Genomic DNA, 72089 nt, shown 5'->3' on the forward strand with positions numbered 1-72089 from the left:
TCGGCTATGAATGAATTTTTTTTTTTTTAAAGATGCAGAACGTGTATGATGATAGAAGCAACTTTAACCTAATGCTAAAATTGCAGATTAACACAAAAACAAATAAAGCAAATAAAGATAGATCAAACCTAAATAAAATTCTGCTCTGATACCAAATGATACGAACCTAGGTCGACTCATACCTAAACCCGTATTATATTAGCTCGGATATCGATTAAATTCAAGTTCTTGTGGAAACCTTAACTCCTAATCAACCTGTGGTTAGAATCCTTGGTATAATGAAGACGCCACAATAGGTTATGAAAATCCTATTGATAAGTCAAGCTAAAATACTCACTCTCTAATGGTGTTTTAGGTGTTCAAAGAGAACTAAGAGAATTCTATCTCACAATTAATTTTCTGAATATTATTAAAGATGCATTCTCATTAAAAATTTAACCTTAAATAGGTTAAAGTCACAAAGTGATAAACCCTAAAAATCTAAGAGAAAATCGGCCATACAATGTCAATTTCCCAATGTGGTTGAAATTTCATTCATTTCCTAATTCTAATTTTGATTAATTAATTCCTTTATTTTGAATTAGGAATTAATTAAAGAAAATAATAAAATAATAACTTTCCTAAGTTGATTTGTTCAGCAAATAAATAAATAGAAACCAAATAAAAGACTAATTTTTTAAAACAAAAAGTCAAAATCAAATTAGAAAACTAGTTGACTAGTTTGACCACTAAGCTATCTTTGACCAAATTCTAGCTTGCAAAGGCACCAAATCAGCTTCCATATGCCATTGCTTGGAATAAAGAGAAAATGTCAAATCAACAAAATATAGTAAAGTCAGCAACAAATACAGTAAAATTGGCCAAACTCCCTTCTATGTGCACACCACCTGTTTGGATGCTTTAGCTTCTACCTTGTCTTGATTTTGTGACCTCTTAGCGATATTCATGGAATCCATGAAGTATTAGAACCATTTCTTGCTGCCCCGGAGTCTATATTTGTACTAAAACAGCTACCCGAGTTTGTATCGGCCTCCAACACTTGGATGCTTAAAACGGATCTTGTATCTTTAAGTATTGGCAAGCCCTTTTGAGAATTAATTACTTTCAAGTTGTCCTTAAATCTCTTAGCTTGAGCCCTAATGATCGGTCCGGTCTTCATCTGTATTAGGTCAGCACCACAATGGATTATCGTTATGCGGGTTCGGACATATTCTCGTCAGCTTGATAGCTCAAGAGTTAGAATTGTATATTTGTGGGACCAGTCAAGTTGAAGATATAGTATCCTTTTAGAGATAGTGCAATTTTATTGAGAATTATAATACCTTTTTTTTGTTTTGTGATAATATAAAAATAATACTTAGTTAAGATGAGAGACGTTATGTGGCATTCTATAATAACTTGGCTTGTGTTATCTCTTGCCATGTTAATAATAGTCCTTTAGTTACACTTGTATGTTGCAGAAATTGTTATAGTTCTTTTTTATTATAGCACATGTTTTGGGAGAATATAGGTATTTTATTACCTGTAATGATAACTTGTTTTGTTATGGATGTGTTGTGATTATCTATGAGAAGCCTTACATTTGGTTGCCTTTAAAGAGTTTAACATGAAGATGTGGAACTTAAAATGTATAAAAAGTTGAAAGCAATAAGGCTTGATAATGGTAGTAAATATTATAGTAGATATGATATACTAAATGGAACATAGGGCCCCGTCATAATATATTTAAGAAATTATGGCATTGAAGTTTAGTATGCAATGTTTACTATTCCACAACAAAATTGTTATTGCAAAAAGGAGGAATTGCAGGTTCTAGATATAATATGTTGTGTATTGGTAACTTTTAATTTACCAATTTTCTTGTAGGTGACAGGTTGTTATCATCTAGAAAGCCTAGTTTGCACTTTTTCTTATGGGTGAGATTGTAAAACTGAGGTTAGTCCCCAAATTTTTTAGCCAAGTGATTGGATCCTAAAGCCTCTAATGATAATTTTGTTGATTATTTAAAAGTATTCAGGGATTGATGCGAATTCCCCCTAACCCGCTCAACCGACAACCCGCTGTGGTGTCAACCCAATACGGATGAAGACTGGGTCGATCACTAGTGCTCACGCTAAGAAGTTTAAGGACAATCTTGCTGCCTTTATCCAGGGATTAATTCATATTCAAAAGGGCTTATCCATACCTGAAGATCCAAGACCTATCTTGAGCATACAAGTGGTGGAAACCGGTACAGACCCGGGTAACGGTTTTGGTGCAATTATGGAGGCCAGGAAGCACGAAATGGTTCCAATGTTTCATGGATTCAATATATATATCTAAGAGGACATGGAATCAAGTCAAAGCAGCTTCAAATTCATCCAAAAAGGGGTTGTACGGACAGTTAGTAAATTTGGTCTGTTTTCGCTGTATTTTGTGCTGGCTTTACTGTATTGTGCTGAGTTGGCTTTTTCTCTTTCTTCCAAGCAAGGGAAACGTGTGGGACTTCATGATAAGCTTATTTGGCATCATAAAAAGCATATTGAAGCTGATTTGGAGCTCAAATTGGTAAAGAATGGTCAAAGTCAACTTAATCAAAAAACTAGTATTTTAGTTTTCTAATTTGATTCTACTTTTTGTTTTAGGAAATTATCATTACTTTTTGGTTTTTATTTATTTATTTTCTGGACCAATAAGTCTAGGAAATTTATTATTTTATTATTTTCATTGTAAATTAATTAATTCCTAATTCAAATTAGATTAGGAAAGGAGTGAGAATTTCGGCCACCATAAGAAACTACTTTGTATGGCCGGTTTTCCCTTTATTTTTAGGGTTTATTTCATGAATTTGTAGCCTATTTAAAGGCTTATTTTTCAATTAAAAAAAAAGCTTGAATTTTATACAGAAAATTATTTGTGAGATTGAATTCTCTTTGTTCTTTTGAACACCTAAAACACCATGGTGTTTTAGTTTGACTTATTAATAGGCCTTCCATCATCTATTGTGGCATCTTCATTATATACCAAAGTTTCTAATCATAGGTTGGTTAGGGGTCAAGATGACCATTAGAACTTGAACATAATTAGATCCGAACTAATATAATACGGGTTTAGGAGCATGTCATCCTAGGTTCGTATCAGGGATTCCAAATTTCATTGTTCATCTCACACTACCAAGATTGAGAGGGTTGCTTAATTTTGAGGATGATTTTGGCATCAACACGGATATAAAGGAGCTTAAGTTCAAAGAGCAAGATGTATTCATTCCCACTATCGTTTTCTTACTAGAAATACTGTTGATCCAATAGTTATGGAACTAGTAGTCAAACAAGATTAAATTCATTAAAATAGAACAGGATGTTCTGGGTACAGCTTTTGCTGATGTGCCTTTTGAAAAGGTCATAGAGGGTTTGGAGTTGTAATGTACCTAATGACTATGTGGTTTATATGTAGGAGCATAAGTTTCATATGAAAGATGAATTGGATCTACTCAAATATGAAGAAGCCATAAGTAGTTAACAGTCTAACTTTTAGTTAGATGCAATGAAAAATAAAATGAGATCTAGGACATTGAATATGTATAAGGGTATTTTTGTTGAGTTATAAAGGTAGCAAATCTATGAAGTCCAAATGGTTCTATAAGACAAAGAGAGATTTCCATGGTCAAGTGAAGAGATATAAGACTAAATGAACATCCAAAGAGTTCAAAAAAGAAAAAAAATGATTAAAGAAAAACACTTTCCACAGTTTCCACAAAAGAATACTTTCAAAATTATTATAATGATTGTGGCCCTCTTTGACTTGGAGTTGCATCAGATAGATGTGAAAACTACTTTCTTGAATGGAGATTTATATGTGATGTTTATATGGTCCACTAATTGGCTTTTAAGAAGTGCAGAATGAAATTTTGGTTTTTAGGCTTAAAAGGTCTATTTATGGTCTTAAGCAATCCTTAAGGTAGTGGTATCTTAATTTTAATGAAATTGTCATGAGAAATTATTTTAAGGAGAATTATATTGATTGGTGCATACATATGAAGTTTAGTGGGAGCAGCTTCATATTTTTAATATTGTATGTTGATGACATATTGTTGATTTTCATTAATACTAACCTATTAACTAATAAAAAACAAATGTTGCTTAGTCATTTTAATATGAAGAATCTTCAAGATTTTTCAAAACGGAACTAATTATATGTTGCAATTATCATAGAGCCTATATCAATAGAATTCTCACGAACATTTGTTGGAAAACTTCTTCTCCTAGTATGGTATCGATGGTAAAAGATGACAAACTCTATAAGGATATGTGTTCTAAAAATGAGAATGAAAAAGACAAGTGAGAGCAATCCCATCTTTTTTTGCATTTAGCAGTTTGATGTATAGTTAAGATTGCACACCATTGAATATTGTTTATGTTGTAGATGCATTGTGATAAATACATAAGTAGTCTTGGTTATGTATATGATGAAACAATTGTCTGTTTTGAGATCACCAATTGTAAGACCCAAGTTTCTCTAAGTTTAAATTTTAGATAGCAATAAATGATTGGATTTATCCTTACTTTAAGTGCATTCATGTGTACTTATTTAACATGACAATTTTGCCCTCACCTATTCGCACATAGTTGGGTAAATTAGTTTTTTTACTTTTATTTGTTATTTGTTTTTGCTAGAACTTTAACTTTTAAGAGATAAATATAGTTTCGTAAGTGTATTATTTGAATTTCTACTAATAGGTATAAATGATAAATTATTTATTATTTATCTCTTAATTAGTTGGGTTTAGATAGGATTCAAGCATTAAGGAAGGATCACTTAAGTTTGAATTATGAGTATAGATTTAATAAAAGATAAAAGGATAAACTATCTTCTATTGTTTTATAGTTAGTTGAGTTATATTAAGACTCTTCTTCTTTCTTATTTATTATGGAATTCTAGAACTCTATAATAGAATAAGAAAGAGAGAAAGTGAAGTAAAGTAAAGAAGAGAGTTCTAAATTGAAGAGAGAGAGGGTACATCTTTCTGTAGAAATTCAAGAGAAACAAGGTAAGATATTTTCTTTCTTGGGGTTATGGTACAAGATCTAAAGGCTCAGTTTCTTATTAAATCCTCTTTGATTGTTAGACTTCAAAATTGGTTGATCAAGTTTTCAAGAAGGGTTTATTATTTTGTGAAGCAACCAAGGTAATTTTTTTGCTGTTAGGGTTTAATTTTTTATGTGATCTACCCGTGATCCTTGATGTTTTTATGGTAAGTTCAAGTAGGATCTCTTCTACATGTACTTTTATGTTATACAAGATATATATATATATATACATACATATATTTTTATTTGATCATATTTAGGTAAGTTTAAAGTCCCTTCTCAAAAAAAAAAAAAATGTTTTATATTTTGATTGAATAGTTTCTGTTTTGACCCAATGTTCAGATCCAAAATATATTAGTTTTCAAAACTGTATTTTTCCTAGAAGCTAGATTTACCAATTTGAACCTACACCAAATGATTTTTCAAAGTCAGACCTTCTGTGTTGTCTAATGAACTAGACTAGGTTGAGAAACTAAGGCTTTTAGTTTACTAAATGAGATTTTCTATTACATGGTCTATTATTTCCAAAATCTAGACTAATTATCTTTCTATTTATGTAAGAATCATTAATTTCAGATTTTTGTGAAATTACTTATGATTTTTGAAAGTTGACTATGTTGCTGGAATTTACCATTTGTTGTCATAATCCAATTTAACTATCTCTATTTTGCGGTCAAATGAACTCTTAAAATTATGAAATTTGTTACATTGACTCTTTTAAAGTGCCTACTAGTTTTTTGTTAAAGTTTCAGGACTGGTCATTTCTATTTTGTGAGTTATTTAAAATTTGACTACTAGTTTTTGTTAAAGTTTCAAGACTGGGTCATTTCTATTTTGTGAGTTATTTGAAATTTGACTAGTGCATGATTTTTGCTAAAACTATTTTTACAATTTTTTTCCTGGACTTATGATGAAATGGTTTTTGTGTTTCTTTTGATCTAGGAACTTGTGTTCAAATCCTTTAATATGTTTATGTCAGTTATGAAAAGATTGATTCAAAAATATAAGTATTGCTCGCTGAGGTTTTTTGTTTTTTTGAACTATTAAACTCGTATTACAAAAGATTATGTGAAAATGCTATGTTGGTATGATGTATCTATGAATTTTTTTTTTTCACTAGTAAGTGTATGATACGAAATTATAATATGTGAATATTGTTAAAATGAATTGAGCACAGGACAATGAGCTTTGGTATCATTGTCTAAGTTGGTTAAGGACAGCTTTAGTGCTTTGCATCTAAAATATAGAAAGTAGGTCACAATATAATAAGTATGTGATTTACACCTTATGAATAAGATATGTTAAGTGTGTAAGATTATGTGATAGCATAATAGGCATTTGTATGTTTATTTTATATAGCTTTGGAATTACAAAGTTTACTTGTAAATTCACCCCATCATTTATTGTTTACTTTGTTAGGTAATGGCAGTGAGTGATTTTCTATACTTGCTAATGGATTGTAAGGAGTATCTTAGCTACACCTAAAAGGAAAAATTCTTAATAAACAATTTGAATAAAGTTGTTGCTTAAATGTTAAACCCTAGTTAAATTGCTTTAAATATTTGTTTTATTTTACATTTAAATAGATGGGCTATTTAGGTGTATTTTCCAAACTCATGTTTGCATTCAAGGTATTGGACTTGAATGCCATTTAGTTTTATCTAATAAAAGGTTTAATTAAGTAAATGGTAACTACCCCAATTGTGCTTGACCTAAGGGGCATGGTCAAGGTGTGTTAAACCAATATTTTTGATGTAGTGAGGTATTGTGATCTTAATTATGGTGGCTATATGGCCATGTTTGTTTTCAGATAAATGCACCACTACTTTAATGTAGTGAGGTATTATGATGCTAATTGTGATGATTGTGTAGATGATTAACAATATAATACTGGGAATGTTTTTATCATAGTAGTAAGAGCGATTTGTGAAAGTGTTGAACAAACACGTACAGTTTCGTGATTGTGAATGCAGAGTATATGTAGAATTTTGAGACTATGATACATATTTTTTGGTACAAATTTTGTTTTATATCCAATAATGTTATTTGTGATAACTTCAAAGTTTTATTATTTTGTTGAAAGTCTCATTTTTGTTGTATACATGTTTTTTACGAAATGGTGATAGACCCACTACCAAAGCTAGTATATGGACTTGTTTGAAAAGCATGTGTCTTTTATGGATTAATGAGAGTTTTGTAATATGCAAAAATGTTCATGTTGTATATTTTATATCAATGAGTATTGTCTTTCGAGCAACACATGTAAGTATTTGGATTATTGTTATCTATATGATATATTTATTATACATATTGTTGCTCCTTATATTAATAGATATTATGAAACTTTTAATTTTTGTATACGTGTATATTAATTTTCAGGTGGCATAATGAATCCGTACTACTTAGTTACTTCACGTTCATTTTCCTGTGACAACCAATCTAAGTTTAGCAAGATGAACATCCATCACATTACCCATCTAATGGGCTTTCCATTATATGTGGTTTGCAAATTATCATTGAATTTTGAGTAGTTAACCAATATGGGTAAATTTTGGAATGTACTCTGTAAAATTGGACAATCTAAAACCAAATTCAAGTTGATATTGTATTCCTAACGGTTATTACAAGAAAATAAAAGGTAATGAAAGGATCAATTTCTTAAAATTGACCATATGGTGAAAAACCCAAATTTTTGGGTTACAAGTCCAACAACGTATAATATTATTGGATAATTCAGTGTTCAATTTATGTAATTCAAAAATTGTAGAATTAGCTAAGCAGGACTGGGCATCATCTGTACTACTTTCAAATATATTTTGGACATTGTTAGATTAATGATGGGATGGTTTTTAATTTTTATGGAAATATTGGGTACTTATAGTTATATATATGCATATTAGTCAGTCTCTTATCAAGACATCCTTATGAATTTTCATCAAAATCTCACTTATCAATCTTTGGATCTCTTCATGGACTAAGATTTAAAAATATATGTAGGATTTTATATAAGTTTAGTTAGATACTAAGACCCTAAGAAGATAAAGTAAACCATATCAAAACTCATAAATCTTAAATGCATCTTTAGCTATCAACTCTTGAAGAGATTGAATAGTTGATAGTTGAGATTCTTATACAAAATCCATTAGAACGTCTTGGTGAGAGACTAGCTATATATATGGGTATATCAAAATATTATCTTTTTTTGTAATTTTTAGTAAGATTTTAAACGTTTTCAAAATTTAATATGCTAATGGTGAAATTATAAACCTTGGTATCTAAAAGGTTTTGGTATTTGAATTGAATTGTTATTAAAATTGTTATCCACTCTATATATGAAATAGAAATCATTAATTTTGAAAAATTGAAATTGAAAAGTATTGTTTTGATAAATTTTGCAGGTGAGAAAAGTGGAAATGGTGAAAACGTTGGTTTATATGAAACTGTTTGGAGAATACATATATGGATCATGTGGTTGAATGACGATAATGTATTTAATTGGATTAATGTACCATACAATACCAGTGACCATATTGGTTGGATTTTGGTTATGGCTACTATAAAATTTTAAAAGGAAATAATTTCAAGGATTAAATAGCAATTTTCTTATATTAAACAAATCTACTCACTTAGATATCCTTATATCATATTTTATTATTTTTAATTCGTACTCCGAGGTCTTAACTCTTAAATGGTAGCTCCCCACGTACATCACATCTCTTACAGTTATCCACAACAGTAGTTTACCCTATCTGTTTTATTTTTATCTTGATTGCTTATTTATCTCACTTGTGTCGAGTTAAATTTGATAAAATATTAGAACATTACTTTAATATACATTGATCATGATTGTAGTAATATTTAATTTCTAGAATAATAAATTTATGTTTGATGGTGATATATTGGTGAACATTGACTGTTGAATTGTAATATGAAGATTAGATTACTGTTATGAATATATATATATATATATTTGAAGTGTCTTTTATTTGTTAGAATTTTTGGGTTATCTATATTTCAAGGGAGTTTCTGTTGAATATTCTATAAAAGTGTTTAATGGGACTTTTCCTTTATAGGGCCACCTAAAAATCTTAGAGGGATTCATGTAACAAATCCTGCTATAAGATAAATCTCTACTGCTTAAACTATATATGGCATGCAATGTGTTCAGTTAAAATAATATCTAATTTTAAAAATTTAATAAGAAAATCTCGATTACATAATCTAATATATTGATGTACTATGTTGGCATGTAATATTCTTAAATCATACAGTATTTCATTTGAACGATGCTTTAGTAAGTGAATTTGTTATTATATATGATGATTATGTAATCTAAATGAGAAAATATATTAGATTGTGATGCTTAATCTAAGTGGGAAAATATTAGATATTTTATGTGTGATAATCTAAATGGTTAGATATTTTACGTGTGAACGACAATTACATGACTAATGTACAAGGCATCTTTATGTAATTATTTGGACTAACTTATTTATGACATTTACGGTGAGACCTTTGTACACACTCTTTATGATACTTTAGTTGATCTATCGGATTAAAAAATCTCTTTTCTATAAAAGCACACTTTACTTATTCTCAGTTATTGTTGTGGAAATAAACCATATAACTTGCACATAACTTCATCTATAAAAGTGGAGGTGACATAAAAATATTTTTATATCTAAAAACAAATTCTAACAAAAATTTTCTCTAAAATTTTTTTTTAGTTGTTAGTTGCCGATAATTTCTTACAACATTTACGTATAAAAAAATTATACATAAAATCTTAATTATTATTTGAAACAAATATAAAAATAAAATAATAATTCGATTATTTTTATGTATAAATAAAAAGGTTAAACGTGTCATTTGCTTGACTACTAAAGGAGGCTAAAGTAGAACAAAAATGAAACCGCATAGGAGAGAAACTTTCCAAAATAAAAATGCACTCTTGAAAAGAAAAGAAAAAAAAATTAATCAAAATAGAGGACATAGTGATATGGTATTTAAGCCTTGTTTGGCATAACTTTCTAAAAATCAAAAGTAGTTTTTGATGCCTCAGAATGTGATATAGTATTTAAGTATCAAGAAAGTGTTTAGACAATTTTCAAAAATTACTTTTGCAATCTAGCTTCCATAAACATTTCTAATCAAAATTAATAAAAGTAATTTTTTCAGAAGCACCTTTGAAAAAGCAAAAAAAAAAATAGGAACCTAAGCATAAACAATGCCAAAGAATACCTTAGCGTTTTTCAGTCAAGTTGTTTAGATATATGTCTCACCAACCTTCTGCAGGGATACGGAGGCGTAATGACAAAATTGCTGCTTTATCGCACAATAGTTTCAAACTTTAAACTCACCACCTCCGATAAAAATGAAATAAATAAGTCTCACCCAACAAAATTCCATTTGTCTTACGTAAAATTAATTGGGTGATGCCTAAAATCATTTTGCATTCAACATTGTCAAATACTAATAACTCCAAGTTTTGAATATGCTCAGGGAAACATTTTTAGTATATGCTAAATGGAAACTAATATTTTTTTTTGGGGGACAAATGTTAAACGAGAGAGAATTTTTAATCATAGACTGAAAATACCCAAGATCTGAATGTCAGAAGTTGGATATAATTGTAGAACTGATCTTTGTCTGATGAAAATACAGATAAAAAGTAACTATTAGACCATAGAAAACAAACTTATTAAGTCTTAATAATCAACAAGGGCAACTTGAGAAGGATCAAATTCCAAAAATGCAGATATAAAGTTACTGAAGTTTTTGCACCGGTTTCATTAGGGTAACTATAGATGAAACTCCGATGCTCGCCTCGTATAGAGAATGTAAATGTCAAAAAAGATTCAGAATATCATGTCCTTCCACGTTGAAGATATTTGAGGCAGGTAGCCATGAATAAACTCTTCAGCAGTAAATGTATCTACTGGAACATTAAGGATGGTTAAGATCACACTTCCATACAAATTATAAAATAGGCAAGCATCAGAATGACTCAAACAGAAAACAATAGAAGAACTTCATGGTAAATTAAAACATCAATAAAAATATATGTTATGAGCTTATGATATAAACATGCCAACATCAATAAAAATATATGTTATGAGCTTATGATATAAACATGCCTTTCATCAAAAAATATGATATAAACATGCCAAGAGTCAATAACACTATCAACACATCAATCATTGCCACCAAAAAAAAAAAAAAAAAAATTATCAGTATATAATTGGTCATTTTTGTAAATAAAAAAAAATCAAAAATTACCAGATTTTGAATAGCAGGGCACGGAAATAATATCAAATGCTCATATCCAGAATCATATTCCAAGATATGAGCTATCAAGGGATTTTATCTAACAGATAATGAGAACACAAAAGATGTTGCAATAAAACATAAACAAAATTTGACAAACCTTGCACCGCAAACATCTTTCTTCAGTTATTGTATCTCATTGTCTCTTTCTCAAATCCAATTGTTGGAAATTGTTTGGCATATGACTCAACTTTGTGGCGGAGCTTTGAAATCTCAGACTGAACATTCTCATCTGATTGCAGCGTTGTTACAAAATCCTTCAACTTTGTTCCTAAATTTTTAAGTTGATCAATACACCCATTAGCACTTTATTCTGATAACTAAGAAACCTAGCTAGAAATAATTAGTGTAGTGATGAAAATCTAAACAATGATGGCAATGCAGACCTTTGCTATTAGCCTTGATCTTCAAGGCTAGCTTCACAGCCTCATCAAAATACTCAGCTACTTTCAGAAAATCCTCTTCAATAAATCCCCTGGATGTAAGAGCTGGGGTTCCTGAAGCACCAAGAACAGAATATTCCATCATAATAAGCACTTGGAGAGTGAACAGCAAGTAAAAGACCATAAAAGATGGAAGTCTGTACCCATACGAATACCACCCGGGACCATAGCTGACACATCACCAGGAACAGTATTTTTATTTGCCGCAATATGCACCAATTCCAAAACCTTTTCTACTCTTGATCCATCAATACCCTGTCAAGCAAACTCAATAATTAAATTTTTTTAAACCTTTCTCTTGCTGAAAGCAAAAAATTAACGTATGTCTCCACCACACACAGGCAAATAACATAAGACATAGTCTTTTATAACACAGATAAAATTGTTTGCCAAGCATTTTGCCATCTTCAAACTATTCAAATCCTTATTAAACTCTGGTTAAAATGTAGGTAAAAAATTTACCGTTTTAATCATCTCTTGTTACAATAGTCACTGCTAAAATGATTCAGTTTTTACATAGAAGACAACTTTTCATTATTCAACCTTTTTTTCATACTGTAATCAACAGTACAATTATTCATTTCAAAGTTCAAAATAAATCAATGGCATATGATATATATACTTGAGATATTCAATGTGCAGACTGAATCACAATCAGGATCTGATAAAAACTTCATATTGAAGAAAAAAAATGAAAACAAAACTTTTACGAAACAAAGCATCACTTGGAGCATACTCTAGAGCTTTACCTTGTTCCTTAGATTCACCAACACCAAATGGTTATCAGTTCCACCAGATACAAGTTCATAGCCCAACTCTAACAAACTCTGCATGCTCATAGACCATGAATAGCAAGAGGAAAATCAACTGGAAAGATTAATAATAATAATAATAATAAAATAAATAAATGAGATCCATCAATTACACATGATAATGACAACAAAACTAAGAAAAAAGGTGCTCAACAGTCCAATTTATAAGGAAACAATTTGCAATGCACCAACACACTGTTTGACATCATTCAATGCAATGTTGACCAAAAAATATATATGCATACCTGTGCAAATTTTGAGCAATTGCTCAGAACTTGCTCTTGGTACGCTTTGAACTCTGGAGTGGCGACCTATGATCACAATATAATACAAGAATTTAATTTTGTAAACCTGGCTTTTTAGTTAAACATGGAAAAGGTCTCATTTGTTATCATATAAAACAAATAAACCAGCTATAAACCAATATGCAAAGGTAAATTCTTTTTCCATACTAAAATGAAACCTGCTTCAATGCAACCGCTAAACCAGTTATTGTGTGGTTGTGTGGACCACCCTGAAGTCCAGGAAAGACAGCCTGATTGATTTTGTCTTCATAATCATATAAGATCTGTACAATGAGCTCAACCATTAAGTAATTTTATTCTAGATACTTCAATTCAATAGACTTATTTTAGCACCAAAATAAACCAAAAGTGATTTTGTGAAAAAATTGCTTTTTGCATCAACTTTAATGCACAATTAGGATGAAACTAGAGAATAAGTGGCCAGAAGAATTCCTTTTTCCACTTTTTCCCTTCAATTCATCCTTATTTTAATTATCAAGACTCACTTCTTTCCCTTGCTTGTCTACACCTTTCACCCCCTTTCTGAAGAAGATCATAGCCCCACGAGGGCCACGAAGCGACTTATGTGTTGTGGTAGTTACAATATCTGCATATTCAAAAGGTGACGGAATAACACCTGAAGCAACCAATCCACTGATATGTGCAATATCAGCCAGCATGATTGCTTTCTGCTTATCACAGACCTGTAAAAATGATCAAGAATATTGCCTTATAATTCGAACACTAGAACCTTAACTTTTAATCACTTTTTTTTTTTTTTTTTTTCCAACTTTCATAGAGTACCTTGCGAATACGAGCATAATCATAAAGGCGTGCATAAGCACTTGCACCAGCAACAATTAGTTTTGGCCTGAAAAGTGTAGCACTTTTCTCCAACTGCAGGGTTTTTATTTGCATGGGTAAGTAACTTGTATATTAGACATCTTGTTATTCCTATATCATATTTCTTTGAATAAAGTAAGCAATAAAAGCAATAAAAGCATTAGACCAACCATATCACACAAAAGTAGCAAACACGATTAACTAGCAGTGTAAGAACTTCCACAATAATATAACATGCCTGGTCATAGTCAATATAGCCAGTGCTTTCATCTAATCTGTATGGCATTGTCTCGAAGAATATAGACACAGCAGATATTTTCTTGGTATCAGTCTGCAGAATCATCAAAAGTGTTTATTAAAGTTTAACATAAGGTCTACCAACAAATAAAAAACACATGCACTTGCATATAGTAACTTCTAATAGAATATTCCTGGTGCTGATATTGAAAGCATACCAAGTTAATATGAACAAATTCAATTCAAACGGTTATGGAAGTTAAATTTTTGAGTACTAGTATACCCACAAGTATTCATTGAAAAAGAAAATACATTTCACAGACATGCCAACAAAAGAGCATTTCCAGTCATCTGCTCATCAGGTATTTGAAAATCTATTCAGCACATTTTAAAAGAATCTTTTATGTCCTAAAATAGGATATCTAGTTGAAGTTTGTCCAGGACATAAAAGAGTAGCAAATTTTTTGTTACTAAGAGTCTGAGACATTAAAATAAAAGTAAATGAGTCAACGATGAAACCCTTTTGCCTCAAGTTATTCACATATACTTGACTGTTCATTATCCTGGAAAGAGAGAGAGAGAGAGAGAGAGACCAAATTTTATTGGCTAAGGCCCTTTAGGATAAATTTGTGCTTCTTTTGAACAACAGAAAAGGAGGACAAAAAGCTAGAGCTTCTCCCTTAGTATATGAAAACCTTACTTGAAGGGATTTAATCGGACAAGCATGAGATTTTATGTTTTTTAATTAGAAATAAAAGGTTTAAATTTATGAAAGAACCCATTAAAGAATACAACAATTTCACCTGTTCTTTTTGAAGAGCTTCCTAGAGGGTAGAGAAGCTAGCTCCCGCTAGTTTTGACTAAAAGTCATTTTAAAGGGTCAAACCTCTTCTTATCAATTACCAAAACAACAATGCAAAAAGAACTTTAGCTTTAAAGCAAAAAATAATTTTTAAAAGCCATCTCAAACAGTATCTAAATAACTCCATTAACAGACAAAAGGTGGTATACAAAGATATCATATATGAACATGCATGAGTATGCTTCTCCAGTCTTCACATCTTATGGCATCTCATTTCCTAAATTGGACAGGAGTTCAAAAACTATTTCCTAAGACACCAGAGCTGATACTTTCAACTAACTAATATGAAACTAATCCTGTATAAAATATGGCAGAACTTCTATTAATCAGTAGCAGAACATTGGGAATTTTCCCCCCTGCATCAGATGTCACTGCATGTGAGGGGTATAGCATATGAATCCACCAAATTCAAAGTAGCCTCTTAATTAAGGAAAATCTTTGTTTTTTTTCCCAGAAATATTGTATGAAGAGGCACTAAGTTACCACATGCATTAAATGGTTGACATGAATTTTGAAGAATACATCATATCACCATATCCTGTGATTAACTCCAACTTTTGAAGTACTGTACAGATGGATCGGGAGAAAATAAAAGCACTAGCCCAATCAAAAACTACAAAGCTTTTCAACTTCTAAGTTCTACCTAAATCTAATTTTGTTGTATTTTGTGATCTTGGTGATTAACGGAGTTAAACTTAAGTGTATTATTGCCCTCACTTGCTTTCTAGGCTTCATAGCCTGTAGTTTTTGTGATCTTGGTAATTAATAGCCTGTAGGTTTAATAAAGGCACCAACCATAGCCAAAAACTACAAAATGGTTCATCTTTGTAAACATCAAGAAGCATAAAAATACTAGCAAACTAGATAAGGTAGAAGCCAAGTATAGGCTTCTAAGCACCTGATAGCCATGTGAAAGATGCCCACCATGAGGTAGATCAAGAGCCATAATCCGTTCATGAGGTTTCAACAATGCAGTGTAAACTTGGAAATTAGAAGGGGATCCAGATAGTGACTGCACATTTACTGCAAGGAATAGAGTATGTGGCATCTTTAACTAAGCAAGCTGCATAATAAATGTATATAGAAGAAAGTTTCAATAATTCAACAAACATGAATCAAACAATAGCAAGAGACAGAGCTCAAGAATAATCGTGTTCAGTACATTTAACTGAAGACACATTGCTTTGTGGAGCTCCACAAAATGTGCTTAAAAATGCTATCTACTACTAGTGTGTAAGGTTGATAAACATAGTTAGGCCTAGTTCCTAACAACGTAAGTTTTCTGCTCTAGTGGCAGCTTAACATGGTATACAAGAATAACTATAGAACTAGCTATATATGAGGTCCTGTGCTTCAATCCTACGAACACACATCTCTGTTAACTAATTGCTTTGAACATGTAATCTCCAACTTATGACATCTGTTAACCAGCAAGCCTACATGTGAAGGGGAGTGATAAAATTACTACGAAATACTAGTTTGTAAGGTTGATAAACATAGTTGGGCTGACTTCCTAACAAAAACTTTTCGGGTTAGTTGTAACATAACATATGCAATCAACTTAAACTTTTCGAGCTAGTGGTAACATAGCATATACAATCACCAATATTATAAAAGAGTGTTCTGCCAATTTCTCTTCTCTCTTTCTAACTTTTTAAAGAAAAGAAGATAGGAAATTAATAGTTTCGTTTGTTTTAAGAATAGGATCCAGCAATCAAAAATATAAAAGTTTAGCATCTTCTCATGAAAGGGGTATTCTTTTCCAAATTGAAGGAAATCAAGCTGCAGTTTCAAACAACCAAAAAGGAGTTATTGAATATGCCACATGGATCAAATAACTCACAAAGTTATGAAATGGAAATTATTAGGCAAAGATCAGAAGAAAAATAGGCACATAAACAAAGAAACATAACCTTTGAAGTTTGGCTTGCCAAACTAATCATATGCTTAATACAGATTACCTCCCCACTTCTCAGGATCCAACTGAAAAGCTTCTAATGCACGCTGTTGACACAATCTCTCAGCCATATCAATGTACCTGAAGAAGTACAAAGATGTGGATTAGAAAATCAACCTGACCATTGATCCATGACGGCAAAGTTGTGTGTACCAACAGAACTAAAATACTTTTTCAATTTCAAACAATATTACAACCAACTTTTACTGTGATTTCATAAATGCTCTAATTGCACTAAGCTATGTACCAACATAATTTACCCGTAACACCCAAAAGAAAATAGACCAGTTTTCCTTTTGATAATAAGAAAAACTGTCAGAGAAATATATCTTAAACAAATTGAAAGTGGGTGAACGTACTCATTTCCTCCATAGTATCTTGCACCTGGATACCCTTCACTATATTTGTTGGTCATGATGGATCCAACAGCTTGCATCACTGATAGCGATGTGAAATTTTCCGAAGGGATCAATTCAAACCCCTACATATCCCAGAGGCAAAAAACCAAATTTCCAATTTCAAACCAAGAAAATAAAAAGAAAACATTGAACTTTCTTTTCAATATCATTCATGTGTCTCTACATAAATCATGTTATACACTATTCTACATAAAAGTTCTCCATTTCAAGCAAAAAGGAGATCCGATCGAAAAATAAAATTTGAACAAGTACTGGTAAACATCACAGAGACGATGTAACAGAACAAAATCGTTTAGATTTTGGATACCTTCCACTGCCGAGCCTTTTCAAGTTCGATGATATCAGTAATTTCAGGATCAATGGCCTCAAGTGGTGCATTCAGTTGTTTTATCCACTGCAATCCAAAATTTGCTCACCATCATCAAATACAATATGCATAAAACAAAAAACCCACATCCAAAAAGATCCAACAAATTATGCCTTCATGATCTTACACACCAATCGCACCAAATCAAACACCCAAACCTACATAGAACACATCCATATACATACATAAAACTATATCTCACATAGAAAATGTAATGAGTAAAGTACACGCACATCAGCACGAGCATTTTCCTTCTCACGCGATGCTTGGCTGGGCACAGAGGACTGCATATCAAAAGGGAACATTACCCAGTAACAGATAAAATCGAAGACGAAAAATACCGTGGAATAAAGATCTTATACAGGCAAATTAAGCGGTATTTTCAAAAAAGTTAGGATGATAAAAGATGAGGAAGACAAACCATGTGGTAGATTGAGCCGCCATGGATGAAAGATTTAGGTGAGTTGCGGATGGAGGTTGAGAGTCTTCGGAGAGCCACAGCCATGGCCATTGCCGTTGTGTATGTTGAGACTAATTTTTTTTGGGCGAAATGCTTTGTACGTTTGATTTGATTTTTCTGGACATTGGCCAGTGATGGAGTTGCGAGTTGGTGGGTTGGTGGTTTTGGTGGTGATGTTGAATATCACAATGTGGGTCCTACGGAAAGATCGAAATACGAGCCATTTCGGTCCTGACATCTTTTTCACGAGCCACTGCAAATTTTTTAGTCGTTGGAGTTTGGCCAAACAGGTCACAGGAACAATATTAATCTGTTAGAGCGCCTTCGTTGCTAAATTTTATTTTAATTGTGATTTTTATAATTTAATTTTGATATGAATTTATCAATTGTCAATACTAATATTAAATTTTGTCATTTATATTCTAATAATAAATACTAAAAATTAATAAAATTAAATTTTAAATTTTATTAAATAGCAATAGGATATATTTTTAATTATTTTTTACTATTAAAAATAAAATTAATATTAATTAATCTATTAAATGATATGGAATCCACAAATTTTATTAAGTGGAATTCAATGGCAAATTTTGCCAATTGATGGCAATTCAGCACCAAAAGTAATACTGGAAAAATTTATCATGTGCGATTGAACAAGCAAAAAATCTTCATATGTTATAATTTGACAATACAATTTTGGCACCTCTTTGGAAATGCCCTTGTTCAAGTTGAGCCCAAATTTAACTTTTACAAAACTAATTTCTAATTTTAGTATGTAATAACGTATTGTATTTGTCTTATTGGAGAAGCGCATTAAAGTTTAATTTTTAGATTCTAAAATTTGATAGTCTTTACCTTTTTTTTTCAACCAAATATTTTACAGTTTCTGTCTTTACCTTTAAAATATTAAATGTTCATTATAATTTGTTGTAATTATAATTAAAAAAACAATGCCATAAACTAAAATAAAAATAGTTATATAGTTTAAATATGATAAAAAGATAATAATAGTAAAAACAAATTAAAAAAATAAAAACGACCAAGAAGAAGAAGAAGAAAACATGAGAGGGGAAAGCTGTGGTTGTCATGTCAAAACTAATAAAATAATTGTTAACTTCTTTGCTCGGTATTCATTTATGCACTGAAGTGGGAAATAAGAAATGGTTATTAGAAAGTGATGCTAAAGCAGCAATGGATTTGCTACATTCATCAGAAGGAAATTTAGGACCAAATTATTTTTGATTGAAGTTGAATGTATGGCCACTTTATCGTGTATTCTCTCGTAGTGATACCAACAAGATGATACATGAAACGGTAAGAGATGCAATGTCTAGTGAACATGGAAATTTGAATGGAGGATCCGTCTTGAATTCGGGCTCTACGGATTCAGTCCGATTTTTATTTCATGATTCTTGATTAAGTTTGCAACATTGCATATGTTAAAAAAAAGAAAATTGGTAAATTTCACAAAATCTCTTTAAACTATTTAAAAATTTTAAATAACCCTTGATATTACAAAAATAATAATTAAAAAAACCCCTTGAGCTATTAAAAACTTAGAAGTTAAAGAAAATGTTTCCATCAAGACAAATTTTATGCTAAAAATTTAAAATTACTTAATATGTTCCATAATGAATGAATTCAGTTAATTTATATTCATATCATATTTTGTATTTTTTGAAGAACATATTATCTTCCATATTTTAGTTTTTAAGAAAAATTTATTTTTGATATTTTTGTGAAGAATATATTATTTTTAATGTTTTTTAAGAAAATATTATTTTCATTTCTTGAAGAAAATATTAATTTCAATGATTTTTTGAAGAAAATATTATTTTTATTTTTTTGAACAAAATATTATTTTAAATATTTTTGAACAAAATATTATCTTTAATATTTATTTTGAAAAAAATATTATTTTTGCATTTATTTTGAACAAACTATAATTTTAATATTTTTTGAAAAAAAATATTATTTTTAATATTTAGATAATAAAAAAGGTTGGATTAAATTATTTGGAAAATAGTATAATGGATATACTAAAGGTGTATTTTTGTCAAATTAAAATAATTTTTAGTAGTTAATTGGTTTGAAGGGGATAATATGCTATAGATAATTATAGCTAAGATGTTTATTTGTTATTTTAATAGTTTAATGAGTTTATTTGTAAATATCAAATAATTTACAAGGGTTTTATGTATTTGTCAAAAATTAAGTGAAACTTTTTTTTTTAATTTTTGAATAAAACATGTTGCCAATGGATTATTAATAAGATATTGACTATGATTAAAAGGTTAATATTCCAATATTAAAATTTTAATATTAATAAAAATAAATAAATAAATACATATTGCCAATTAATAATTGCCAAATTAACAATGGATAGATGGCAAACAACAAAATTTTAAATAAATAAGAGCATCCCAAGATATTCTTAAAAAATAAAGAACATCTTTTATATAATAAATAGCATATTTTAACATAAAAAGTATAACTTTAAAACCTCCTCTAATCATACTTTTTATATCACATTTTTTATTTTTATTTTTTCGATAAACATTTATTGTTATGTTTATTTCCTTTCTTTTTTGTTTTTTTATTTTTTAACAATAAATAATAAATAAAATATATTAATATAATATAGTGGTTTTGAAATTTGATAAACATTAAATAATATTAATATAATATTAGATATAAAAAGTATTTTTAGTTCTTCAAATTTAGAAAGTCAAACTCATTATGTATTTTAAAAAATCAAAATACAAAATAGGTTGAAGCTTATTTTTAAATATTTATTCTTTAAAATAAAAAATTTATAATGGATAAAGAACCTTTTAAAAATGTTTTAAATAAAACTTAATAATACATAACCACAGCATTTGATATTTCAATTGGTAAACTAGCTTATAAAAATGTTTTATATATAAACATTGCATAGTGACACATTGGCGCAACAAATCAATCACAATTGAATACTTTTTTTTTTAAAAAAAAAATTTATGATACATAATTACATAATTCCATTGGAGTCTCCGCTCTTCTATTTGATTGGACTAATTTTCCCTCTGTTCCACCATTGATGGAATAAGATTCCTTCTACATATCCACGTATGAGAGGAATTTCCCATTCTTTTCTTTAGTCATGTGAAAATAATAGCTTTTAAAAATTAAAACAAACTTAATTTTTAAAGTTCACTTTCTCTTTCTAAATTTTATCTATTTATTCCCTCAAATTTTTTCTATATTTTCCTTCCTATATTCTTCATTTTCTCTATTTATATGCAGTCTGCACATTTACTTTTTGATATTTTCACAAAAGCAGTCTCTTTGCAGTAACTATTGAGGATTTAAAATACAAAAATATTTATAGAGATATTTGAAATATTTAATATCAATAAAAACTTACAAAAATGATGAAAATTTGTTTAAAAAATATACATTTTTGATGAATTTTTAAAATTAACTTATCTAATCAATTAATTATCAAAATGATTATAAAAATTACAAAAATATTGAATGAATTTTATATTTTTCTTAATCAATCAACGTATAGTAAACATTAAGAGTCATAAATATATTATTATCATTTAAAATTCAAAAAATAGATATTTGATAAAATGTTTATTAATTAAGATATATAAAACAATACATTATATTTTATAAAATATCATCTTAATACCACATAAAACTTCTGAGTAGTTGAAAATTACTGTCTCTTTCTCATCCTCATTTTAAGATAAACATCAAAAGTTATCATTGATAATTTTGTATATAATTGTTAATATATCAACCATATGAATCTTGTATTAAATATTATTGTTCTTGTTGATACAATATTGATTATTATCCACTAATAATTGAGTCTAAAATGATACCCACAAGTTACTACTTATTTGTTGAAAATATATTCCCTATACATCTTTCTAATATTTATTATTTATTTCACATGCATATTTATATTTTTGTGTATATTATAATTTTATATATTTTATAATATTTATAGAATATTAAATTTATTATGATAAAAAACAATTCATAGGTAGACAGTATAACATCAATAATATTTATTAATTTTTTGATAAAATTTTTTTAAAATTTAAAAAATTTTTAGGGAAAGTATGAATTTTATGAAAAAAAAAATGTGAAGGAATTTATATAGATATTTGATGGAAATTTTGATAAAATTTTCAATTTTTTTTTATAAAAATTATGAATTTTTTAATAAAATTGTGAAAAAATTGATGTGAATATTTGATAAAAATTTTGATGAAAATATCAAAAATTTAAATAAAAATTCTGTCCATTTTCATTTAAAATCAAGATTTCCTACCCAACGGTTTTCATATTTTGACTTTCTAAAATTTGTTTGAACATTCGTTGAAAAAATGTTAGATTTTTTAAACTCTCAAGATGTTTCCAACCAAAAAAATAATAATAGATCAAAAAAATGATGATGATGATGATGATAATGATAATAATAATTTTTAGAAAAATAAATATATAAATGAGAAGAGTGTTGCTTCCCTCCACAAATGCTAATGGAAACAGATAAAATAAGGATAAAATTAGAAAACAAAGAGAGCCCAAGATACGTGACTGTTTTAAATGACACCTCTAAAGGCGTTTCTTTCTTTCATGGTTTCTTCTTTGCCTTCAGTTGCTGTCAATGGCACTTTCAAGCTCGACTCCGATTTCAGAAAACAACCCTCATCTTTTCTTTCCACTGATCAAGTCCATACTCCATACCACTCTACCTATCCTTCTCAAATTCTGTGTTTTCATTTTTTTTTAACTTTTATAAATATCTACTTTATGGAAATACATGTTTTTTTATTTTTAATTTATTTTGGTCAAAGAAACTAATTCTTGGATTGGAAACTGCATATAAATGTATACACACACATACATATATGCTTCAAAAGAATTTGTGGGTTATCTAGCTTTATAGGGCTAATCCCACTTCAGTTTCGCTTTTACAAATTAACTTGGAAACTTTGAATTTCAACATTTCATATGATTAAATTTAGTGCTTTTCTAGTTTATTATGTTTTTTTGGCATTGATATGTCTTCTCTGCATGGACTATTTAGAATCCTAGAGCTCAAATTTTCCTATCAGAGAAGTTATATAGGCAGCCATTTGGATAGAATTTCTTAACCAAAGTCTTTGGACTTCCAAGAAGCACTCTCTATGACAAAAGAGAATTCTATTATCAAATTGACATATTATGTTAGCCTCTTGCAATAATGCATTGATAAAAATCCAGCTTCAGAAGCTGAAATGGTGCATGCCCACAACATAAAGACTAGAAGCCATGGAGGTTTATTTGTATCAACATCCCTTGTCAATGTCTATGTAAAATGTGGAACCATGGAAAATGCTCACAAGGTTTTTGACAAATTGTCTCGGAGAAATGTTGTTGCATGGACAACTTTGATGACGGGTTATGTACACACTTTGAAGCCAGAGCTTGCCATCCAAGTTTTTCTAGAAATGTTGAAGGCAAGGGTTTATCTTACAAACTACATTCTAGGTATCGCTTTAAATGCTTGCACTTCATTGCACTGTGTCAAAAAGGGTGAAGAAATCCATGCGTACACTATCAAGTACCATATTGACTTTGACACTAGTATAGGTAACTCCCTTTGTAGATTGTATTCCAAATGTAGAGTAACTCCCTTTGTAGATTGTATTCCAAATGTAGAGACTTAGAATCTTCTGTTAAAGCTTTTATGAAGATCAGGGAAAAGAACGTAATCTCATGGACTAGAACTATATCTGCTTATGATGACAATGGTGAAGCTTCAAGGGATCTGCAATTTTTCACCAAGATGATTTCTAAGGATGTTGAACCCAATGAGTTTAACCTAACTAGTATTTTGAGCCTGTGTTGTGTAATGCTGACATTGGGTGTAGGTACACAGGTTCACTCATTAAGCATCAAACATGGCTATAAGTCAAATTTGCCCATAAAAAAATTCTATAATGTATTTATACCTCAAATGTGGGTAGGTTAAACAGACTCGAGCACTATTTAAGGGAATGGAGGCTATCAGCTTGATTACATGGAATGCAATGATTGCATGATATGTCCAAATGATGGACCTTGAAGGGAATGACCTTTCAGCATATCAAAGTGGAGGCACTCAGTATTTTCTCGAAATTGAATTGCTCAGGCATGAAACTTGATCTATTCACCTTCTCAAGTATCTTAACTATTTGTAGTAGTTCTGTGGCTTTAGAATAGGGGGAATAATTCATGCTCAGACCATTAAAATTGGGTTTCTCTCATATGTTGTTGTTGGAACTGCACTAATTAATATGTACAATACATGTGGAAGTATTGAGAAAGCAAGTAAAGCTTTTCTTGAGATGTCTACAAGAACTTTGATATCATGGACTTCTATGATCACGGGGTTTGCACAGCATGGCAAGACTCAGCAAGCATTACAACTCTTTGAGGATATAAGATTTGCTGGAGTTGTAGTCATGCTGGAATGGTCTATGAAGTGCTCTGTTACTTTGAGATGATGCAAAAGAAATATAAAATTAAGCCTGTGATGGATCATTTTGCCTGCTTAATTGATATGTTTGTGAGATTAGGTCAACTAGATGAAGCTTTAAATTTTATCAACAAATGGATATTGAACCCAGTGAGATTATATGGCCAATCTTGATTGAAGGGTGCAAAAGTCATGGAAATTTAGAACTGGGCTAAAACCAAAAGATATCGAGACTTACATCTTGTTGTTGAGCATGTACCTCTTAGCAGGGAGATGGAAAGATGTTTCAAAAGTGAGGAAACTTATGAAAGAAGAGAAACTGGGAAAACTAAAGGATTGGAGCTGGATAAGCATTAAAGACAAGGTTTATTCATTTAAACCCAATGACAAATCTCATCCTCAAAATGTAGATATTTACAAGTCTTTGGAGAATTTGTTTGACCAAGCAAAGAGTCTTGGATATGAATCACGAGAAACTTTGATAGTAATAGATGAGGATGAGAAAAAAACATATTTTTTTTCTACACATTATCATAGTGAGAAGTTAGCAGTTGCATTTGAGTTATTAAACACTCCTAGTACTATACCAATAAGGGTGATGAAGAATGTAATAATGTGCAGGGATTGCCATAACTTTGTAAAGATTATTTCATTACTGATAGATAGGGAAATAACCATACGAGACAACAAGCGGCTTCACAAAATTGTCAATGGATGATGCTTTTGTGGGATTTTGGAGGTCTTTTATGATATTTTTGTATGGAAAACTGGGGAAAAATTCCTAACATTCTTCAAAACTTGTAAACATGCTGTATATATCTTAAAATTTTTATGTGATTTATTGATCAATCATCTTTTTCATATTGTCAAGTGAGATAGGCTTAATTGATATGCCATTTACATCCAAATCTACAAAGTTGTGAATTTGAAATATTGAGGTGAGGGATAATTGTTGTTTAATTGATCAATATATATATATATATATATATATATATGTTGTTTGATATCATGAATGATGATCATTCATGGTATATTTATCTTTAGGAGAAAATATTTCATGCAACCTGCCATGTCATCTTTGCAACTTCTAGTTATTAATTGAAATTGTTGTAGTTCATTAAAAAAAAAAAAAATCTTCTTTTTCATATCATGAATAATCATCATTCATGGTCTATGTATCTTTAGAAGAAAATATTTTATGTAACTATCAATTATTACATGTAACGTATTTTATGCAACTTGCCATATTATCTTTGCAACTTTCTATTAGTACTTGTGTTTGAGCCATAAAATATTATTTTATCAAGATAAGAAGTAAAGTTTTGGAGCTATCTGAAGAGGGATAAATTTTATCAAATTAGAGTTGGAGTGAAGATAATAATTGTAAATTTATGGGTATTTATCTAAAATTATAAATTGGTATAAAATATATAGATACTGGATAACTACATGATTAAGAAAGATTTAGCCTACCAAGTTTTTGATCGCTATTAGTGAACTTTGGATGGAAGCTATATAAGGAGGTGACAGGTATCAATTTGAGGACCACTCACATACCCTCAACTTCTCTTTTCAATATGCTTGAGTCCAATTCACTTTAATTCTAGCTTTAAATTAATTATTTTCTAGCTTTCATTTAATTGTTATTTATATTTTATTTTGCTCTTTCTTTGTCATTTCCAATTCTTTTTTGTTACTTGAATTTCTTTTATTAATAACATCCTATTTATTTTCTTTTGTTCTCACTGTGCCTAATATAGAATTCTCTTTTGTTCCTAATATATCATTTTCTTTTTTTTCTCTATTTCTATTATAATTGCCTAATTAATTTATTATTTATTTTTTCCTTTAATTAATATTTTATTTAAAAGTGGCATGCCTCGCAGTTATAGAGACTTCTAAAAGTTGCAATATAGTTTTTTGACACACCCGGTAGAACACATTAGATGAAGTTCAACTATCAAGATGACATCCCAAGTTCAAGACTTTAGAAATTTCATCCAAAATTTTGTTGAATCCCAAGGGAAATTCGAACAAGATTGATGTGCTTATCGAATCGCAAAGAAGTTTCAACATTGAGCTTGTTGAATTCCAGAAAAAAGGTGAATGAGTCCATCTAACACCAACTCAGTTTGTTTGAAAGCCAGATGCAGAACACATGTCCTGCTGCTTACAAGTAATACAAATCAGTTCTACTAGTTTAGAATTAAGTTGTTCCAGTTTAGGGGCATTGTTTGGTTGAAATAACTGAAGTCCAATGAATTTGAAAATGGATTCTAGGCCGAATCCCAAGTCAAAACTAGAGTTAAAGCCTGAGTTAAAATTGAAGTTGAACTTGAAGCTAAAGTCTAGGTAGATGCTAAAATAGCTAAAGCCAGAATCTAGGCCATAGTCGAAGTGGAATGTGGAATCCAAGTTAAAGTTGAAGCTAATATCTAAATTAAATTTGAAGTCAAGATCCAAGCTAGATTTACAGTTGGAATCTAGGCTGAAGCCGAAATCCATGCCAGAGATGAAGTCAGAGTCGAAATTAAATTTGGGACAAAGTTCGAGACCAATAGGCCGAATCATTGCCAAGGTACAAGAGTAAGAAACATCACAGGTCATATTATAGGACTAGGAAATAGCTAGAATTGCAGACAAGTGAGAATATTAGAAATTGTTGCCAGCATAATTCCTAATTTATTTTCTCTCATTTTGGACATTTTAAGTTAGAGACCCAAACCATAGCCATCAACTGCACGTACAAGTTGTTCAAGCTATAATATATTGTTTTATTTTGATAAAAGTAAAACAGTAAATTGGGGGAAATGTTGAACCATAAAATATTATTTTTATCAAGATAAGAGATAAAGTTTATGATAAGAATCTGTTTATACCCATATAATCTACGACTCGTTAGGGTGCTAATCCTGTGCAACTGAAGACGAGACCAATCACTAGGGCACAAGCCAAGAGGTTTAAGAACAACCCGGTTAGTTTCATTCAAGGTGCTATTAAATCTTAAGAAGGCAAGATAATACTCGAAGATCCAAAGCATGTTTTATGCATTCAAGTTATGAAGGCCGAAATGGACCCGGAAAGCTGTTTTAGTGCATCTATGGACTCCGGGCAGTAAGGGACTAGTTTGTTAGCTTGTGAACATGATTAAGCACACCAAGAGATCATGGAATCAAGCCAAGGCAATAGTAAAACTGAACATACAACACGTTTGTGCATAAAGATCAACTTGGTCGGTTTTGAGTGGTTTTGGCGCTGAGAAGGGCCTTTCTTGTTGTCAAGCAAGCTTTGCTTATTCCAATCAAGGGCAACACATGGGAACCAATTCTAATCCTATTTAGCATCATAATTGGCATAATGGAGCTGATTTAGAGCCTAAATTAGCTGGCAATTTGACAAAGACAGCTTGTTTGGCAAACTAATCAACTAGTTTCCTAATTTAAAATTTTGACTTTTGTTTTAGGAAATAGTCTTTTATTTTGATTTTTATTTATTTATTTGCTGGAAAAATTAATTTAGGAATGTTGTTATTTTATTATTTTGATTGTAAATTAATTAATTCCTATTTCAAAATTAAGGAATTAATTAGTCCAAATTTGTTTAGGAAACTTAGAAAATTCGGCCTTTCCCAATCCTATTCTATGTTGGCCGAATTTTACCTTAATGTTTTTAGGAATTTCGTTTTGTGACTTTAACCTATTTAAAGGCTTATTTTTCAATGAAAAAGGAGCTTAGATTATTATTCAAAAATTATTTATGAGAAGAATTCTCTTTGTTATCTTTGAACACCTAAACACTTAATAGAGATCAAGTGTTTTAGTTTGACTTATCAATAAGATATTCATCACTTATTGTGGCGTCTTCATCTTATACCAAGGTTTCTAATCACAAGTTGATTAGAGATTAAGGTGACCATTAGAACTTGAACTTAATTGTGATTCGGACTAATATAATACGGATTTAGAAGTAAGTCGACCTAGGTTCATATCAGTTTAAGAGCTATTTGAATGGAGATAGATTTTATCAAATTAGAGTTGGAGTAAAGTGAAGATAATAGTTGCAGATTTATGGATATTTATCTACAATTATAAGTTAGTATAAAATATATAAACACTAGATAACTACATGATTTATCAAAATTGAAAGCCGACCAAGTTTTTCGTCACTATCAGCAAGCTTTTGATGAAAGCTATTAAAAGGGATGAAGACACCATTTCAAGGACCACTCAGATCCATCAACTTTTTCTCTTTTCAATATGCTTCAGTTCAATTTTCTTTAGTTCTAGCTTTCATTTAGTTATTTTATAGTTTTCATTTAGTTGTTATTTATATTTTATCTTGCTTTTCCTTTGTTATTTCCAATTCCTCTTTGTTAGTTGAATTTATTTTATTAGTAAAATCCTATTAAAATCCTATTTAGTTTCTAGCCATAGAACCTAATATAGAATTCTTTTTTGTAGTTTATTTCTATTATAATCGCCTAGTCAATTTATAATTTATTCTATTTTATTTTTTTCCCTTCAATTTATATTTTATTTGAACATGACACACCCAGCAATTATAGAGACTATTAAGTGAAATAACCTTTAATTTTGTGTAACATCAACCAAAAACATGTGGGCTTTATACAAAAATTATTAAGTACCCGATTATAAGTGTTTTTTTACATCATGTACATTATCCATAAAAAAGTTTTGCATATAAAAAGTTTTCAATCTCTAGTCATGGTTAACATGCTACTGTCATCACATTCAGACCACACCAGGTCCTTTCGTAATAATGTTCATCATATTATAATTGCATTTTCAATATATTATATTGTTTCAATTTGTTAAGAAAACTTTTGTTATCTCTAATCTCCTCCTGCTCCCTCCTTTTAAATGAAAGGTTTGCTCATTTGAAGATTTTGGAAACTCATTTGAAGTGAAAGCTTACCATCTGGAGAAGTCTAAAGATTTGTTTCCAACTTGAAATTCTTAGAAATGGGTGAAATTCAGGAGAGATTATTAGCCATTTGACTTCATTTATATTACTTGTTGGAAAATAGGAGATCTCGTTGTAATACATAGAATATAAGAAGATTTGATTAACTGTAAATAGTGTGATTTGGTCAATAATGTAGAATAGGAAAGTTAATAATCAGCCAGCTATTGTAGGAATATTTTTTCCTTATTTGTTTTATAATATCCTCTATAAAAGGACATTTATGTAAAGCACTTGAATATAGAAAAATATATAAAATTCTTAAATTCTGTTCTTTTTTCAAAGTTTATATGGTATTAGAGCCTAAACTCACTTCTTGATTTTGCCTAAAAAAGAAAAACCCTAGCCGTCCCATTGCACAACTTATTACCAACTATGTCTAAAGTTTCATCTATATCTATTCTTTCTACTAATCCATTCAATAGCATTACTTCATAAGCCCCAAATACTAATTCTCATTCTGTCCATATCACCACGATTCGCTTGAATGGTAATAATTTCTTACGGTGGTCTCAATCCATTCGATTGTATGTTTGAAAGAGTGGGAAAATTTGCTACCTGACCGAAGAAAAGAAAGCACTAGCACCAGAAGATGCGAATTATGCTACCTGGGATGCAGAAAATCCAATGGTTATGACGTGGCTTGTCAATTCCATGGAGGAAGACATTGGTTCAAATTACATGTGCCATTCCATAGCCAAGGAATTATGGGATAATATTAACCAAATATATTCTGATTTGGGAAACCAGTCCCAAGGGTATGAGTTAACCTTGAAACTTAGTGAATTCCAACAGGGGGATGACATAGTCACCAAGCACTTTAACTCATTCAAATGGCTATGGCAAGATTTAGATTTGTTCAACGACTATAAATGAAAATCTACTGAAGATGCCATTCACAACAAAAAGACATGGAGGCTCATCGAATATACAAGTTCCTTGCTGGGCTCAATATGGCGTTTGATGAAGTAAGAGGAAGAATTATAGGTAGATCACCTTTTCTTCCAATTGGTGAAGCATTTGCAGAAGTGTGAAGAGAAAAAAGTCATAGAAACATAATGCTGGGCAAAAAGACCACCAACAAAGTTATAGAGAGTTCAGCATAAATTACTTCTGAATTTATTGCTAACAAGGCAGCAAATAAACCAAAGAAAGATGAAGAAAAGCCATGGATATGGTGTGATTACTGCGACCGTCCTCGCCACACCCATGAGACATGTTGGAAAATCCATGGCAAGCTTGCAAATTTGAAGAGTAGCAAGGCTGGTGACAAAACTAGACATGTAACACTTACTGCCAATGAAGCTGAAGCAAGTCCGTTCAGTAAGGAGCAAATGGATCACATTCTTAAGCTCCTAAAATCCAATTCATCATTTGGTATTGCTAGTGTTTCTATTGCTCAAACAAGTAGCGAACCTAGTGCACTTTCCTGTTCAAATTTTGCTTCATGGATTATTGATTCTGGAGCTTCTGATCATATGACCAATCTTTCTAAATTATTCAATAGGTACTCACCTTATTCTGGTATTAAAAAAAAAAAAATTAGAATTGCAGATGGTAGTTTCTCACCTATTGTAAGAAAAAAGTTTGATAAAAATCTCAGAGAATATTGCTTTTAAATCTTCTCTTCGTGTTCCTAAACTAACCTACAATCTTTTATTCGTGAGTAAGCTTTCAAAGGAGTCTAATTGTTGTGTTATCTTTCATGATTGCCACTGTGAATTTCAAGACTAGTTCTGAGAAGAAAATTGGCAGTGCTAAAATGATAGATGGACTTTACTATTTTGATGGTGACTCCTTCAGTAATAAAAAAAAGCTTAAGGTTTTTGTAGTGTCAGTTCTATCTCTATTTATGAACAAATAATTATTTGGCATTTTAGATTAGGACATCTTAGTTTTTAATATCTTAAGCACTTGTTTCCTACTTTGTTTAAGGGTTTGGATTACTTAAAAATTCAGTGTGAAAGTTGTTCTTTATCTAAGAGTCATCGTACTACTTATTTGCCAAAATCTTATGTTCCTTCAAAAATATTTTATTTAATTCATAGTGATTATTGGGAACCTTCAAAAATCACAACTATTTTTTTAAAAAAATGGTATGTCATATTTATTGATGATCATACTCAATTATGTTGAACAAATCTCATGAGTGAGAAGTTTGAAGTAGGAATATTATTTAAATTTTTTTATAAAATGACTGAAACTTAGTTTCAAACTAAAATCAGTATTCTTCATATTGATAATGGAACTAAGTATTTTAATGATCACTTGGGAGCCTTTTTAAAAGGCAAATAGCATTCAACATCAAACTACATGTTTAGAGACCCCTCAACAAATTGCCATTGCCAAAAGGAAAAATAAACACTTGCTTGAAATGGCTCGTGCTATAATGTTGTCAATGAATGTTCCAAAATATCTTTGGGGAGAAGCTATTTTAATAGCTTCTTATTTGATATATAGGATGCCTACATGTATTTTGAAATATAATACACCTTTAGAGTATTTCAAAATTTTTTTTCCTATGTCACGAATTTCCTTGGATTTACCACTAAAAGTTTTTGCTTGCACTGTTTTGTTTATATTCCTGGCCATTCTTGGTCCAAACTTGATCCAAGGGTTGAGAAGTGTATTTCATTGGGTATGCTTCAACTAAAAAGGGTTACTAATGTTTTAATCCCTAAACAAAAAAATTTCATGTGAGTATGGATGTTTTTTTCTTAGAAAACAAATCTTACTTCCAAAAAAATTATCTTCAAGACAAGAAAGAGGGAGTGGAAGACAATTTTTGGGATCTATCCCCTATTGCATTACCAAAGATTATCTTGAAAACTACTCTTAGTTATTTCTCTCCAACTATTTTTGAAAAACAAAGGGAAGTAAGTTTTGATAAAATCATTGAAAATCCTAGTTAGAAATTGCAAAACATTATCTCCAATAGGGGGAGAAAAACTACAAGCAGATCAAAAGATCCAAAATAACGAGCTTCTGGTTCATACTTGGAGGAAATACCATCAAAAGAGTTAAGGTCCACCTATGATTTTGGAACCGAATCAATCTTCAACTATGTACAATAGTACTCAAAATATTAGAAGTATTCCTATTCCTAACTCAAATTCAATTCCTATTTCTAATATGCTATCAGATCTGGATATTCCTATAGCTTTTAGAAAAGGAACTCAAACTTGCATGAAGTACCCCTTTGTCAAATACTTATCTTATGAAAAATTTTCTCATTACTATAAGGCCTTCTATTCAAAAACTTCACACTTATTTATCTTTAGAAATATTTAGGAAGCCTTAAATGATCCAAATTAGAAATTAGCAACTATGGAAGAGACAAATGCTCTGAGAAGAAGTGGTATGTGGGAGATAGTGGACATACCTAAAGAGAAGAAGATAGTAGGTTGTAAATGGGTTTTTATTGTGAAATGCAAAGTTGATGGTAGTATAGAAAGATAAAAGGTAATACTGGTAGCTAAGGGCTTTACCCAAACTTATGAGATTGATTATCAAGAACCTTTTGCTCATGTTAATAAGATAAATTCAATTTGAGTTTTGTTGTCTTTAGCTGTGAACTTTAATTGGTCGTTCCACTTGGACGTTAAGAATGCCTTCCTTAATGAAGATGTTGAAGATGAGGTCTTTATGAGCCTACTACCTGGGTTTTAGAAGAAATTGGATCCTAATAAGGTCTGTAAATTGAGAAAATCCCTTATAACTTGAAACAATCTCCTAGAACCTGGTTTAAGTGGTTTGGAAAAGCTGTAAAAAATTATGGCTATCATCAAACTCAAGCTAATCTATAATATTTTATAAGCACAGCAAGGAAGGCAAGGTTGCAATTTTAATTATTTATGTAGATTATATAATTTTAACTGGTGACGATATTGAAGAACAAAAGAGAACTAAAAAGAATGTGGCAGCAGCCTTCGAGATCAAAGACTTAGGAACATTAAAATACTTTTGGGAATGGAATTTACTAAGTCTAAGGAAGGCATATTTGTTAACCAACGGAAATATGTTCTCGACTTACTTGATGAAATGGGCCTACTCAGATGCAAACCAACTAAAACTCTTATTGAACCTAACTTGAAGTTACAAATTGTGAAGGCCAATGAAATACAAAATAGGGAGCAGTATCAAAGGCTAGTTGGAAGACTAATTTATTTGTCTCATACGTGTCCTAACAGAGCATTTGTTATTAGTATGGTTAGCTAGTTTATGCATTCACCTGGACTAGAACACTTCGATGCAGTCTATAGGATTCTAAGGTACCTAAAAGGAACTTCTAGAAAGAGTTCGCTATTCAAGAAACGCGGCCATCTACAAATTGAAGCATACACTGATACAGATTGGGCAGGAAGTGTCATTGACAGAAAATCAATTTTGGGCTATTGCACATTTGTTGGAAGCAACCTTCTTACTTGGAGAAGCAAGAAACAAGGTGTTGTTGCTAGGAGTAATGCTGAAGTGGAATTTAAATCAGCTGCACATGAAATTTATGAAGTGTTATGGATTAAGAGATTATTAAAAGATTTGAGAATCTCTAATCCTATGCCTATGAGGATTTTTTGTGATAACAAAGCAGCAATCTCCATTGCATATAATCATGTCTTTCACAATAGAATAGAACATATGGAAGTGGATAAGTAATTTATCAAAAAAAAGTTAGAAGCTGGACTGATTTGTATGCGATATGTTCCTACAATTGAACAAACAGCAAATGTGCTTATTAAAGGATTACCAAAGAAGCAGTTTGATAACTTAATTGGCAAGCTAGCTATGGAAGATATCTTCAAACCAGTTTGAGGGAGAGTGTTAGAAAATATAAGATTTAGTTGTAATACATAGAATATTAGGAGATTTGATTAGTTGTAAATAGTATGATTTGATCAATAATGTAAATTAGAAAAGTTAATAATTAGCCAGCTACTGTAGAATTATTTTTTCCTGATTTGTTTTATAATCTCCTATATAAGAGGACCTTTAGTAAAAGCACATGAATATAGAAAAATATACAGAATTCTTTAATTGTATTTTTTTTTTTTTAGAGTTTATAATACTTTTTTATGGCCTTTTTATTAATCCAATCTAAGCTCTTCATTAATCTATTCTACTGGTATATCCTTTTTTTTTTTTTTTTTTTAAATCTTTAAATTTCTTATATACATATCCAAAAAACTTTTATATCTATATCGAAACATAAAAAATTAATGTTGTTAAAATAATATATCTTTTTTCCTCATCAAGCTTCAACCATTGTTTCTTTCCTCAAAGCCCAAATTGTGGATTCTTAATTCCGAGAAGATAAAAAGGAAGGGTAGTTCACTTTTCTTTAACAATGCTATTTTCCTTTGAACAGATCACTTTTTTTTTTCTTTTTTTTTTTTGAAAAAATTAAAAAAAAAATATTGATGTAATTTAAACAACATTTTATAAAAGATAAATAAAAATAAAAAAATAGATAAATAAATAAAAAATAAACCGCATAAACTTGGAATATAATCATGGGGTTTGATATCCTAAACAAGCCAATGACCTTCTCAACCTTTAACAGATTTAAATGGCTACAACAATGGGAAAGATATCAAGGTTTTTTACTTTTCTTTTCTTTTCTTTTTTTCTTTTCTTTTTTTTCCATATACACCAGACTTAAAAAAATTCTAAAGAAAAAAAAAAAAAAAAAAAAAAAAAACTAAGCTCAAGTATGACAAATTTTTTTTTTATTTGAAACTGTGGTCAATGTTTATGACATTTGTAGATATTATGGATATGATGAGAGTAATGTTAAATTTGAAAATTCAGCACTTAGATTTTACATCGTAAGTTTTAAGTTTTACTGGATAATATACGAGTCTAATTTTCAAGAAACATAAGAATAAAAATCGATAAACAAGGAAAATTTTAGTGCAATTTTTTTTTCCAAAAAAAAAAAAAAAAAAAAAAAAACACACATTGTAGTCCTTTTTAATATTAAAAAAAATGTAATCATTTTAAGGCTGGTTTTTAATTTGGGTGCATATAGAATATAATTGAGGTTTGAAGAGTGAAAAACTTTTTGGGAACTTAACTAGGAAAGATAAATATGTAAGTATTAGATTGATAAAAAAGGTATTTAGATATATGTATATAAGAGACTTACGGGTTTTTAAAACGTTAAATATATACAATCAGATTAGAATAATAAACAGTCTAGATTATTTATTAAAATCTTTGGCAAAAATATTTGTATGAGGAACATTATATATATATTGATAATAATTTCACATATTTGTTATCTATTAACTACTAAGATTTTACAACAAAAATAAGCTTATAATATAATTAACACAGTGGACAGTTGAAAATGAAAACAAATATATTATCCCTAAAAAACATATATATATATATATATATACATATATATATATATATATCTAAACATTTTGATTTTATCTTTATTAACGAAAGACCCACGAGTATTTCCGGTTAATCAAGACAAACATGCCATGAAGCATTGGCTCTGTACAAGTTGCATTTATTCTGCTCAACAATTTCAAGTCCTTCAATTCAAGCAAGCATTACTAAAGGCAAAAGGACGGACACACATTAAAAAAATTTACATAAAAATAACACAAAAATTATATGTAAAAATCTTGTTCTATCACATCTTTTACTCCTGAATATATATATTTTTTTCTTTCCTGGTGGGATTGGGATGTTGCAGGGATGGAGGTTTGGGGTATGGTTAGGGAAACTGTAAATTATAATCTCATGCTGAGAGCACCCTTGAAAGTAATAATGCAATTTTCAAAACACATTTTACTTCAGTAAGTAGTAATTCATAACTGAACGAAGATGTTACATGTAAAAATCAGCGCCTCTTACTCCGGTTCTTAGAGATCCTTGATTTGCTTGATTCATTAGGTGGTTTCCAGATGATATCTTCAAGATTGCTAATGAAATTTTTGTAAAACTGCAAGATGTAGAAATGAATCCTTAACTAAAATTGTAAAAAAGAAAAAAAGAAGCTAATATATAATAGCTAAGGCAGTCAGATACAAGTCTTGCTAATTCAATGTGTATTAACTGCAGCATTAGCATTTTTGAAAACTAACCTTGAGATATTCAGCAACATCTCCAGCTGCTTTCTGAATGTCTACCATAAAGAATGTCGGAGCAACTTCGAAAATCTTCATCCAAAATAAAAATACAAAAATCAGCAGATCATACTATTAAGAGATGCCTTGTAAGCATAAATATGGAGAAATATGCAAAGCTTACTTCCAGGATAACAGAAAAATGAGATGTCTTGTTAGCTGAAAGACCTTCCACTCTCATCTGAAATTTGACATAATGTCAGAAACCTCTGTAAGTACTAGGCAGAGCATTTTCCCGGAAAATTGTGTACAATAACAATGCTCATGGTCACTCACTCATGAACAACTTCAGAAGAAACAACATGGAATTCTAGAAAGAGGGGAACAGGGCTTCATAAGTGGAAAAGTAAGAGACATATGACAAGAATCCAGAGATTTTACCTTATAATTGCGAATATGTGTTTTAAATCCCATTGATTGTGCAACAACTTCCATGCTCGATAGGACAACCTTTGCTGGCTTTTGCGAAACAAAGCGTGTCTGGTGCTTCACAGAATCCTGTCAAGGAGGAGGAACTTGAAGCATGAAACTAATATATACATTCAGCAAACACTAATAACTTGTGACATTGCCAGAGGCAGGTGAAATTGAAATGCCTTCACAATAGCTTCCCAGCACGAACCAGTTCACAAGGTGGAAAATAACAGTTACAGTTTTCATTATTTGTCATGCTCCTTAAACTAAAATAAACCAATCGATTTTGGGCACATTTAGTTGGAGCAATGAAAATAATTGATGAAATGGAACCAAAAAAGAATAGAATGGAATGGTGAATCCATTTTTTTTTTTGTTCGGTTGAAATATAGAACCTAAGCATAAATAAGTAATTGAATCAATTGTGATATGTAGTCTGTTAAACAAGTAAATGACGAAATATAAGGAAGAAAAGAATGGAGAGAGAACATATAAATATTTAGAGAAAACCAGAGAATTGGAGAAACAAATTAGTCAAAAATCAAAGAGGAAGATGGAGGAACTAGAGAGGGATTAGAGAAAGAGAAACTATAAAAAATAAAAGGATAAAAATATAAAAATAACACAATCAAAAGCTTCAAATTCCAAAACAAGGCATATGATTTCCATATGAGCAAAAAGATAAATAAAAATAATGCTTAAAGAAATCAATAACTCATACCTGCCCACGGTCAAAGAGTGTTGCAAGGTTAAGGCCTTGAGATAGAATAATCAAGTCGAAAGCATTAAGAATCAGAGGACCCATGTCCTCATTTCCACATTGCTCAGTATTCCTTTGTTCCTATAGTCATATATAACAATAATATCAAGTAAAAAAACCATAATGTCATTATCAGTTTATACAAAGACATCTTATTTGGTCACCACTTCTGCTACCAGAAGACAATACCTAATAATAACTACCACTAAGGCCCAATCATGCAGCACTATAGAAATTGAACCAACTAAATAAGTAGAATGAAAATGTACAGAGAGATAAAGATTGAGAATACAAGAATGAGATGACAGTTAATAATAACTATATCTCTTCATAGGCTTCAATGCTTCGTATACATGTGTCAGCATTCAGAAGTTTCATTTGCTTGTATTCATAAACATTGTCTAAAAAAAAGTTTACATATTACAAGTTAAGCAATTGTTTTTTCATGTTTTGGTCACATTGGTAAATTGGTGTACACGGTACACTATCAGGACTTCCAAAAAAAAAGCTAGAGAAAAAGGAACCACCCGTTCCCCTGAGCCTTGGCTAGATTGGTAATAGCCTGATGGGAAGCGGTGAGCTGAAATAGGTGAGGCACCAGGATGCATGCCCCATCCAATCTTATGCACCAACTCCATGTTATGCACACAAAGTTATTATATATAAGAGAAAAAAAAAAACAAAAAAAAAAAAAATCAACAAAGTTAAGCTTTAGAAAATGAGTATTTAAAAATGAGGGGTTCTGAGATGTGCCATAATCTAGGTTTGAGAAAACGTAGCATTTGAAAACCTTACCAACCTCAGGATCGTCAAAAACTGCATTGACATCGTCCAGGTTTACATCTTCATACTCAAAAAGCCTGGCGGGAACATAACCCTTCTTGAACCACTCATCATCTCTGACCTGTTCAATGGTAATACGCTGCACACAGAGAGAGAGAGAGAGAGAGAGAGAGATAAGCGGCGAACAAAAAAAGCAACTTTTCACATTTCAAACTTCAGATGGTGAAAACAATAAAATAAATGGTGGGAAGTAAATAAACAAACTAATTTCAAACATAATAGCTCTTCAAATTCACTATTCTGCCCAATACAAATTACAAAGGGAAATGAGAAGGGAATATGACACATTGAAAATGACATAAGAAACTGATATCAGAATAATGAGCATCAAACATAATGATACCATAGCATTATGTTTCAAACACAATGAACATTGTTTGTTTAGCTAAAAAATGAAAGATGAAAGTGGCATTCTGCTTTGTCCTGGTGGAATATGTTGCCGCTCTGTCACGGTTGGACAAGATTGAGCACAACTGACTTTCGATTGCTACAAACATTAAAAAATATCATAAATTGGGTTTTCCACCATACAGATAGTTTGCTTTGCATGAGATTCAACATAGCTTATATTCAATTACATACCCTGACATGTCAAAATTACAAAGTTAAACCGAAGAGGAGCATAGGATCTTCCCACAATGATAGGATGCTATATTTACTAGGATCAGGATAAAAAAAATGATTCCTAAATATTAAGTACGAAATAAAAATTCATTATTAGCTCCCACTTGTCGGAAATCAAATCACGTTGAATTGATCTATTCTATGAAAAATAAATAATAACAAACCCTCAGTCCAAAATATGTCAATCTACACCCTTTTCATGTAAGTAAAATTACACCGAATATAAGTTTGTAACTAATTGAAATCAATTAGTCCACCAAATTCCAGCATTTTTACCCTATAACACAGTATAACTCATTAACGAGAACACATGCCATATTACTTGCTGAGGGAAGCATCATGTTGAGCCAAAAAAATTAGCTCAGGAGAAAATAAGTTTCAGTTATTAAACCAGCAAGCAAATTTACTCCAAAACTTGTTAATAGGCACTTGAATTAAAGAAGTCCCTATCACTAGGCATGGATTGAAAAAGAAAGAAAAGAATATCAAAAGATAATGATGGATTCACGAAACATATGAGAATTCTTTTCAGGTGTACAAAGTTTGAACACTATAAAAAAGACCAAGTCAATTCTTTATCAGGCAAGATCCATTGGTACTTCGCTCTTTTTTTTCTTTTTTTTTTTTTTTTTTTTTTTCTTTCTTTTCTTTTTTTTTTCCTTCTCTGTGTGTGTCAAAGACTAGTCCCTTAGCTTGGATAGTCAATTTTTTGGTTGTCTTCTATTAGGTTAATATTTTTAGTTTTCATTTTTTATTCTGATCCATTTTGTATATTCTCCTTTTCTAATAAATTCCCTTGCCTTTTCAGGGTTTTTAAAGAAAGAAATCATAAGCCAATAAACTCACGTGTGACACCAATACCCATATCTGGGATTTGCTCCTTGTTACAATTTTAACCAATTAATGCAGCCAAGAGTAGGTGGACGATGTAAGGACCATTTTGTAGTCATTTAGCCATACTTACAGTTTCAGGATTTGGATCTAAAATTCTATGAATCAAGGATTTTGCTCCCACTGGAAACCAAGTTGGGCATGAAAACTCTGCATTCTCAATCTGCATACAAGAATTAACAAAACTGCAATGTTAAGTTCCAAGAATCCCATCGACATTGACATTGATCTTTAACATCCACCATCAAAAATAGAAATCTAATTACTCAAAAAAGCTTCAGCAGGAACAGTAAAAAAAAAAAAAATGATGATCAATATGGGCATCAACTACAACTAGCACTTAGAATTAACACCAAAGAAGGACTCTACAAACATGACAGAAGAGTGACAAAGTCAAACTTTCTTTCTGAACCAAACATTATTTCAACTCTATAAACTAAGCAGTAAGTTAATGGGATATTAAAAAGTAATAATTTATATAAAATTTATATTTATAATAATTATTTATAATATTTTATATTAGAAATTAGAAATATATTGTATAATTCTAAATAATTAGTGACGTAACTGAATACAGGGTGTAGTATTGAAGGAAAATATATATTTAAGTCCAACACCGATCATTAAAAGAACTTGGTCAAATACAAACTAGGAAGCTATTCACATGCACAATACAATAAGATTTTGGACATGGAATGAGCTCATGCCTTACTGTATAGTGTAGTGAGATCAAGCTCGTCAAATGGCAAGTATCCTGCCATCAGAACATACAGGATGACTCCACAGGACCAGACATCTGCCACAGCCCCATCATAACCCTTATGACTAAGTACCTACAGCAGAAAATGAATAGATTGATACAGATACATACATGAAAGTAAAACACATCAGCAGTTCGAGGATGAAAATTTTGACAACAACTCCGAAACATTGGCCAAAATATCGTAAATTTTAAGTTAGTGAGGGTCAAGAATTAATTTGCATAATATCGATAAATTATCAAGACCTATTAGTTAAATATCAGCGAACATTAACATCTTTTAGTTCTAGTTCATTTTTACCAAAATTCCACCTATACATTTATATATATGAAAACATTATTGCATAATATATGTAAAAATTCAGAGACCCCAAATTAGCCATTAATTGCTGTTTCAAAATTTTTTTTCCGCCCTTTATTATCTTAGAAGAGTGATAATCAACTTTCAAAAGTCAACTAAAAGCCCAAAGCTATAAAGCATTCTTCTCTTTGCATTTTCTTCCTTAATCTTCTCTCTCATATTTTTTATGTACTTATTTTAAAAATAATTGCTTACTATTGTTAATCTCAACAAAAAGAATATGAAAAAATGCTCATGTTCTTTCCAAAGTTGAATGTTTTATTATTTCTTAGTTTGTTTAAAAAAGAATTTTCATATTTTGGGCCAAATATACGTGGAACCAAATGTAAACTTACCAATACCAATATGTCCCATAGATATTTCTATAAAATTAGACCAATAATATTTTCACTGATATCGACACCTTCATCTTTCCCAAGGTTAATGTATAATCAAAATTAAATAAGAAGCAAGTTATTTTTATATGTACCTCAGGTGCAACATAATTAGGAGTCCCACATGTTGTCCGAAGGAGACTAACTCCCTGTGCACAAACAAGATAGAGTAAATAACAATTATATATATATATATATTTGTTTTCAATAACAAATATGGTTGCAGCAAATTTTCTTAAAGAAAACTTACTTGTTCAGGCAAGGCACTCAAACCAAAATCTGAAATTTTTAGATTTCCTTGAGAATCAAGTAAAAGATTTTCAGGCTGTAGCATAAAGGGGGGAGTATTAGAATTTCACTTAAATAAAAATAAAAATAAAGTCACAATAGCATTCTAGATTCATTTTAGGAACACCTTTAGGTCTCTGTGGTAAACGCCTTTGCTGTGGCAATAATCCACACCATCAATAAGCTGTTGGAAGTACCTTCTAGATTCAGCTTCACTAAGACGTCCATGATGGATCTATGACCATTGACTTCACTGTTAACTATATCAATTTTTTTTAATAATCAAAGGAAAACATAACAACTAAAACAGGGTTGATTTTTGAGAAACTGAGTCTGAAATTTTGACTACTCACTATTTTATCAAACAATTCACCACCTGTAATGAACTCCAAGATTATATAGATCTTAGTACGACTTGCCAGAACCTAAACAAAACAACATTTTAAGTCAATTGTGAGCACTGGTAATGATGAGAAAGCATGTATCACATCGTGCACTATTAAAAATGAAAACAAAGTCGTGGAAAAATTAAATTTAAAATTTAAATCCCATGCCTCATACAGACGCACAACATAAGGGTGCCTGACACGCTTCATTATAAATATCTCCCTCTTAATCTGCATAACAGAATGAACCCTTGTGAGGAAGGCATAGTAGCAAAAATAACTGCATGCACAGATACATAAAAACAATAATAATAATAATTAACTCACAATTCGTCATGATATTTTCGATGTAAACTAGAAAGATTTGAAGTACTAAATACAACTTAAAGGAGACTTTCATGCTTCAGATCAGGTAAGAAATTAGGCTAACAGAAAGCTACAATGATTACACAAAAGTGGCAAATCTAGGAAGCAATAAATTCAAAATTCTCATCTCAATTAACATTGCACCCTTTAAGCTGCTTGCCACTCAATTTATGGTAATGGATTATAGCATATGTATACTCTCATGTTTATCTGTAACTAACTGCAACAGTATTGTACATAGCTATTAGCTTTATTCATACTTACTTATTTGATGTATTAGTTTTATGGATTTATATGATGAATCCCACATCAATAACATACAGTTTTTCCCACATCTGGTGTTTACTCTTTATGGTATCAGAGCCCTGAAACCTCTAATGAGGTTCTTTTTTTATTTTTTATTTTTTTTCTTCCCCAATCCTGATCATTCCTAATGGCTCAAAAAAAGTCAACGAAAGCTCCACTTCTCTCTCTCCATTCCCTCACTCGTTGTAAACAACGAACCATGTCTCTCAGGACAAAACCTTATTGTTCTGAATGTTGCTTCACCAGCACCTCTCCTTTGAAGGAAACGACTTACTTTCCTTGGCGTACTCAGTTTGACTCTCTCGTTGTTGCATATGATATGTATGGTTATGCCGATGGGTCCAAACACTGTCTGCCACCAATGATCACTGATACCTCCACTAATCCTCCCTCACTTAAAATGAATCCTGACTACAAGTTTCTGCTAAACACACTTCTGGCTTCCATCACTCTAGAAGTTTCTCACTTAGTTGCTACCACGGGAACCTCCTACAAAGTCTGGAACAAGTTGGCAAACCATTTTGCCAAGCTGTCCCGATCTCATATTCTCAGTTTATGTCAAAGACTCATCAAACTGCCAGGGGCATGACCTATTGCTCTATCTTCTTGATGTACATATGGCAGCCAATGAACTAGCACTTCTTAATTTTCTGGTTAAAGATGATGATCTTGCCTTGTACATCATCAATGGCCTTGCTCCAGAATTGAAGGACATCACTGCCGCTTCGTACACGTGAATCCTCCATTTTGTATGATGATCTTCATGAGCAACTCATTGAATATGACTCATAGTCTCATGTTTATCTGTAACTAACTGTAACCGTTTCGTATATAGCTATTAGCTTTATTCATACGTATCTGTTGTATTGGTTTTATGTATCTATATGATGAATCCCACATCAATAATATACAGTTTTTCCAACATCTGGTGTTTAATCTTTATATCGTACCGTTTTTTTATAAAAATTACCAAATGTCATCAAAACCAGGTTAACCATCTTCGGTAATCTGTTAAGTACAGAAAAACCTTCAATCCTTAATATTCAAACCATGTTACTGCATCAACTTCACAAAAAATAGAAAGCCACAGCTACATGAAAAGCACACCATACACATTTTCTTAGCGGAACAAAAAAAAAAATATATATATATATATATATCATTTGAAACTTCAATAAGGTTATGGGTTACGCACCCAGCATATGTTACAAGCTGAGCCAGCTAACATTCCTATAACATAACTCGAGGTTAAGTAAATTACAAGCCTTTAGGGGTAATTTATTGATTATGGCCACAACTTTTTAATTGCTATAGATTAATTTCTTCTAATGTTTAGTATTTACCATTTCCTGAAAAAATAGATGCCCAACTTTTTTTTAAATAAGCATCTAAATCAAATCACCAACTATAAAACGGAACCATCAACTGGTCTTCCATTTCTAGATGGGATGAGTTCAACTCTGATTTTTGAAAGTAATATAAGTAAAAAAGTTGAGCAAACTATTGAAGTTAGATCTGATTCTCTGCGAACAAGGTTTTCCATTTTTTAAAATTTTTTTTGTTATTTAAAACTAAAATCAAAATAAGAGGAACAATTGTAGCCAAATTATTCTTTTCAATTTCATAGTTAATGAAAGTTCAAGAATAAAAAAATAAAAAAAAATTATGACAAAACTTCGGAATCTGGTTCAGGGGTTTCTACAAGTCGGAAATTACAATGAATGAGAGAGAGAGAGAGAGTGAGAGAGAGAGAAGAAGAAGAAGAAGAAGAAACCTGGTCGATCATCTTGTGCTTGATGATGGTGCTGCGATCGAGCACTTTCATGGCGACACTCTCACCAGTCTCGGTGTTCTGAGCGAATTTAACCTTCGCAAAAGTTCCTTCACCGATTGTCCTCCCAATCTCATACTTTCCAACTTTCCTCACAACCATCTCTCCTCTTCCTCAAGCCTGTGCAACTTCCTCCTACTTGTTCTCAACTCAATCTCAGCATCGCACTCTCTCTCTCTCTCTAAAAAAAAGCACTTTAAAATATTCTTTGAAGCATCAAACTTTTTACACTTTTTCGCCAAATATTTTTCAAAAAATTGCTACTTTTATATTTTGCAAAGCTGGTCCTCAGTCGTCAAAGTGACGAATTGAATAAAACAAAAAGTACAACTTGACAGCCGATGAAAGTAGGGAGTTGTTTGTTAGGTAAAAAAGCAATGGAAATTTAAAAAACAAAAATGACGGAGAAACTTGGAGGTGGGGTTGGCTTTTTTATGGTTTTTGTTATTTTGCTTTGAAAATCGGAGAGAAAGAGAGAGAGAGAGAGAGAGAGAAAGAGGGATTGGGCTTTTGGCTTCGGCTTCGGTGGGATGGGATAATGAAAGTGAAATTATGATAAGGTCTGTTTTTGAAAAAAATAAATAAATACATAATAATAATAATAATAATAGTATGTAGAGGCATGCTGCTGAGTGTCAATGGAGTGGCTCTGGCAATAAATCTCTAATTCTTATTTGGTCGGAAAATTTTACGCGCTTTCTTCTCTGCCGTCTTACTGTCGGGACTTTCCATGCCGTCGTACGGACAGCCACATTGCTTTCGGGTCGGGTTCTTGCCTTTGATTTCTTTAAGATGCTACTGTTGATTCATAATTTTTATTTTTTATTTATTTTATTTCATTTTTAAGTTGCTATGTATATGTTGTCTTAACTTGTTTTTTTTTTTTTTTTTTTTTTTTTTGTTTTCTCTAATCAAATGTCTTAAGGCTGTTGAGAGGAAAATGCATGAGATTTTTTCTCTTCTAATTATAAGAATTTATATCCTTCCATTAAAAAAGATTATTTTTTATTATTTATTGTTATTAATTTAATGGAATCTATATTATTATATGATATTGTTAATTAGTTGTATTTAATTGTTTATTATTTTTAATTTAAATAGGCTACAAGGAAGAAGAATAAGTAAAATCCGGAATTATTTTACTATCCAAGTCAAATATATTAAAAATTAAATAGAAAAATGTCAACGCAAGAAACATAAAACATGTTTTAGAAAAGAACCATCCAACCTCATTAAGGTCAACGAAGTAGGAACCTCAGAGGGAAAATCTTCATCGGGAAAAAGAGTATCAAAATATAAAAAACACCCTAAAAGAATAATAATAATAATAATAAAAAGCTAAGAAAACTTAGAAGTTATACTACCCCAAGCATAATTGGTATGATGATGAAGACAATCCTTTGGAAGCTGAAAAGACCTTTGTTCCTCAAAAAATGAAACAAGAAGTTTAGATAAACTATCATACACCATGACATAATTGGTTTCATTTGGTATTTTTTATAATTTTTTAATATGAAAAAATGATAAGAAAGAAGAATAACCAAGACATCCTAACTATGTTGGTACATTTTGAATTATTATACTAACCAAGTCAAATATATCGAAAATTAAAAGAAAAATGTCAATACAAGATCTGTAAATATAAAATAAGTTATAGAAAAGAATCATATGATCTCATTAAAACCCTATAAAGTAAAAACCTCATAAGAAAAATTTTCATAAAGAAAAGAGAGTGCCAGAAATACAAAAACCCTCCTAGAAGAATTAAGAAAAAAAGAAAAAGAAAAAGTAAAGTCCTATCACCCAAAAGATTGTTGGTATAATGATGAAGACAATTCTTTAGAAACTAAAAAAACCATTGTTTCTCAGAAAATAAAAGAATAAGTTAGATAAATTATCAACCATCATCAAGAAAAATATGTGAAACCCTGAACACAATTCCGTTAATAAAATCAATACGAACAGCCCATTGACTCAATAAAGACCAAGGAACCTGAAGAGATAAGTTCCTAAGGAGTTGAACCACATACATCGAGTCACTTTCAATCTAAAGAAACCTCCAATTAAAAGATTTTGCAATTTAATAGCAGTAATAGCAACAAAAAGCTCAACTCATAAGCATAGGTCGAAGAAATTAGGGATCAAAGACACCTTTTTACAAAACCTCTAGAAGTCTGAAAGACTCCTTCCTCCCCCCTGGCCCCCAAACAACTAGCTCTACCTAGAAAACTAAGAGAAACTCCATTTGTGTTTACCTTTAACCAACCTGACTTAGGAACCAACCAAACAACAAGAATAACATTTTGAGCCTTACTAGGACAAGAAGTAACGTTCAAACCCCGAGGAATAAGCAAGTCCAAATTGAATTATGCATGGAACCATGTTACAATTGATGCATTTCATGAATTTAATGAAGAATAAAAATCCAAGCCTTTGAAAATTGGTAATTCTCATTCTCAAATTTCGATTTATTCTTAGCAAACCAAATGGTAAATAAAGAGGTTAAGACAACATCTTGGAAATATTTTTAACTTGAGAACTCATACCCAAATCCATACAACAAGATTAAATTCCTCCAAAGAACCTAAAAAATCCAAGTTATCATGAAACAACTTCCCAAAAAAAGGCCAAATGGCAATATCATAAGTATAATGCAAAAATAGATGAATAACATCCACAAAATCTCTATGATATAATGCATTGAGAACATAAAATAATGCCCAATTTAGTGAACTTATCATCTATCAGCAGTGAAAATGAGGCAAGGTTGGTTTTAAAGAAGAAAAAAAAGTGATTTGGCTTAATTTTTTGGTTAAAATTTTGGCTCACCAATTCAAGCAAAGTATGCAGCTTTGAGCTGCTAGTTATTCAAATTGATAGGTTTATGATGCTGTTTTATGTTTTTGCAGTGTTAGAATGAGTCAAAAGAACTTAGTTTTCATTCATAGTAATTGCCAATATATTACAATAATAAGTAGTTGCCAATATATTACAATAAAAAATAAGAGCAAATTGAAGCTAGATAACCATTCATGTGAGCAAATGAGAATGGAGTGCTTCAAAATGAACCAACCAGTGGTGTGAATGCAATGTCACCATAATGGTCCGATGAATGCTTGACATTTGCCTCTCTCACATAGCTTGCCTCATTTTAAAGTAGTGCCTTTATAGCTTGACACTTGTCATATGCTTCCTCGGTTGAGAATTAAGTCAAATATTAGCTTGCTACATCATCAAGGTCCTCCAAATAGGTTAAGCTTCTTAAGCTTGTTGAGCAACTCCCTTAACTATGAACTAAACTAGCTTTTAAGCTCAATTACAAATCATTTGGTGTTCTTTAACACTTACTTAAAAACCCTAATAAGAGTAGATTCAAAATTACCTAAAACAAACATAAAAAAAAAAAAAAAACTCCCTTGGCTTTGAAGGCATTTACCTCGGGTTTACATTAAAAAATATGTGACTAACATTGCAATAAACTCTAACATTCTTCCTTGTCAATGTTAAGTATTACATTTAACATAAAACCTAAGCATCTTAAACCTTTCTCTTCGCAATGGTTTGGTGAGAATATCAACAAGTTGCTTTTACATTGAACAATGTACCAAGCAAGTTTCCTTGTTTCTTTCAGCTTCTCTTATGCTATAGTATTTAACAGGAATGTGCTTAGTTCTTTTATGTTGAACTACATTCTTGGCTATTGCAATTGTTAAAGTGTTATCATAATAGATGATGGTTAGATTCTATTGCTTGTATCCCAAGTCTTTTAGCTATTTCTTTAACCAAATAGCTTGATTTGATGTTGCTAAAGCTAGGATTATTTTTCCTCAGTTGTGGATTGGGCTTTTGATCTTTACTTATGTGAACTCCATAAAAACATACCTGAAGAAAACATGAACAACTATCCAGGATTTTTTTCATATCCTTCAAACTACTGCCCAGTCACTATCATAAAATCCAACTAGATTGCATTCATCTCCACATTTGTACCAAACATAAAGTTCGTCATCCCTTTGACATTTTTTTAAGCCTTGCCATTCGGTAATGGTTTTGTGACGATGAACTCATAAATCTTGATAGCATGCTTGTAGCAAACATAATATTAGGGCTTGATGCATAAAAGTATAGTAAACTACCAATCAAACTTCTATAAATCGAGCCATTAATTTTTGGGAAACCATTATCAAGTTCAAACTTAGTATTTTGTACAACTGGTGTATCAACATGCTTAGCATTTTTTAATTGAAAATACATAAGCAAATTCAAAGCATATTTCTTTTGAGTTAAGAATATACCTTTGCTTGATTACTGTATCTCTATGTTAAAAAAGTAATGCATTAAACCAAAATCGGACATGCCAAATATATGCTTCATTTTCTCCTTGAATATTTGAATGGCTTGATTATCATGGCCTGTTATGAGCAAATTATTAACATATGAAGAGACTACCATTTTATCTTTACTTAAGCTTGCCTTGATGTAAAGTATGGGTTCATTTTCATTTCTCATAATTCTACTATACCAAGCTCTCGATGCTTGGTTAAGGCCGTATAAAGCTTTGTGTAATTTATAGTCTTTCTCCTCCTCTCCATCTTTGACAAAGTTCTCAAGTTATTCTACATAAACATTATTTTCTAAAATACTTAAAGAAATATAGATTTAACATCCAAATTGTAGATTTTCCACGAGTTGTTTTTTTACAATGGTAAGAAGAAGTCTCATTGTTTCATGCTAACTAGAGGTGCATATGTTTTTGCATATAGCCTTGAACAACTAATCTTGCTTTATGTTTGTTCAAGGTTCTCTCAAGGTTTAGCTTGGTTCTAAATATCCATTAGACTCCAATCATATGTCTATCTCTTGGCCTTTGAACTAAACTCTAAGTCTTGTTTTTTTCAATTGCATTTGTCTCCTCCTTCATTGCACTTGTCATTCTTGATGTTGTGCAACTTTATTAAATGTTGTTAGATGATGTACTGCCAAGCTTGCTCTCTGATATAACTTTTCAAGTAACCTTATACCTCTTTCACCAATATAAAGTTCATCAGTTGGATCATCATCATCATCTAATTTTAATATCAAGTCACTTTATTATTGTGAATTTGTAGTCCTTGATTAAATATAAGTGCTTGAATGCACTTCTTCGTCATTCTAGTCCCCATAAGCATTTTCATCAACCATAACAACATGGCATACAACCACTTGCTTCCTAGATAAGTTACATATTTTATAGCCCTTTAAAATCGAGCTATATCCATCTAAAATGCCAACATTTGCCTTCTAGTCTAGCTTGGACCTCTTCGCTTCAGGAACATGCATAACATACACTTTCAAACACTCTTAAATGATTAATTGAAGGTTTAAAACCATATCATAGATCATTTGGAGTTATTGAATTAATTGCCTTACTTGGAAGTCTATTGAGAAGGTACACACATGTTTGTTACTTTTCCAAAACTTCTTAGGAAGGTGCTTCTCATACAACAAGCATTTTACCATATACATTATAGTTCTGTTCTTCCTTTCATTCATACCATTTTTAATTATGGTGTGTATGAAGTTATAAGTTGATGTACAATACCTACTTACTTGTAAATATCTTAGAAAGCATTTGAAATATCTTAGAAAGCATTGTAAATAAACTCTCCTATATTGTCATTTCTTAATACCTTAATTGTTGTTTGAGCTTGATTTTCTACAAGTGTTTTAAACTTTAAAATATAGCTGCTACCTAATTTTTGTTTGAGGAAGTAAACCAACATTTTCTTAATTAATCATCAATGAAAATCACAAATGCCTTCTTCCTGCATGTGTTCATTCATAGGTCCACATACATCTAACTGCACCAATTGAAGCTTGTTTTTGGATCTCCCCAGCCTTGCCATTTAAATAGTTACCTTATGAGCTTTTCAAATTGACATGTTTGACATACAAATTTATCTTTATGGATTTATGGTACATTTTCCACAATTTATTGTGTTTGTATCTGCTTCAATGTTGCATAGTTGAAATGGCTGAACTTCCTATGCCATAACTTTGATTCTTCTTCAATATCAGCTTTCAAAATAAATTGGTCTTGAATTTCAAAATCAACCAAAAGGCTATTTTCTATTATATTCATTTCTAATATCACTTTACCATCCTTTGATATTTCATAACAATAATCCAAAAACTTTAAAGTATAACATTTCTTTACGAGTTGTAGCATACTAAGTAAGTTTTCAGATAGGTCTGCCATGTAGAGAACATTAGTGATAAGTGTGCTACCTTTATAGGTGTTAACGATATATCACATCTACCTTGTGTTTGCATGAATTGGCCATTTGCTGTCTTAATTTTTGTTGGAATTCTGCTATCAAAATTCAAAAACAACTCATAAGCTGTGGCTTATGTGGTTTGTACAATTGCTGTCAAATATCTAGGCATCTTTGCTTATGTTGTAAGATTGTAAGTTGCTGTAAATGTATTTTTATGTTTAATATTGGTGTTGATTGGGTTTTGGACATTCCTAGCTTCTTACCTTTTATTTATTTTCTTGCAAGCTCTTTCTACATGATCAAATTGTTTGCAAATTTTACATTTAACATTTAGTCTCCACCAACAAACCTTAGCCAAATGACCTTGTTTCGTGCAATTAAAGCAAGGTATGTTAAAGTTTATGGCAATGTTAAGCCACATTTTGACCGAACATGAGGCATAAGCAACATAGGTCAAAGGTGTGTAACTTAGGTTTTTTTTTTTTTTTTTCCATGCTTGTTTAGGTCCTTTTGTAAACTTCTATGATTTAGGACTTTTAAGTTGATGTTTAAGAACACCAAGTACATTGTATTTAAGCATAAAAAATTGAAAGGTCATGGATAAGAATGTTGCTTAAGGTGCTTAAGCAACTTAACCTCCTTGGACTAGATTGGTGATGTGTCAAGCTCAAATTCAGCCTTTTTCTCCTCCAATGGTTCAAGCTACATGTGTCAAGACCTCATGGGAATACTTTGACTTGAGGGAAGCTATGTGGAAGTAGCAAATTTCAAGCAACCATTAGATCAAAAGTGGTGACATTGCATTAACACCACCAATTGCTTCCATTTGAAACACTTAGGTTTCATTGCCTGTTTTGGATAGCAAGCTCATTGTATTCATACTTACTTGTGTGTATATTCACACAATAATGAGTGAAATGTAAGTCTTTTTAGCTCATTCCTATGATTGCACAATCAAAAAAACATAATCAAACCATTTGTGTTGGAATAAGCTGCTTAAAGCAGCTAAAACCTATCTTTGCAAATATGAGAGCCTCTTTAGAACCAGCACTGCCTTAATTCGAATTGGTATTAGGGCATTGTTCAGATCTTTTGATTAAAATTTTTACTGAGAATCCAAAGAGCACCTATCAGTTTTAATGGCTTCCTTTCATTTTTTAGGACCTTCATCTCCGTTGTTCAATGGCCAAAATTATTCAATTTGGTCCATCAGAATGAAAGCCTATTTGCAAACCTATGACCTTTGGGAATTAGTTGAGTATAATTATAAAACAGAACCATTAAGGGTAGGAGCTTCAATAAATTAAATCAAACGCTATAGTGAAGAGAATGTGAGACAATTTAAAGCACTCACAACAGTACAAGCTGTTGTGATCGATGAGATTTTCGCAAGAGTATGACATGCTTAAAACGAAGAGAAGTTTTAAGAGGAGTTTTAAAGGCACATAAGAGCAAAATAAATGGAGCTTCTCAACCTAAGAAGAGAATTTACGAATCCTATGATAGAGGAGAATGAACTAGTGAAGGAATTATCTGTTAGAGAATCATGGCATTGTTAGCCATGAACATAAGCAAACTCGAAAGTAAGAGCCTTGGTCGAGGGGTTACTTCTTAAGCTTGTTTTTGTATTTTGTTTGTATTTTATTCAAGCCAAATTTTATATAATCTAGGCTAGTTAAGTTGGTATGCAAAGACACCAAAATGTTTTAATTAATGTGTATTAGCTAAAATAGGGTTTAAGGGAACCTAAGCATCTTGATGACATGGAAGCACCTTGGTGATTAGGATGATGACTTAGACAGCTGCTTGTTGACATGGATTTTACCATTCGGCCTCCCTCTCCTCCAATGCATGCGAAGACATGTGGCATCATGCATGAGGACTATTTCAATATGAAGCACTCAATAAGGCAGCAACACTTGTCAATACCTTATGAAGCATGTGATAAAGTTACCTTTACACATGTTGTTACTTCACCATGAAGAACTTGAAAGATATTGATGCATAGGATCGGCCATGATGTGCTTTCACACTACTTTTGTAAGCTATATATATATGTACAAACATTTCAATGAATAAGTGATTTGGTTTTTTGAAAAAATACCTTAGTTTTCCTATTGAAAACAAGAGAAACACAAAACTGGCTTTGTAAGAAATTTTTTCTAGCAGCTTATTCAAACCTAGCCGAGCACTTCAATACAAAAAATCAATTTCCAACAATTTAAAAACTTGTTTTCTTTAAATAAAACTTGCTCTAACATTTCAAATTGGTATAAGAGCTTTTCTTTCTTTAATCCTTTGCTAAAACCAAGTGAAAATTCAAAGAACACCAATCGGTTCTAATGGCTTTTTCATATTTTTCAGCACTTTCACCTCCTATATTTGATGGCCAAAACTATTCGGTTTGGGCAATTAAAATGAAAGCCTATATTCAAGCCTATAACATTTGGAAGCTGGTTCAAGTTGATTATGAAGCAGAACCATTAAAGGTAGGAGCTTTAGCAAACCAAATTAAGCTCCATAGTGAAAAAATTGCAAGACTTTACAAAACTCTCATAACAATACAAGCTGCTATAACCGATGAAATTTTTACAAGAATTATGACTTGTAAAACACCAAGAGAAGCTTAGGAAAGGCTTCAAGAAGAGTTTCAAGGAAGCATAAGAACAAAACAAATGCAGCTGCTTAATCTTAGAAGAGAATTCGAAAATTTGATGATGTTGGAACATGAAACCGTAGAAGAGTTAACCAAAAAAGTCATGAAAATTATGAACCAAATCCGGTTATAAGGTGAGAATTTTCCTGATAAAAGGATTGTTGGAAAGATCCTCATATGTCTTCCAGAGGAGCATGAAGCAAAGATTTCAACTTTGGAAGAAACAAAAGAGATCTCTCACAAATCACAATTGCTGAATTGATCAATACCTTGCAAGCCATGAAACATAGAAGAAGCCTTCGGATTCAAGGTGAATTTAGTTTGAGTGAGGCAGCCTTTGCAGCAAATAACCAAGGCAAATCAATCCAGCAGGCTAAACCTTTTCAAAGGCAAAATAGAGGCAATAATACCACCAACCAAAGAGGGAACAAGATGACCTATGGTCGTTGCATAATATGCAAGAAGCAAGGACGCATGCAAGCTGTGCTGGTGGAGACCGAATGCTCAATGCAAAGTTTATAAGCAATTCAATCACATGGAGAAAGTTTGCAGGAAAAGGAAACAAAGGCAAGAGGTAGGACAAGCTCAAGAACCCGAAGAATTAAGAGAAGAGCATGAACATACCTTTACAGCAACCTACAACCTTGAAAGTACAACCCTTTCTTAGATCTTGGACAACAGTTGTACCAATCACATGTGCAACAACCATGACCTATTTGTAAGGTTCAATCCAAGAATTCCAACAAAAAATTAAGGTATCAAATAGAAAAATGATGGAGGCATGAGGAAAACGATATTAGGTGATTAAAACACCAAAAGGTACTGATACGAACCTAGGACGACCTGCTCCTAAACCCGTATTATATTAGCCTGGATCTAATTATGTTCAAGTTCTAATGGTCACCTTGACCCCCGACCAACCTGTGATTAGAAACCTTGGTATATAAGAAAGACGCCACAATAGGTGATGGAAGTCCTATTGATAAGTCAAACTAAAACACTCACTCTCTAATGGTGTTTTAGTTGTTCAAAAGAATAAAGAGAATTCAATCTCACAAATAATTTTCTGTATAAAATTCAAGCTTTTTTTCTTATTGAGAAATAATCCTTTAAATAGGCTACAAAGCCACGAAATAAAACCCTAAAAACAAAGGGAAAGCCGGCCATACAAAGTAGTTTTCTATGGTGGCCGAAATTTTCACTCCTTTCCTAATCTAATTTGGATTAATTAATTCTTTTATTTTGAATTAGAAATTAATTAATTTACAATGAAAATAATAAAATAATAACATTTATAAACTTATTGTTCCAGAAAATAGATAAATAAAAACTAAAAAGTAATGGTAATTTTCTAAAACAAAAAGTAGAATCAAATTAGGAAACTAAAATACTAGCTTTTTGATTAAGTTGACTTTGACCAATCTTTGACCAATTTGAACTCCAAATCAGCTTCAATATGCTTTTTAGGATGCCAAATAAGCTGAATATGAAGTCCCACATAAGCTGAATATGAAGTCCCACACGTTGCCCATGCTTGGAAGAGGAAGAAAAAGCCAACTCAGCAAAATACAATAAAGCTAGCACAAAATACAGTAAAAAACAGGCCAAATTTGAAGCTGTCTGTACAACCCCTTTTTGACTGCCTTTAAAGCTGGATTGACTTGATTCCATATCCTTTTAGACATATGTATTGAATCCATAAAGAGTTGGAACCATTTCATATTGCCCGTTGTCCATATTTGCACCAAAACTGCTACCTGGGGTTCGTATCGGCTTCCACCACTTGTATGGTTAGGATAGGTCTTGGCTCTTTGGATATGGACAAGCCCTTTTGAGTATGAATTATTCCCTGGATAAAAGCAGCAATATTATCCTTAAACTTCTTAACTTCAGTCCTAGTGAGTGGCCCGGTCTTCATTTGTATCGAGTCAACACCTCAGTGGGTTGTCAGTTGTGCGGGCTCGGGTGGAATCACATCATTCCCCTCCTCTTGAAAAGGATTTGTCCTCAAATCTAGTTCATCACCTGCAGCAAAAGGAAACAAATCAGCAACTTTGGATGTAGCACTCATATTATACTCACCTGGTAAATCAAGTGTGTAGGTGTTTTCATTGATCCTTTCCAAAACTTGAAAGGATCCATCTCCTCGCGGCATAAGCTTGGACTTTCTTTGTTCGGGAAACCTCTCATTCCTTGGTTGAAACTAAAACCAATCTCCTGGGTCAAACACTATCACAACAAATACTAGAAATACAAGTTTATCACACTTTTTAATTTTAGCAAATAATCTCTCCCAAATTTTCAAATTTCCATTAAGTAAAGCTTTCAATAATGCAGATAAAGTTCTATGCAACAAAAACATCTTTAAATAAGTATATTTAATATTCATGACCAGCAATGATTTCTTATTCATAATTACTTTATTAACATCACCAAAGCTAAGATAAAAATTTCTATTTTTCCTTTCTTTTCTTGCTTTTCCTTTCTTACTCACGGATTCATTGAATTTTGCATCACTCTCGACTTTTGCTCCAATTTTCTCACTCTCGAATTTGTTTAAATTTTTCCACTTAACCTGGGTTTTAGAGGACTTACCTTGGACAGCAAGCTCACCTTTTTCCTCTTGAATGGATGGTGGAACCTTTGGTACCATACTAGCCTTCTCTTTGAGCCTTTCGGCTTCCCTCCTTTGTTGCATTTGCAGTTGATCTCTAAAAACCTCTTTAAGGATCAATGGCTCTAGCTTGACCTTCTTACTTTAAATCTAAAAATAATACAGCTCTCTTGACCAAAATGAGTAGCATCTTTATCAAATTTCCATGGTCTACCTAATAGAATATGTCTGGCATGCGTAGGCACAACGTCGCACAAAACAACATCCACATATTTATCTATGTTAAATTCTACCTTGGCTTGTTTATTCACTTTTATATCACCACTATCATTAATCCATTGTAATCTATAAGGTTCTGGATGTTTAATAGTGATTAATCCTAATTTATCAACTACAAGATTACTAATTACATTTGTACAACTTCCACTATCAATAATCATACTAATCATACTACAAATCTTACCTTGAATTTCACATCGGGTGTGGAAGATGTTCTCTCTTTGAATTTCATCATCATCTTTGTATACAGTAAGTACTCTCCTAGAAACCAAGTTTAATTCGGCATTGGATGCTTGCAAGGTTTCAGGTTCATCCTCCAAGTCCTCCTCCTCTTGCTTGGCTTCATCCTCACTTTCTTCACTTTCCGATTCTAGCTCGCCATTGCCCTTTAACACCATGATTCTTCTATTTGGGCATTGGCTAGTGATGTGTCCTCGTCCCTGGCACTTAAAACACACAACATCATGAGTTCTAGTTTCATTCCTTGGCCAATTGGAGCTTTCTTCCCCCACCTTCGGCTTTAGGTTGTTTTGAAAGGTAGGATTGTTTCTCCAGCCACTTGAATTGGACCTTCCGCTGTTTGAAACACCTCCAAACCATGAGCTTACACCCCTCCTCTTGAATTGATGCTCTAATTTAATAGCCACATGCAACATCTCTTCCAATTCCACATATTGTTGCAATTCTAGTAGATTAGCTATTTCACGATTCAAACCACAAAGAAACCTTGCCATGGTTGCTTCCCTATCTTCATTTAAGTTCAATCTCATCATAAGCATCTCCATCTCCTTGTAATAATCCTCTACGAACCTACTTCCTTGAGAAAGGGATTGAAGCCTTTGATGCAGCAACCTATGATAATGTGATGGCATGAACCGCTTCCTCATGGCTCCCTTCATTTGGCGCCACATAGTGATCAAGTCATCACCAACTCTCCTTCGGGTATTTTGCTCATTGGTCCACCATTGGACTGCATAATGGCCAAACTCCATTGTTGCCATCTTCACCTTCTTGGCCTCCGAATAATGATGACAATAAAAAATCATCTTCATTCTCTTTTCCCATTCTAAATATGCTTCCGGATCACTTTTACCCATGACCGGTGCGATGTTTACCTTGATGTTGCCAAGATCATCATCTTCATTCCTTGCTGGTCTCCCATGGATTAGCCTTTCTTGAGGTTCAAAAATTTCATCAAACCCTTCATCCAAGTCATCTCCATAGTTACTTCCCCCGAATTCCCCTCTTAGTCGCCCTCGGCCTCCTCGACCTCGACCTCCACGAGCATCTAACCTTATATTGGGCACTCCTTGGGATGTTTCTAACCTATCCATCTTTTGATTTAAATGGTCAAATTGGACATTTATTCGCTGTAATTGCTCCAATATGACCCTCATGTCCGTTTGCTCACCACTCCCCGTAGCTCGGAAATCACCTTTAAATCTTACGGACTCCTCTTCATTAATTCTCAAAGGTGGATCTCCTCTCCTCACCCATGAATCTGCCATGTTAGTATAAATAATCCAAAATAAAATAAATTCTCACCAAAAGGCACTCCCTCACGTGTTTCACTCAATCAAGGTCTCGACACTTGTGTTTTCACACTAGTTTTGGCTTTTACCCTCTTTTAAGCTCACATACTCTTGCATTTTTCCACTTAATCAATTATCTCAAAGTTCTAATTAAAACACCTAGAAAAATAGAAATTAGATCACAAGTATGTTTTAATTAAACTTATCAACAAAATAGTAGTCAAAAAAAAAAAAAAAGGCAATACCGAAGGAATTCAACAAAACCTAGTTTTTGCCTTTTTTAGGTAAAATAAAGAAAATTAATGAGAAAACTTTGGAATTTTGAAGAACTGGACCAGATGGTAATAGATTATGCGTTCAAGAATAAAATTATAGAAAAAGAAATTCAAATACGAACAAAAATCAAAGAGAACAAAAATATAGAAAAGTGTTGGTTGTTGTTCTTTGTAATTCAAGTTTTTGTATCAAATCCTTTAACTAATTTTAATCCAAACAATTTAGCACTCAAACTCAATTATCCAGCAGCCAAAAATAACTTTCCAAAAACTCCAAATATGGAATAAATAATCAACAAAGCAGTAGTTACAAGAAATTTCCAGCAACAAACTTCAACACCAATTTTCAACAAATCGATATATATATATATATTTTTATATTCAGCCTTCTTTTTTTTTTTCCCTTTTTTTCACTCACAGACCATAAAGCAACTGCATTAGCAAAGATCAACACCAAAAATTGCAATTCCTCACCAAAAATCGACTAAACTCGTGGCCTCCAACAAAAACAAAAGTGCAGTTTTTTTTTTTTTTTAACATCTGTTCGAATTTTCTTTTCTTTTCTTTTTTTTGAATATATGAATGCAAATATTGAAGACTAAAACAGCAAAGAAAAATCAACAAAAAACCAAAATTAACAAGAACAATAATGAAAGACAACCAACAAACTAGGAAACAAAAATACGGTAAAACTAAGAAATCCTAATTCAACTAGGAATGAATTTTATTTATTATTTTTTTTTTAAGATGCAGAATGTGTATGGGATGGATGCAACCTTAGCCTAATGCTAAAATTGCAGAATAACACAAAAACAAATAAAGCAAATAAAGATAAATCAAACCTGAACAAAATTTGGCTCTGATACCAAATGATACGAACCTAGGACGACTTGCTCCTAAACCCGTATTATATTAGCCCGAATCTAATTATGTTCAAGTTCTAATGGTCACCTTGACTCTTAACCAACCTGTGATTAGAAACCTTGGTATATAAGGAAGACGCCACAATAGGTGATGGAAGTGCTATTGATAAGTCAAACTAAAACACTCACTCTCTAATGGTGTTTTAGTTGTTCAAAAGAACAAAGAGAATTCAATCTCACAAATAATTTTCTGTATAAAATTCAAGCTTTTTCTCTTATTGAGAAATAATCCTTTAAATAGACTACAAAGCCACGAAATAAAACCCTAAAAACAAAGGGAAAACCGGCCATACAAAGCAGTTTCCTATGGTAGCCGAAATTCTTACTCCTTTCCTAATCTAATTTGGATTAATTAATTCCTTTATTTTGAATTAGAAATTAATTAATTTACAATGAAAATAATAAAATAATAACATTTATAAACTTATTGTTCCAGAAAATAAATAAATAAAAACTAAAAAGTAATGGTAATTTCCTAAAACAAAAAATAGAATCAAATTAGGAAACTAAAATACTAGCTTTTTGACTAAGTTGACTTTGACCAATCTTTGACCAATTTGAACTCCAAATCAGCTTCAATATGCTTTTTAGGATGCCAAATAAGCTGAATATGAAGTCCCACACGTTGTCCATGCTTGGAAGAGGAAGAAAAAGCCAATTCAGCAAAATACAATAAAGCTAGCACAAAATACAGTAAAAAACAGGCCAAATTTGAAGCTATCCGTACAACCCCTTTTTTGAATGCCTTTGAAGCTGGATTGACGTGATTCCATATCCTCTTAGACATATGTATTGAATCCATAAAGAGTTGGAACCATTTCATGTTGCCCGTTGTCCATATTTGCACCAAAACTGCTACCCGGGTTTGTATCGGCTTCCACCACTTGTATGGTTAGGATAGGTCTTGGCTCTTTGGATATGGACAAGCCCTTTTGAGTATGAATTATTCCCTGGATAAAAGCAGCAATATTGTCCTTAAACTTCTTAACTTGAGCCCTAGTGATTGGCTCGGTCTTCATTCGAATCGAGTCAACACCTTAGTGGGTTGTCGATTGTGTGGGCTCGGGCGGAATCACATCAGGTACAATACTAATCACAAATGTTATGTATGTACCAAATCTATCAGGGAATTTTCTAAGTGTGCCACAAATTATGAAGAAAGGATATACTTTGAAATTCTTTGATACGTGTTGTGAAATATCTAAGGATGATAAAGTTATACTATATGAAGGATAATAGCCTTGTGATTGATTTTAATCAACAAAATCAATTGGCTATGAGTACCAAGGTCCAAGAAGAATAAGAGTTATAGCATAGAAGGCTCGGTCATTACAACTATGCCACCATAAAGCAAATGAAAACTCAACGAATTGTTGAGAATTTACCATAAATCCAAGAAGTTGAAGCTGTATTCCAAACTTATCAACTTAGCAAACTCAAAAGACAACCTTTTCCTTTGAAAACTCTTGGCAAGGCAAAAGAAATGCTACAATTAGTGCACTGGAATTTGTGTGGACCTATGAATGAAACAACTCATGTTGGGAGGAGATATTTTGTCATCTTTATTGATGATTATTTAAAAAAATATTGGATCTACTTTCTCAAACAAAAATCAGAGGTAGCAGCCACATTTGAAGGAAAAAAAACACTTGTGGAAAACCAAGCTCAAACAACCATCAACGTAATCCCAACCGATAATGGAGTTGAGTACATTTCATAGACTTTCCAAGATATTTGCAAGAAAAGTGGCATCATACATCAACTTACAACTACATATACACCATAACAAAATAGAGTTAGTGAAAGGAAGAATATAACCATGATAGAAATGTCAAAATGCTTGTTGTTCGAGAAGAGCTTACCAAAGAAATTTTGGGCCAAAGCTACCAACACAAGTGTATACCTTTTAAACTGACTTTCAAGTAAGGCAATTGATTCCAAAACTCCAAATGAATTGTGGTATAGTTTTAAACTTTCAATTACTCATTTAAAAGTCTTTGGAAGTATTTGTTATATGCATGTACATAACACCAAGAGGTCCAAGCTAGACAAGAAAGCAAATATTGGATTTTTGTTGGCTATAAGCTAAGTTTTATAGGGCTATAAGATATATGATATGTCAAAGATGCAGGTTGTTATCTCTAGAAATGTTGTCATATATGAGAACTCATATTTGAATTGGAAGGAGCATAAAGTGGAAGCAACCACTTATATTCAATCAAGAATTCTTTCCATGGATCAAAGTGAACTTGATGTTGTCAAGGATGATGAAGATGATGATCCAGCCAATGAAGATTATGTTGGAAAAAGAGGAACAAAAACAATTGTTGAACTTTATGAAAGAGCAAGCATGATAACACCTGATCCAACAATGAACAGTGAAGCTACACAACATAAGGAATGGCAAGTTACAATGAAGGAGGAGCTCCACATGATAGAAAAGAACAAAACATGGAGCTTGGTGCCGAGACCTAGTGATGGGCATGTTATGGGTGTTAAATGGGTTTTTAGAACCAAACTAAACCCTGATGGCACCTTAAACAAACATAAAGCAAAACTAGTTGTGAAAGGATATGTTCAACAATATGGAGTAGACTACATGGAAACCTTTGCACCGATGGCAAAGACATGAAACTATTTGGCTACTTCTACATATGCAATCAATAATTCTTGGAGAATATACCATTTGGATGTGAAATCAACATTTTTAAATGGTATATTAGAAGAAGAAGTCTATATTGAGCTACTTGAAGGCTTTGTTAAATAAGAAGAGGAGGAGAAAGTGTATAAGCTTTATAAAGCTTTGTATGGGCTCTAACAAGCTCCAAGAGCTTGTATGCAAGAGTTGATGATTTTCTAACTCATGAAGGTTTTTCAAAAAGTGAAAATGAGCCTACCCTCTACATTAAAGCCAACTCACATGAAGATAAAATGGTAATTTCTCCTTATGTTAATGATTGGCTCATAACATATTGCAATACCGAAGCCATCCAAAAGTTCAAAGATAAAGTGAAGTAAACCTTTGAGATGTCCAATCTTGGCTAAGTAAATTACTTCCTAGGTTTGGAGATCAAGCAAACAAATAAAGGTATATGTCTATCTCAAGAAAGATATGCTTTAAACTTACTTGATAAGTTTCAATTAGAAAATGCCAAGTTTATTGAAACACCAATGATTCAAAATGCCAAGTTTGAAATCAATGGTGGACATGAAAAAGTGAATGGTTCGGTCTATAGAAATTTGATAGGAAGCTTGCTTTATTTACCAAGGTTTATGAGTGTATTATCATATATGCTGTAAGTGTATTATCAAGATTCCTGAGTGCTCCATCTCATAACCATTACCAAGCTACAAAGAGAGTTCTAAAATGTGTTAAAGGCACTGCCAACTATGGAATTCTATACAAGCATGGAAAAATTTGTGAGCTAGTTTGCTATTGTGATAGTGATTGGGCAAATAGCTTGGAAGACATGAAAAGTATCTGGGTGGCTATTTATTCATGTTTGATTTAGGTCCATTTTCTTGTAGTTCAAATAAGTAAGAAACTACAGCTCAATCAACAGTAGAAGCCAAATACATTTCAGCAGAAGCAGCATCAAACCAAGCAATCTGGTTAAGAAAATTACTTGATGACTTAGGTCACAAACAAACAAATGCAACCACCATTTATTGTGACAACACTTCTAATACGAACCTAAGATGACCTATGCCTAAACCCGTATTATATTAAACCAGATCTAATTATGTTCAAGTTCTAATGGTCACCTTGTGATACGAACCTAGGACGATCTGCTCCTAAACCCGTATAATATTAGCCCGGATCCAATTATGTTCAAGTTCTAATGGTCACCTTGACCCCTAACCAATCTGTGATTAGAAACCTTGGTATATAATGAAGACTCCACAATAGGGGATGGAAGGCCTATTGATAAGTCAAACTAAAATACTCATTCACTAATGATGTTTTACGTGTTCAAAAGAATAAAGAGAAATTCAATCTCACAAAATAAATTCTGAATATTATTAATGGCATGTTATTCCTAAAAAACAAGCCCTTTTATAGGCTAAGAGAACACAAGATAAAACCCTAAAACAAAAAGGAAAAACCGACCATGCAATGAAGAATCCTAATATGGCCGAAAGTCTCATTCTTTCCTAATCTAATTTGGATTAATTAATTCCTTTATTTTGCATTAGGAATTAATTAAAGGAATTAATTAATTTACAATGAAAATAATAAAATAATAACTTTCCTAAACTTATTTATCCAGCAAATAAATAAATAAATCCGGGTCCGTATTGGCTTCCACCACTTGTATACCTAAAACAGGTATTGAATCCTCGGGTATGGACAAGTGCTCTTGAGAATAAATTACCCCCTGAATAAAGGCAGAAAATTTGTCCCTAAATCTTTTAGCTTGAGTCCTAGTGAACGGCCCGGTCTTCATCCGTATCAGGTCAGTAACCCAGCAGGTCGTCGATTGTGCGAGCACGGATGGATTCACATCACCTTGACTCCTATCCAACCTGTGATTAGAAACCTTAGTATAATGAAGATGCCACAATAGGTGATGGATTTCCTATTGATAAGTCAAATAAAAACAATCATTCACTAATGGTGTTTTAGGTGTTCAAAGAGAATAAAGAGAATTCAATCTCACAAATAATTTTCTGTATGAATAAGGTACTGAATATGATTGATAAAACAAGCCCTTAAATAGACTAAAAAATTACCAAATAAAATCCTAATTATCTAGATAAAACTGGCCAAATGGTCATGTTGTGCGCACAGCCCATTTTTGGATGCATTTGAAGCTGCCTTGACTTGATTCCATGACCTCTTAGACATATATGTATTGAATCCATGAAGCATTGAAAACATTTCATGCTGCTCGGACTCCATAAATGCACCAAAACCACTACTCGTGTTCGTATTGGCTTCCACAACTTGTATGCTCAAAACAACTTTTGGATCTTCGAGTATGGACAAGCTCTTTTGAGAATGAATTATTGTCTCGATAAAGGCAGCAAGATTATCCCTAAACCTCTTAGCTTGAGCCCTAGTGATCGGCCCAATCTTTATCCTTATCGGGTCAGCACCCAGTGGGTTATCGCTTATGCGGGCACGGGCGGATTCATATCATTCCCCTCCTCTTAAAAAGGATTTGTCCTCAAATCAAAATCATCACCTGTAGTAAAAGGAGAAAAATCAGTAACATTAAATGTAGCACTAACATTATACTCACTTGAAAAATCAAGTTTGTAAGCATTGTCATTTATCCGCTTTAAAACTTGAAAAGGTCCATCTCCATGCGGCATAAGCTTGGACTTTCTTTGCTTAGGAAACCTCTCCTTTCTTAGGTGTAACCAAACCCAATCTCCAGGTTCAAAGAAAACTTATTTTCGACCTTGGTTAGCATTCCTTGCATATTGCTCGGTCTTCCTCTCAATATTTGCCTTAGTCTTTTCATGAATCTGCTTTACAAAATTAGCTTTTTGTTTTCCATCTAGATTAGCACGTTCGCTCAAAGGTAAATATGTTAAATCTAATAGAGTCAAAGGATTAAACCCACAAACCATTTCAAAAGGAGTAAATTTAGTTGCTGAATGCAAAGACCTATTATAAGTAAATTCAACATGTGGCAAACTTTTCTCCCAAGTTCTTAAATTTCTATTAATTAATGCTCGTAACAATGCAGACAAAGTTCTATTCACTATTTTGCTTTGTCCATCAGTTTGTGGATGATAAGTAGTTGAAAATAAAAGCTTAGTACCTAACTTAGCCCACAAAGTTTTCCAAAAATAACTTAAGAACTTAGTATCCCTATCCGAAACAATAGTCCTAGGCATTCCATGCAATCTCACAATTTCCTTGAAAAATAAATTAGCAATATTAGATGCATCATCAGTTTTATTACATGCAATAAAATGTGTCATCTTAGAAAATCTATCCACAATAACAAATATTGAATCCTTACCTGTCCTTGACCTAGGCAAACCAAGAATAAAATCCATAGACAAATCTACGCAATGATAGGAAGGAATCGGCAATGGATGGTATAACCAGTGCGATTTCAATGTGGACTTGGTCTTTCGACATTTCAAGCATCTTTCATATATTTTCTCAACATCCCTCTTCATGTTATGCCAATAAAAATGTTCTTGCAGCAAGGGTAAAGTTTTGAAAACACCAAAATGACCTATTAAGCCACCCCCATGACCTTTTCAAACTAGTAACTCCCGAATGCTACAATTAAGCATACAAAGTTTGTTTTCCTTAAACAAATACCCCTCAAATATGTAAAATTTATTAAATCCATGTTTCAAAAAGGTTTTGAATATTTCTCCTAAGTCACTATCATGCTCATAAAGTTCCTTTAATTGTTTAAAACCAAGCAATCTAGCATTTAAGGTAGAAAAGAGAACATACCTGATGTGTATAATCAACTCGCAAGTGCACGAATCGTTTTCAAGTAATAAAGTGGAAAAATAGGGTTGTCGTACCCAAGGGATTAAGTATTAAGTACCAAAGTTAATTAGGTTTTGATAATATTTGAACTAAAATTTAAGATGGCAATTGAAAACTAAATAAACTAAATTAAACAAAAGCAATCAATTAAAATTAGATCAATTTCAAGTAAGAGAGAGAATTGAATAATTATGAATACTAGGGCATTTGATTTCACCACTAACTATTCCAATTTAATTACTTAAATATGTAAATTTAATTAACTAGTAATTTTGTTAACCACACTTAATCACAAAATTAATCAAAAGTAGTTTCCACTCACAATTGATAATATTCACATAACCTAATCTATTCCTTCCGGCCTATAAATTAAATCATGCAAATTCATCAAGCATAGATTAAGCAAATAATATGGCATGAGACATAACTATTTTCCAATCAATTATGCATTCATGTAAATCATTGGAGATCCATAATATTATCCTTTTCCAAGCTCAAATATTATTAAAATCATTCATTCCTTCCGGCCTATGAAAGCATTAAGTATACCAATGATTTATTAACAAAACATATTACTAATTAAATAAAACTCAACATATATTAAAATAATTAAACCTTCATAGTTAGGGCTACATCATAGCCCTAGCTATGAAAATTAGTTCATCGTAAAAATAATTTCAACATCCATAATTATTAAAAATAATAAGATTCACAATTAAAGAGAAAGGAAAAGAGAATAAAAACTATTGAAGAAATTCTCCTCCAAGAGCTCTCAAAGTCGTAGCCTTCTTCTTCAAGCAAACCCACGTCTCTCTGCCTCCTCCAAGCTCTCCAATTGATCTTCTAAAACTTTAAAACTTTAAAAACCTAGAACCCTTAAGAGAATCTTAGAAACTCCCAAAATTTGGTTTGTTTCTATTTAAGCCTCCTAAAAGCTCTTAAATAACTCTCTAAACTTGTATATCTTCCTTCAATGTGGTGGGGGCTATATATATAGGACCTTGGGAATCTTTTTCTCTCTTTATTTTCAATGTGGGAGTCTTGGAAGATACCTTTTTTAGGCCATGAAAGGGGTTGGACGAATTTCATATGTAAAAAGGAAACTGTATATTACTTGCTCTCTACTACTTTCCTTTTATCTAATTCCTCCTAAAAAAATAGTTAATTAGTCTAATTTACCCTTAATGAAGCATGTGACATGACATGTGCCTCATTAATGATAAATTAACCAATTATTGCCACTTGTTTTTATCTTGGCCCTCAATTTGCCTTGATTTCCTCTTTCCATCAATGGTGGAGATTTAACTAGAATATTCCTTTTTATAAATTCCAAACTTTAAATGATGATAACTCTTTGCTCGCACCTCGAAATCCAAAAATAACGAGACATTTGAAATCCTCAGATCTTGATGATTCATATGACATCCACTTCCATCATGAAATTCTCGATAGAATCTTTATGGAATCTTCAAGGTATCTTTTTGGAATCTTTTTAATGCTTAGTCCGTTCGAGCTCAAATCTTGCTTCCCACCATAATTCGACGCAAGGAATCCATCTTTATGGTTTGTTTTCTTAAAATTCTTCCTCTTTCACCTAGATTAAGAAAAATACATAAATAAGTATCTTTCCATAACAAATTAACACAAACTAACAAATATTAAGCTATAAATATGGCATAAAATCATCAATATTTTAGACCTAACAAATGCCCCCAAACTTAAGATTTGCTAGTCCATAGCAAAGAAAAAGAATAAGAAAATGAAATGTTATTTAAAGAACATAAGATACTTTAATGAGGTGCCTCAAAGATTGTATAACATATGACTTTTCAAATGGTTTCAAAGTAATTATGTAACTCAATACCTTATATTCTATCCAACATATATGATACTTCCAATGTGTGTGTGTGGAAATCAATTTATACACTTAATTATCATATGCTTGAATAAATTTACAAGAATTAGAAATTGATAATAAAGTATGAACTACCATATGCTTGACTTAATTATCACTCTCCACTAATGTAGGTTAATGCACCACCTTAAATCATTAGGACTTCATGGTTTCTATTGTTTAGGCTAATGGATAAGGCTAAAGAAAGAAAAGGATAGGATATAATAAATCAAAGAAAGAAAGCTAAAATTAAATATCAATGAATAAATTACTTGTAAAATTTGTTTCTTTATTAGAACTTCTTTTCTTATTTTAACTTCAATTTCAATATCCTTTTTCTCCTTTTTATTGTGCATATATTCTTCAAATCACACATATTCTTTCTTTATTTCTTTTTTTTTCTTTTTTTCTTTCTTTTCCACTAAACCCCCAAACTTATTTTTCTTCTTATTGCACATTCAAAGCTCCAATTTACACAAAAATGCATACTAGAGCCAAATTCACCAAATACTTAATCTCCAAGCTCTATTTATTTATTTTTTTTCCTTTTTTTCCTTTTTTTCTTTTTCAACACTCAAACAAGCTCACAAGCATATATTCATATCAATTCAATTAAAGCTCTCTTTGTAGTATGTTCAAGGTAGGAAAAAGAAATTTAAGGCTCAAAAAGGGTAAGTAAATGTGCTTTAATGAAGAAAAGGCTCTAATACATCTTTATGCATCCTAAAGGCTCAAATAAGGTACTAGTGGAAGATAATGTATTAGGTTGGCTTGAAAGGCTCAAACTTAAACAAAGATGGCCTAAATCATATTCTTAGTGATGCATCCACCTAGGATTTCGCCTCAAGCAATAATCAAGCAAGTTCTAGAGTTCAATTAATAATAAAGTACTCTAATTCATGCAAACCTTCTTCAAAACACAATCTAAATTATGCATTATTGATTATGTGCTCAAAATATATTGAAAGTAACAATATGTGAATATAAATTCAAGCATTTAGGCATACACAAAAACAAATCCACCATCTAAAAACCAATTTATTTTCAATCATAGTCTTATCATTGGCTCATTAAAGTACTTAAGAAAACACCACAAAAACAAATATATATATATATATATATATATATATTTTTAATAATGAAGGAAAATAAAAACTAAAACTAACATTTTTGAAAACTTATAAAAACACTTAAATGGACAAGATTTAAAAGATGCAAAGCATGCTTTTCACCCCCAAACTTAAAATGAACAATGTCCTCATTGTGAAAAACATAAAATAAAGCAAAAGTAAATAAAAGGTAAAGAATACTCCCCTTTGAAGACATGGAATGTTCCTCGTAATGTGAAAAAAATTTTATGTACTCCAATGCATATTAAAGGTGGTTATACTCCAAAAACCTAACTTTAGACTTGAAATTCTCAACATTCGTCTTTTGCTCTTTTACACCTAAACATCTTAAAACCTTGCAAAAACTCAAACAAAACACATCAAAACAACCTAAAAACAAGAAAACCTCTAAAAACAACTAAAATAAATAGATAAATATAAGGTAAAGAAAGAAATTTGGGTTGCCTCCCAAGAGCGCTTGTTTAAAGTCATTAGCTTGACTCCTCCCTTTAACTTAATTAAGATCATCCAAGTAGAGGCTAGTCTCAAGCACTCCACCTTCATAATATGGCTTCAACCGCTGCCCATTCACCTTAAAACTTTCATGTCCCGGTTTGGTGATTTCAATTGCTCCACTTGGAAACATTTGTACAATATCATATGGTCCACTCCATCTTGATCTTAATTTACCTGGAAACAATTTAAGTCTAGAGTTATAAAGAAGTACCTTTTGTCCAACATGAAAGTTCCTCTTTTTAATCATCTTATCGTGCCATCTCTTTGTCTTTTCTTTGTAAATCTTTGCATTCTCGAAAGCATCCATCCTAAATTCTTCAAGTTCATCCAATTGCAATAGCCTATTCTTGCCCACAGCCTCTTGATCAAAATTGAGAAACTTGGTTGCCCAATATGCTTTATGCTCCAATTCCACGGGAAGATGACATTCCTTACCAAAAACCAGTTTATACGGAGAAGTACCAATGGGGGTCTTGTAGGCGGTCCGGTATGCCCAAAGTGCATCATCTAGCTTTATTCAACAAGTTACAAAGAGGTTTAGTTATCTTGGAAAAATCCTTAATAAATCTCCTATAAAAGCCCGCATGCCCAAGAAAACTCCTAATACCTTTTATTGAAGTCGGTGGAGGCAATTTCTCTATAACTTCTATTTTAGCTTTATCTACCTCAATTCCCCTTTTAGAAATCTTATGACCTAAAACTATGCCCTCTTGAACCATAAAGTGACATTTTTCCCAATTAAGCACAAGATTCGTTTCTTTACACCTTAGAAGAACCCTAGATAAATTTTGCAAGCAAGAGGTAAAAGAATCACCAAATACACTAAAATCATCCATAAAGATTTCAATGATATCTTCTACCATATCCGAAAAGATGGACATCATACACCTTTGTAAGGTTGCAGGTGCATTGCATAAACCAAAAGGCATCCTTCTATAGGCAAAAGTTCCATAAGGACAAGTAAAAGTAGTCTTTTCTTGATCATCAGGGGCAATAGCTATTTGATTGTAACCGCTATAACCATCTAGAAAACAATAATATTCCTTACCGACTAACCTTTCTAACATTTGATCAATGAATGGCAAAGGAAAATGGTCTTTTCTAGTGGCCTTATTAAGCTTCCTATAATCAATACACACTCTCCACCCAGTAACTAACCTAGTAGGAATAAGCTCACTCTTATCATTCTCTTGCACAGTCATCCCACCTTTCTTAGGAACTACTTGAATAGGACTTACCCAATTACTATCCGAAATAGGATAGATAATCCCGGCATCTAAAAGCTTTAAAATCTCACCATGAACCACTTTCTTAAGATTAGGATTAAGCCTCCTTTGATGTTCTACAGTCGGTTTATGGTCTTCCTCCATAAGTATTTTGTGCATACAAATAGAGGGGCTAATACCCTTAATATCAGCTATAGTCCAACCTAGTGCAGTTTTATGTTCTATTAAAACTTCTAAAAGTTTGGCTTCTTGGTCCTCACTAAGGGCGGATGAAATTATTACCGGAAGGGTATTATTAAATCCTAGAAAAGCATATTTTAAATGACTAGGTAGTGGCTTCAAATCAATTATAGGTGGGTGCTCCACACTCGGTATCTTTCTAGGTCCACTCTCACCTAAATCCTCAAACTTTCCAACATAATCTACCTCACAGTGGGTGGCTATATCTATGATGTTACACTCTTGTTTTTCTTCTTCTGTACATGGTCCAAATAACTCACTCAATCCTAAGGGATCTAAATTACTTTCCTTTGCCATATCATTTACCAATTCATCACATGCATCAACAAGAAAGCAGCAAGAAATTTCATCAAGATTAGGAAATTTAACAACATTAGGGATTTGAAAACTTACCTCCTCATTGAGTACTCTAAGGGTTACTTGCCTTTGTTGTACATCAATTAGGGCACGTCCGGTTGCAAGAAATGGTCTTCCAAGAATGATTGGAATGTTGTCATCTTCCTCCATATCAAGTATCACAAAGTCTGCAGGGAATATGAACTTGTTTACTTTTACAAGTACATCCTCCAATATTCCCCTTGGCCTTTTTATGCTTCGATCTGCCATTTGAAGAGTCACTGTGGTAGGCTTCACATCTCCCACTCCAAGCTTCCTGTAAATGCTATATGGCATCAAATTAATGCTAGCACCTAAATCACAAAGAGCCATAAAATTATAATGTCCAATGTTATACGGGATATCAAAGCTTCCTGGATCTTTTAACTTGGGTGGAATCCTATGGTGTAACCTAGCACTACTCTCCTCACTCAAAGCTACTAACTCATAATTCTCCCACCTCCTCTTGTTTGACAATATCTCCTTCAAAAACTTAACATAGGAAGGCATTTGTTCTAAGGCATCTATGAAAGGGATATTTACATGCAATTGCTTAAATACATCAAGAAACTTTTTAAATTGATTATCTAACTTTTCATTCCTAAACCTAGATGGGAAAGTTGGAGGTGGGATTTTCTTGTAGGCTTGATTCTTATCCTCATTTTCGTTGTGCTTGTCAATAGGTTTGGTTAGGTAAGGTGCTGGTTCAACTTTCTTTGATCCAGTTGGTGAGCTCTCGGCCTCTCTTACATGTGGTGGTATGTACTTTGTTGGTGGAGACTTCATGGCATCACTTAAACCTTCATCTTTTCTCCTATA

General features: G+C 31.7%; 2 protein-coding genes and 1 pseudogene across 5 annotated transcripts; 1 reads left to right on the forward strand and 2 right to left on the reverse strand.

Moving 5' to 3' along the window:
- Nucleotides 1–10624: 10624 nt before the first annotated feature.
- LOC107421349 (serine hydroxymethyltransferase 2, mitochondrial) lies at nucleotides 10625–18318 on the reverse strand. Of its 3 annotated transcripts, none has more exons than XM_025074946.3 (16): nucleotides 18039–18318; nucleotides 17820–17901; nucleotides 17558–17644; nucleotides 17191–17312; nucleotides 16836–16912; nucleotides 15773–15897; nucleotides 14014–14106; nucleotides 13737–13829; nucleotides 13439–13636; nucleotides 13112–13216; nucleotides 12894–12959; nucleotides 12586–12663; nucleotides 11980–12091; nucleotides 11780–11890; nucleotides 11494–11664; nucleotides 10625–11001 (listed from the first exon to the last, which is right to left on the reverse strand). In XM_025074946.3, the coding sequence occupies exons 1-15, from the start codon at nucleotides 18059–18061 to the stop codon at nucleotides 11516–11518; spliced, it is 1521 nt and encodes a 506-aa protein (XP_024930714.2). In that variant the 5' UTR covers nucleotides 18062–18318; the 3' UTR covers nucleotides 10625–11001; nucleotides 11494–11515. The 3 variants fall into 3 exon arrangements, with proteins under 3 accessions (XP_024930714.2, XP_015886061.2, XP_015886060.2); XM_016030575.4 differs by having other exon boundaries at nucleotides 10625–11004; nucleotides 17851–17901; nucleotides 18039–18315; XM_016030574.4 differs by having other exon boundaries at nucleotides 17851–17901; nucleotides 18039–18313.
- A 4364-nt stretch (nucleotides 18319–22682) lies between these two features.
- LOC107421339 (pentatricopeptide repeat-containing protein At2g29760, chloroplastic-like) lies at nucleotides 22683–34215 on the forward strand (annotated as a pseudogene).
- A 1927-nt stretch (nucleotides 34216–36142) lies between these two features.
- On the reverse strand, nucleotides 36143–45520 carry LOC107421347 (CBL-interacting serine/threonine-protein kinase 8). Of its 2 annotated transcripts, XM_016030573.4 has the most exons (14): nucleotides 44849–45508; nucleotides 42571–42633; nucleotides 42370–42441; nucleotides 42144–42251; nucleotides 41979–42053; nucleotides 41824–41877; nucleotides 40941–41066; nucleotides 40307–40396; nucleotides 38675–38797; nucleotides 37837–37956; nucleotides 37083–37199; nucleotides 36826–36882; nucleotides 36660–36734; nucleotides 36143–36517 (listed from the first exon to the last, which is right to left on the reverse strand). In XM_016030573.4, exons 1-14 carry the CDS (start codon nucleotides 45005–45007, stop codon nucleotides 36416–36418), a joined length of 1341 nt encoding a protein of 446 aa, XP_015886059.2. In that variant the 5' UTR covers nucleotides 45008–45508; the 3' UTR covers nucleotides 36143–36415. The 2 variants fall into 2 exon arrangements, 1 of the variants encoding a protein (XP_015886059.2); XR_003056354.3 differs by lacking the exons at nucleotides 36143–36517; nucleotides 36660–36734; nucleotides 36826–36882 and having other exon boundaries at nucleotides 38671–38797; nucleotides 44849–45520.
- Between the last annotated feature and the right edge of the window lie 26569 nt (nucleotides 45521–72089).

This window comes from Ziziphus jujuba, chromosome 5 (assembly GCF_031755915.1).
Source record: "Ziziphus jujuba cultivar Dongzao chromosome 5, ASM3175591v1".
NCBI lineage: Eukaryota > Viridiplantae > Streptophyta > Magnoliopsida > Rosales > Rhamnaceae > Ziziphus > Ziziphus jujuba.

What these genes read in the sequence shown, in the direction of transcription:
- LOC107421349 (XM_016030575.4), bottom strand. Translation starts at nt 18,128, where the DNA reads ATGGCCATGGCTGTGGCTCTCCGAAGACTCTCAACCTCCATCCGCAAC. An exon ending in GCGGCTCAATCTACCACATG is followed by an intron (nt 17,902 to 18,038) that starts GTTTGTCTTCCT and finishes TTTGATATGCAG; the next exon opens with TCCTCTGTGCCCAGCCAAGC. An exon ending in ATTATGCTCGTATTCGCAAG is followed by an intron (nt 13,637 to 13,736) that starts GTACTCTATGAA and finishes TCATTTTTACAG; the next exon opens with GTCTGTGATAAGCAGAAAGC.
- LOC107421347 (XM_016030573.4), bottom strand. Translation starts at nt 45,007, where the DNA reads ATGGTTGTGAGGAAAGTTGGAAAGTATGAGATTGGGAGGACAATCGGT. An exon ending in TGAGTGCCTTGCCTGAACAA is followed by an intron (nt 41,878 to 41,978) that starts GTAAGTTTTCTT and finishes GTTTGTGCACAG; the next exon opens with GGAGTTAGTCTCCTTCGGAC. An exon ending in ATGTTGCTGAATATCTCAAG is followed by an intron (nt 36,518 to 36,659) that starts GTTAGTTTTCAA and finishes TACATCTTGCAG; the next exon opens with TTTTACAAAAATTTCATTAG.